The 72,089-nt window shown below is 41.7% G+C and overlaps 2 protein-coding genes, 1 long non-coding RNA gene and 1 pseudogene across 4 annotated transcripts; all 4 read left to right on the top strand.

The window, feature by feature from the left end:
* Nucleotides 1-21,728: 21,728 nt before the first annotated feature.
* LOC140361970 (uncharacterized) lies at nucleotides 21,729-35,218 on the top strand (annotated as a pseudogene).
* An 8,027-nt stretch (nucleotides 35,219-43,245) lies between these two features.
* Nucleotides 43,246-51,093, top strand: LOC140361966 (uncharacterized). Of its 2 annotated transcripts, none has more exons than XM_072447916.1 (2): nucleotides 43,246-43,893; nucleotides 49,209-51,093. In XM_072447916.1, exons 1-2 carry the CDS (start codon nucleotides 43,265-43,267, stop codon nucleotides 50,101-50,103), a joined length of 1,524 nt encoding a protein of 507 aa, XP_072304017.1. In that variant the 5' UTR covers nucleotides 43,246-43,264; the 3' UTR covers nucleotides 50,104-51,093. The 2 variants fall into 2 exon arrangements, with proteins under 2 accessions (XP_072304017.1, XP_072304028.1); XM_072447927.1 differs by having other exon boundaries at nucleotides 43,246-43,915; nucleotides 49,234-51,093.
* Nucleotides 51,094-53,612: 2,519 nt separating this feature from the next.
* On the top strand, nucleotides 53,613-54,660 carry LOC140361981 (uncharacterized). The gene is made up of 3 exons (XR_011927042.1): nucleotides 53,613-53,744; nucleotides 53,866-53,921; nucleotides 54,014-54,660. It is a non-coding gene; the product is annotated as an uncharacterized lncRNA (long non-coding RNA).
* Nucleotides 54,661-64,429: 9,769 nt separating this feature from the next.
* On the top strand, nucleotides 64,430-71,216 carry LOC140364165 (CMP-N-acetylneuraminate-beta-galactosamide-alpha-2,3-sialyltransferase 1-like). Its single transcript, XM_072450343.1, has 6 exons — nucleotides 64,430-64,510; nucleotides 68,941-69,137; nucleotides 69,211-69,378; nucleotides 69,448-69,493; nucleotides 69,557-69,676; nucleotides 71,000-71,216. Exons 1-6 carry the CDS (start codon nucleotides 64,430-64,432, stop codon nucleotides 71,162-71,164), a joined length of 777 nt encoding a protein of 258 aa, XP_072306444.1. The 3' UTR covers nucleotides 71,165-71,216.
* Nucleotides 71,217-72,089: the final 873 nt, after the last annotated feature.

The raw sequence follows: 72,089 nt of genomic DNA, 5'->3' as shown, positions 1-72,089 counted from the left end.
TATGTGACGGACCCACATGTGAAGATGCGCGCGCGCCCATCTCTGTCTGCTGTGCGCTGCGCCAAATCCTTTAATCGCAAATACACATTTTAAACCCGTTTAACCACATTTTCTCCAGCGCGCTTTGCCGTGATTAAGGGTTCACACTTAGAAGCGTCTCAATTCTACCAATGCAAAGCACGCTAAATCTACTGTTACACGTTCCTGCGCGCCGCGGACCGGGTCGGTCGGGTTACGGCAAATGGACATATTTTGCTCAGCCTTATCAGTGTCTATATCACTTAGTGGTGAACACGGTTCATTTCACCCTGGAGAGATTCAGACGACACAGAAAGGACTGTTTAGCAAGCTTCATTACGTGGGTTATTTGGCGCTCAGACCCCGGCGGAAGACATTGCGATCATGGGCACTCCATAATCTATTTGTTTTAGATGTCTCCCCCCTGGGCCTGGAGACTGGTGGTGGTAGATATGGTGAAAGGGTAGAGGATGATTAGGCTGAGCAAAATAATGTGTTTGTTTGCCGTAACCCGACCTACCCGGTATAAAACTAGCCAACTGGAAAAAAAAAAAAATCTGCATTTTGTAAAAAAAAAACACCAAATTTGTTTATTTTTCAAATATCAAATCAAATCAATTTATTTTTGTAAGGCCCAAAATCACAACAACAGTTGCCTCTGAGGGCCACAGGGAGAAATGAATCAACAATGTCTGTGGTGGCGATGAAGTCAGACAATGTCTGTGGTGGCGATGAAGTCAGACAATGTCTGTGGTGGCGAGGGACGATGTCCCAGGGTCGTCTGTCCTTAGACTCTCCTTCTCGGCCAGGAAAAACTACAAAAAAAAACCTCTTTGGGAAAAAAAGCGTAGAAACCTGGAGGAGTTCCAGTGAAGGAGAGATCCGACTCTCACAGACGGACAGACGGACACGAGGGAGACTGGAGCTGGACCCACTCTTCAGGCAGATGAGGGACCGACTGAGGCGAACTGGACTCACTCTTCAGGCAGATGAGGGACCGTCGGAGTCGAGCTGGACCCACTCTTCAGGCAGATGAGGGACCGTCGGAGGCGAGCTGGACCCACTCTTCAGGCAGATGAGGGACCGTCGGAGGCGAGCTGGACCCACTCCTCAGGCAGATGAGGGACCGTCGGAGGCGAGCTGGACCCACTCTTCAGGCAGATGAGGGACAGTCGGAGGCGAGCTGGACCCACTCCTCAGGCAGATGAGGGACCGTCGGAGGCGAACTGGAGCCACTCTTCAGGCAGATGAGGGACCGTCCACACAGGGCAGGGACCACTTCACCAGGAGAGGGGCATCTGGGTCCACAGGTCCTCAGGAGTGAGAGAAAGAAAAAGAAGGCGGTGAACAGTTTGCAAGTGGAATTAAAAAATAAATATTGTTTGATAGCATAAGTAGTCAGAAGAAGAGGATAGTGCTCAAGCTGTCATACTTCCCCCAGCACAGTTACTCCTAGGGCAGCGTAGCTAAAGCTGTGGGTTTATGTTTCTGCCGAAATATTTCGCAGACTCACCGACCAGTCTTTCTTAAAGCGCTGTGTAGAATAATTTTATAGCGCTGGTAAACCTATCTTTCACCCCAAGGCAGGGCCGGCCCAGCCTAAAAGCGAACTAAGCAGCCGCGTAGGGCCCCGAGGCGTTAATAGGGCCCCCAATCTGGCAACCCGTTTTATGCGAAGTGCAAGCACAGCGTGCGCTACTAGTGTAGTAGCGCTGCTGGCGCGGCAGCGCACACAGCGGTAACATATAACACACAAACCGCATTTATTTGTAATGACAATCTGGCAACCGAGACATCAAACCTGCGCTGATTGGGCAACTTCATTGTGCGCGAGCAGAAGAGCAAAACATAAACACAACAGAACGTGGTCCCTGCATGGTCCTCATGTCCAGAGGAATATATCCCCCCCGATGCCGAAAAACTAAAGTAGAAACTTCTTGATGTAAAGAAACTGCAAACTCAACAACACTCTCCAGGTATTGAACTTATCTTACAAAGAGACGGTTAATGCTGCTGTTTGAAACAACACGATTCTGTCACGTTAGTTTGCTCAGGCTGGAGGCGACGAGAGCTCTGCCCCGCGCACAATAATATGTGTGAATGAAAGATAATAAGCTTCACATTTACACCAGCCCGGTAGTGTCAGCTGCAGGTGAGGCCGGTGAGGGGCGTCTATGCCCCGGGTCACAAAGAGGCGGAGATCCGGTTCGGACGAGCGCCGTCTCGTCCAGAACCTCTGATGTGAGACTTTGGAGTGAAGAGTGTGCGGGCCCCTGTCCCGGGCCCCTGTCCCGGGCCCCTGTGCAGCCTCAGTTAGAGATGAGCGGGTTTGAGTTTGCGTCCCTCTCTCTCACATCACCATGTGTGAGATCAATCGTGACTCGTGATGTCTGTTTTACTTTGACTTCTTAAAGTGGAATGAGAGGAACGTAAAGGTTTATGCATCAGCCAATCACATCGCAGCATTGTTTCACGCAGGAGTCCAGTGTGTGATGTTCTGATCAGAACAAACATTTATATTGTAATTCACTTTTAATAGAGCAATAAAACATTTAAATTTATTTAAAAAGCATCATTAGACTATTTGTTATAAATTATAATAAATTGATAGTGAAAAATAACCAGACATATTATGATTACGTTTGTTATAGAATAATACTATATATTTTTATATATAAGTGGCAAAGCTGCAGAAACGCAGTCTCTTCACTATAGCTAGGTTTGGACCTTCACTTCTAGTTCTGTTCATTCTCTGGGAATAACATGTTTGCACTGTTTTATCAGTGTTAATTGTTAATCAAGCAATGCTTATGCCATTTGTTTAATTCAATATAACTTGTTTTGTCACTTTAGCAAGAAGGAACAGTTGGGAGCAGTAAAAGATAAATGAGTAAGGATAACTATTACTTTTACATTTTCAGTTAAAATGAATCAATTTGACCATAATTATTTTTCATAGCCAATATTGTATTGAGTAATTAAGTACTATGTATTAATAACTGGCTTTAATCATTTTCTCCTGGCACAGTTTCATCACATCATCATTTTATTGCATTACAACCTCAACATTTTACTCTTACTTTAGCCGGCTGGACCACATTAAAATGCAGCAGAAGACCCAAAAAAGAAGACCCCCCTGTTCATTAATTTAAACTAATGTGCTAATGTGGCTGTCGACCCTTAACGCCCACAAATACGCCCAAAAACATATCTGGGACGTGTGTTATTTGTACAGGGAGTAGAGGGGATGTCAGCGGAATACCAAGTTGCATTGTGGGATTTAAGTTATCAATATTTGAGCTTGTGAGGCGCTGAGAATAAACTAACTGGCAAACAGATGCCCTGGAGTTTTGGTGCGCTTTGTTTGCGTTGAAGAAAGTTCCCATATGTGAATTGTTTACTGACAATGGCAATAAAACTGATTCTGATGACGTGGTGAGGGGCCCCCAAAAATGTTTTCGCTTAGGGCCCCCTGAAGGCTTGGGTCGGCCCTGCCCCAAGGGACAAATAACGCATTGCGTAACGCATATGCGTCTTCATTTTCGGCCCTCCATATGCTTCTGTATTAAACAGAACATGCAGGAGGGAATCTATATTGCTTTTAAATGTTGAGTTGATGTGCCTCCGTCAGCGCCACTGGCCTGGCCACCGCTCATATTGTCCTGCATCATGGTGTGGCTTCATTAAAATTTGACTTACACATTGCTTTCTGGGATTGAAACACGCCCAGCAGCGTCATCACAACAAACATGGCGGCGCCCATGTCCCCCGCATGTTTCCCCCCGCTCGCCTTCGCTACCAAACGGCGTACAAAAGGTCGATTGAAATATCTTAAAATCGTGAGATTTAGTCTCCTGATTGGGTTGATCGAGACGTTTTCCGTCATTGACTGTTGAAGCCTGACCCCTGGCGGTCACTCAGAGTCAAAAAATGGCCAAATTTGGATCTTTTTTTTGCCTTCAAAGTAAAAAAAAATAAGAATTTACCTACCGACCGACGCACTTGAAAAATGTTGGGTCGGGTTACAGCAAACGGATAATTTATTTGGGGCAGCCTTAGGATGAGAGGGATGCAGAGGAGGAGGAGGAGGAGGAGGGGAGGTGGTGGGTCGCAGTACGGTCTGAAGCGGCCGAGCCGACTGAGTGAGGGTTAATATTGGACCGGCTGATTGGGAGCAGAGGTGCGACGTGCCACGGGGAGGAGTGACTTGGGTGCGTTGATTGTGGATGGGGAGCAGGTGCGAGGACCGATGTCTCGGGAATCCCCTGTCCTTAGACCCTCTTTCTGTCCTTAGACCCTCCTTCTGTCCTTAGATCCTCCTTCTCGGCCAGGAAAAACTACAAAAACCTCCTTGGGAAAAGTAGAAACCTGGAGTAGTTCCGCGGAGAAGGAGAGATCTGACTCCCACAGACGGATAGGCGGACGCCCGACTGGGTGCGTTGGTTGAGCTGGGGAGTAGGTGGCCTTGACGTAGCAGGTGACGTAGATGGGTGGAGTTAGGTCTTCCAGGCTGAATTTACGCAGGCTTCATTTTTGGCACCCACAAAATGAGTACCTTGATCACATTTTATTTGTCTCTCTCAAAGCATTGAAGCATCTTAGTCCATTAATGAAAGCGTCCTTAGAAAGGTCTTCTAACATTTCTACATGTACAGCTCGTGGATAGAAACATGTAAAAAAGGAGGCCATACCTTTTATGTTCTTTTCTTGCTTGTTTAGTCAGGAATGGGCCAAAAACGTCCATACCACAGTATGTGAAAGGTGAACAATGTTCGACTCTTTCTGTGGGAAGATCCCCAATTTTTTGTTTTAGTTGTTCAGGTAAAGGCTCGTCCCTGTACATTCCTTGACAACACATTTCTTGGAGGATTCTTTTACCATTGAGCACGTAAGGAGCAACTTCTCCCAAGGGGTCGTACATTGCTGCGACTCTGGACCAGATTCCACGCCTGGTTGGGGGTTGGTCTTTTTCCGCCATGTTTAAGGTGAAGCGATCCTTTTCTATGTTCCAATAAATGCCGAGTTCTCTTTCTGTTTGTGTCTCGGTGAACGTCAAGTCCTTTTTTTTTGTCTACCTCATATTTTTATTGTTTATCGCAGTTCACTTTACTTTGCGTCTTTTTCTTACTGTCAAGTAGACTTACGTTCGCGGCCACTTCCCGTCACACAGGAAGTTACCAAAATAAAAGCAAAACTTTGCAGTACAACGTAAATGTGTCAAATTGACCTTCAAAAACTATTGCTCTTTATTTATATAATTTGATAATGAGGCATTGTTAATTACATCCCCAATTGTTCTTTTTACATCTTGCCAAAAAAGTCACGTTTTAGAAGGTTTGAGTCAAATTTCCATTTTTTTCTTTGATATGGATCAACAGGAGAAAAAGTGGGTGGAGCTTGTGCACAATATTGACAGTTTATGAACACAATGAATAGCTTATGCTCGCCGCATTTAAAGATACTAAATGTTTTTGCTGAATGTTCCTGTTTCTGTTTTGTTTGTTCAAACATTAGTCACTTGCCTGTCACAAGACGGTTATGAAATTATCTCAGGTGTGAACTGTTGCCCTTTTAGTGAACCACTGTACTTTTTAATCTGAGAGTGCACACGCTTTTTCGCTCGCTCCGCTTGCTATCGCTGCTTTCCTTATTTATTTTGCTTTTTAATCAGTTTTTGTCTTCCAAACATTTTTGCTTTAGACTTTTTTCAAGTAAACCAAGGATTTTAAGAACATTTTACCAGTTTTAACGACATATCTGACGCCAGCGACATGTCCGGGAGAAGAAGGGAAAAAGACTGTGAACGTCAGAAATATCAACAAGAAATTAATGAGCTGAAAACACGGATATTTGTTTTGGAATCTGAAAAAGTTCTTCACGATACCATTCCTGTGTCAACCGATGGTAAGAAGAGCACACTTTTTACAAGAAAAACTGCTACTTTCAACCTAAACCGCAGTGACTGTCATTTCCAAAACTGTCTAAAAACCAGAAAGACCAGGCTGTTTCTTGGAACAAACTTGGAGCAAAGCCTAAACGATACAAAGATAACGTGAAGTCGCCTAAAATACAGCTCACAAACAGATTTTTGCCACTTTCAGAGATGGAATTAAATGAAAAAAGGAAAGATGACGTGGCCAAAATACAGCAAGGAGGAACTGTGCCAACAGCCAAGGTCACGCAGATTGTTTTGGTTGGAGACGGGGCAATAAGTCACGTGACGCATGAAAAGATAAACACACATTCTTTTCCAAGCGCTGCTGTTTCTGAGATAACGTCACTCCTTCCAAATATTATGGCAAAGCATGGAGGAGCTAAACAGCTGATGTGTGGACATGTGGCGGGAACAGACTGAAGTTTTGAAAAAAGACTTGGAATGGAAATCAAAACATTCATAAATGGACCTCTTCCAAACATCGACAGGAGGATAAACAAGTTTAGCCGGCTTCTTCAGCTGAACACATGGCTGTCCAAAGAGTGTGCCCGAGAAGACTACAATACATTGAAAACTTCTATCTATTCTGGAAATGAGAAGACCTGTTTAAGAGAAATGCCCCCCACCTATGCAGAGGTGGAGTGAGGGTGCTGACAGAGAACCTGCTCCACGCTCTGAGGCATTGGACTGGGCCTGGACAGGGTCCTGAGCAGATAGTTAGAGAAGAGAGGAATGAGAGAAGAATTCCTGCTCCATCAGCCAGAGACCGAGCCAATGTTTCAACATCAAAAGCACCACAACCTCAGCCTCCACTAAAGGATTCATCAACAGCCGCTCCACCACCACCAGAAAAGGATTCAGCTCCAGCTGCTCCACATTCACCTCCACCGCCTCCAGCAAAGAAACAATCTTCAAAGGCCTTGGACCCATCTGTTACAACATCCCTGTCATCGCCCCTGCCTTCAGACCATCCCTGGGTTCCCCCTGCAACATCTACTCCCACTAAAGATTAATCATTCTCCTTCTCATCTCCACTCTCACCCATGGGCCTTCCCAGCCATTTTGAAAGTCTGATCAAATCAGGCATTAAGATGGCTCCACTCACGCCCAATATAGCAAGATCAAGGGCTATGTCAACTCTTCCGACTACACCAACAAAAACCCCACCACCCATCCCCCCTCGCCTCTCACCTGGTCCCAAATTCTCCTCGGCTACAAAAGCCCCACCACCCATCCAACCTCGCCTTTCACATGGTATCTCCCATAGATAGGATGCACTGGGTCTCCGCGTTGCCGGGACTTATTGTCATATTAAAAATCAAACCAACCCGGGGCCCCATGTAAAAAGAGCCCCCCCTAGTGCTATTTCTGTAGTCACATCATCACACAGACGGAAAAACAAAATGCGAGTCAGGCCCAATCTGAGAAATGTGATTCATATTCCCTGTGAAAAGATAAAGCCCAGTCCCACTGAAACTAGTCTGAAACTTGCTGTGCTAAATGTCAGATCCTTATGTAACAAATCACTCTTAATTCATAATTTGATTTCTTTTTAAAATCTTGATTTCATGTTTTTAACTGAAACATGGCTTGACAAAAACGCAGGAAATTTAGTTCTGATAGAATCTGCTCCATCTAACTTTAAGTTTGAATCTGAAACACGAGAAAACAAAAAAGGGGGTGGAGTCTGTGCTGTCTTTAGAGATGAAATAATTACCCGCAGGTTGTCTTTTGGGGTGTTTTCATCATTTGAGTATGTATCCTTTAAAATGGAGCTAAAACGGTCTCCATCCATTCTCTTCATTGTTTTATACAAGCCTCTCCAGCACTGCCAAAGTTTTATTGATGATTTTACTGAGATGCTTTCAGTCATATGCACAGACTTTGATGGTTTGGTCATTACAGGTGATTTCGATGTGCATGTTGATAACATTTGTGACAGAAACGCTAAAGAGCTTGATGCTGTCCTTGAAACCTTCAGTCTTACTCAGCATGTGAGAGGGCACAGCAGAGGGCACACTCTAGATCTCATAATTACAAAGGAGGTAAATATTTCAAATGTTAATGTGATCGATGTTGCTCTGTCTGATCATTTCTGTGTCTTCTTTGACCTGTCTGTTTCTCCCAAACCACCGGTTGGTCCTGCAGTTGTTCAGAGGAGACACATAAGTGATGGCACAGGTGCATTGTTTATGGAAATGATCAACTTTGAAAATGTCTCATGTTCTAATGTAAATGATTTGTTGAACTCTGTTACATCTAGTGTTTGAATGTTCTGGACACCATCGCCCCTATGAAGGCTAAAATGGTTAAAAATAAGCAGAAGGCACCATGGAGAAATGATGATTCGGTCAGGGCACAGAAAAGGGAGTGCCGCAGGGCCGAACGGAAATGGAGCAAGTCAAAGCTCCAGGTTCAAAAAGAGATTTACAAAGAGAAGCTGAACATGTACAACCTAATCTTATGTAGAACTTTGGAAAGATATTTTTCTGAAATTATTGGAAGCTGCAGTAACAACTCTCGTGTCCTGTTTGCCACAGTAAACAGATTAACAAACCCTCCAGCTCAGCTGCCGATAGAACTCATTTCCACATCCAAGTGTAATGAGTTTGTATTATTCTTTAATGACAAAGTTCAGGGCATTAAAAATGCTATAAATCCCACAATGCAAAAAATTACCCTAAAACCACCTAGACACTTAGAGCTAACTCACTTTGCACCTGTAACTGATAAAACTGTCCATGAGATCATCACCAGTCTGAGTTCATCTACATGCTGCCTCGATGTGTTACCCACCAGATTTCTAAAGTCTGTGCTGAACAGTTTGTTAGCACCATTCACTCACATAGTTAACATGTCGCTTCAATCTGGAACATTCCCAATGTCTTTCAAAACTGTGGTCATAAAGCCTCTCCTAAAGAAGAGCAGTCTTGATGCCGCAGTACTGAGTCATGACCGGCCCATCTCTAATCTGCCATTTTGGGGCAAAGTCCTTGAAAAGGTTGTTTACCAACAGCTCACAGATTTCCTCTTAATAAACAACTCATTTGATGTTTTTCAGTCAGGTTTTAGACCTCATCACAGCACTGAGACTGCTCTTGTCAAGGTGACAAATGAGATCCGCCTGAACACTGACACGGGCAAAGCCTCAGTCTTAATTCTGTTAGATCTGAGTGCTGCTTTTGACACTGTCGATCATGGGATCCTCTTACAGAGACTAGAGGACTGGGTGGGCATCACTGGCACTGCCCTAAACTGGCTAAGGTCCTATCTGGAAGACAGGAAGTACTTTGTTGAAATTGGTAGCTGTGTCTCAGACCACGTGACCCTGACCTGTGGAGCGCCCCAAGGGACAGTCCTGGGTCCCCTTCTGTTCAACCTCTACATGCTGCCGTTAGGACACATTTTCACTGCGTATCAACTGACCTATCACAATTATGCAGACGACACTCAGATCTATGTTTCACTGTTGCAGGTGACTATGGACCAGTGGATTCACTCTGTCACTGCATCCAACAGATCAGTGTGTGGAGGCAAAACAACTTTCTCCAGCTGAACTCAGACAAGACTGAAATAATCGTTTTTGGCCCACAGAAACAAAGAGAAAGTGTTAGCGGTCACCTCCAGAGTCTCGCTCTAAAACCTACAAACCAAGTTAGAAATCTGGGGGTAATAATGGACTCAGACTTGAACTTTAACAGCCACGTCAAATCAATAACATCAGCAGCTTTTTACCATCTAAAAAACATTGCCAAAATCAAAAATATAGTGTCAAAACCAGATTTAGAGAGACTTATCCATGCGTTTGTCTCCAGTTGACTAGACTACTGTAACGGCCAGCTCACTGGCCTCTCCAAACGAGCTGTAAAACATCTGCAGTACATCCAGAACGCTGCTGCTCGGGTCCTGACTAGAACCAGGAAGTACCATCACATTAGTCCTGTTCTCAGGTCTCTGCACTGCCCCCTGTGGCTCAGAGAATAGACTTTAAAGCAGCTCTGCTTGTGTACAAGTCTCTCCATGGCCTAGCACCAAAGTACATCTTGGATATGTTAGTGCCATATGAACCATCTCGGACTCTGAGGACCTCAGGGACCGGCCTCCTGCTGGTGCCCAGAGTCGGGACTAAACATGGGGAATCTGCATTTCAGTTTTATGCAGCTAAAATCTGGAACAGTCTTCCTGAAGATGTGAGACAGGTTCTACTCTGACAATGTTCAAATCTAAGCTAAAAACAGTTTTGTTTAGCTGGGCATATGACTGAAAGGATTTTTTCTTTGCACTCTTCTCTTTTGTTTGTGATTTAGTTTAGACAATCAGTTGGAATTTTATTGTATTTCTGTTTCTGTAATTTCTTTGTGATTTTAATGCATTTTTCCTGCTGTGTGAAGCACTTTGAATTGCCTTGTGTATGAAATGTGCTCTACAAATAGCCTTGCCTTGCCTCACTGGGGGTTTTTAGCATGGCGGCCGCCATGCTTCGGCTGGTCACCACCAAAAGATACCACCACCAGGTATTAAAATCATGGCACGTAGGTGCTCGCTCGCACTTTGATCTTAGCGCCGTAATAATTTTTTTGCGTTCGCACAGTTTGTCCCACTGCCATAATTCAACCTCAGCCCAGCGAGAACACTAGTGAACTGACCCAAACTACCATTTTTAGAGCCATTTACTTTCCCAGGAATGTTGTGTAGGAGCATTACGACCCCTGCTGACCAATTTGTGCCATGACTAAAATATATTTTGTCTCCCCAACATTTTTCATCAGTGTTTTTGGTGTGAGTCTCTTGAAGAAGAAATGATGTGCTTTTGTTTTAGTCGAGTCTCTCAAACCCCGAGCATTGAGAGACGCCTGCCGTGTGGGGCGGGTTGCGGCCTCATGAGTTTATGTTCGGCTTTCACCTGTTTGCTGCATGTCATTCCCAGTCTCATTCCCATTTCATGCTGCACTGTCCTCTCAAAGAGGCAAAAAATACTTTGGAACGAAAAAGTACTCAGATGGTTAAATACAAAGGATCAAACATGACTCTGCCACTTTACCCTCATTCACACATATTAAATTCTTTGACTGTATGTTAATTGATGTTGCAACATCTTTTTGCCAAAATGTTGAATGTAAACATGTTTGAGTGACAGAGCTCTGGGTCAGACTGGTTTGATGCTGTCGGTCCTCACCCAAAGCCAGAGCCTGTTACACTGTCCACATTCTTATAGAAACAGTAAAGTCCAGTTAATTTCATAACTCACTGAAGCTTGTGAAAATTACGCTTATTTTTTCTCTAACACCACTCTCAACAGTGATAAGGAATTGACAAAAGTATAGTTCTTTATTTAACATTACGTCTTCTTTTTCTGTGTTCATGGCAGATCTAAAAGTCCATAAGAAGAATGGGATTCACCTGTGACCAGTGTGGAAAGACATTGAGCGTCGCTTCTGCACTTAAGAGACACATCAGAATCCACACTGGAGTGAAGCCATATGAGTGTGACCAGTGTGGAAACAGTTTTTCTAGAGCAAGTCATTTAAAAAGACACACCAGAATCCACACTGGAGAAAAACCTTACAACTGTGATGTTTGTGAGAAGGTATTTTCCCAGTCAAGCAACTTAATATCACACATGAGAGTCCACACTTTTGAAAAGCCTTAGCCTTATCAGATGCATGTGTTTTCATATCAAACATCTGCTAATGTTCATGTTTTACAATAAGTGAGCTCGTCATCTGGAGACTTGTTTTTAGAAAAACAAGACGTTTTGACTCTCATTTAAGAGTTATTCTCAATCTGCAGATCTAGTCTGAGAACGGAGATATTTATTCTACTCTGAGTAGGCCCGCCCACCAGGCGGAACTTACCTGAAGGGTGTTTACAGTTTCACTTGAGATTACTCTTCTTTGCATCCTAACTGTAATGGGCTATCAACCCCCCCTTGGGTCAACACCTCTGATAAAGAACACAAAGGACACCAAAAGGGTCCAAGGACCTGGCCCCTGACCCCTGTGGAGAAGTGGAATCGTCTGACAAATCCTCTTGTTCTGCTGGATGGAAACTTTCTCAGGATTAAAGTCCTTAATGACTGTATTTCACATTTAAACTGACTTAACGTTTACTGTGTGATCTAAACTTGTAAATAAATCATGCTTTAGTTTAGTTTTCCGTAAGAACTGTGTTTGAAATATGTTTGTCATATTGAATGTACTTCATCATGACCTGCTAATGATGTGTGTTCATTGACATTGTTGCAGTATGTTGTTATGATTACAAGTTATATTTGTCCAAATTAGGAATATGTTTGACTTAGAGTACGCCCACTCTAGGCCACACCCCATTCACCCCAAACTAATCCAAAATAGTTCTAATTAAGGATTAGGATCGGGTTGGCCGAATTAATTTTTCTGAATATACATTTACAATTTTTTATTAAAAACATTTGGCAAAAATGTTTTTTTTTTCCTTCAATAACTTTGAGGCTTTGTCAACCATTCACTCACCAATGCAAGTTCCTAGTCTGTGATTTTTGTTCACTGACAATGGCAAGAAATGGTTTTATGATTGTTTTCACACATGTAAATGGAGTTTAAGTTTGACTGTGCGTCCAGGTCATCAGCAGTTAAGTTAGTCACATCTGCTTTAATATTAAAATGAAGTTCATGTACAATATGTGACAACTGCAATAATGCACACATTTCTTGAATACTTTATAAACTAAGAGCTTTAATTTCTGTATGACTTTAGTGGTAGGCATATATATACTTGGGCCCCTGACAAAACATCACCCCTGTGGACAGTTGTGGATTTATTCAGTCTACTTTATTTATTCAATGTTGTCCACATGTGATAAAAGGAGCTCTCAAGCTGCTAGATATGTTGTACTTCAAAAGAAAGCTGTCATAAGCCATACCCACTTATTTCCAGTTAAATCATTCTGGAAAGAAGTCCGGTTGTTCTGGAAACCCAAAAATAAACAAATATCCTAAAACTAAACATATTTTAGTACATCTATATATTTCAGTGACTTTAAAAAAAAAATGAAAATTCAAAATTACAGAGGGTCAGCTTCAGTCCAGACACTGGTTTGTAGTGATGGGTCGAATGAAGCCCTGCGACGAGGCTTCTGTCAGCTTGCTAAAAAAAACAAGTGATCGGTAAAAGCGAGGCTTCACTTTTGTTTCTGGTCATGTGACTGGTCTAAGATACGTGTCACTTTCAAATAAAAACGCGTAATGCCTCGCGGTGTGTCGTGGGTGTCGTAGGTTGGTAGTTTTGCAAGTAAGTCAGTGTCAGATAGAGGTAAAGAGTTAGATTGGCAGTTCAGTTTAGTATTTCAGGTGTGTTTGAATAAGACAGGCCTTTGTAGTTAAAGGTTGAATGGACGATTTTTTTGGCCCAAATCTGAGTTTAATTTCCTCGTGGCGTGGACTGTCGATTAGTCCTGCCACGTATCAATCATAAAACGCACCTACCGCTCAGCTGCAGCGGCGTGCGGCTCGTTCCCACGAAAGCAGCACGATTCCCCGTGTCTAAGCGCATTGATCTATCATAATATAGTTTCCTCAGTGTACGGGACAAAATGAAGACGGAGAAAGACAGTTCGAGCTGACTCAGAAGTAGACGGAAATCTACGGGAGACGAGAGATGAGATGTGATCCGTTGCGTTAATAAACAAACGCACGTGTGTGTTGTATCTGTCCACACGGGGGAGTGCACATGAGCACGGGGGAGTGCACATGTGCACTGGGGAGCGGCATGTGCACTTCCGCCTGAGTTCTTAAATCGTCCATTACGCCTTTAAGATGGCTCCCAAAAGTGTCAAAAGAAAAACATCTTCTGTCTGGGAACATTTTGAGATGGCTGCAAACATGGTCTTTTTTAAATGTTAATATTCATGTTATGATGTGAGATCTGTGACAAAGAGCTTGTCTATAATCTTAACACCTCTGCAATGCTTAGGCTTTATAGAGCTTTACATTTTGTTGAAGTACCTGAAAATGCACCAAGCAACTCTCAGTTTTCATACCCCATGTCATGTTTTTGTGAAAATAAATGTGCTTGTATTTGACCACCAGCAGGCACAAAATCACAATTAGATCAAGCTGTTGTGAACCTTGTCATCAAAGATTTTCTGCTATTTACAATTGTGGAAGATTACTAGATGATTCAAATAGGAAATAAATAGCCTTTATGATTTTATATCTGAAATGCTGAATATTACATTATAGAAGAAATGTTTATTAAGGTGATTATTACAGATCCTACCAAAGAACGAGCTGACTCGAGTTACGTGACCAAGAAGTAGTGTTTTGTGGAGATGACGTCATTGCTTCATTTAGAGTGTTGCTTCACTCACACGCTCCAGTTATGTCAATGTGTGATGATCCCCTCATATTATGTTTTTTTTTTGCATAATAGACACTCACTTTGCAACAGTGATCAATGAGTCAAGTTCTGATACAGACTTTAAAATAAAGAGCCATCGGGATTATCTGAAGCAGCGTCTGGATGAGGAGAACAAGCGCAAATGAATTGCCTCATAATCCGTGGCAGTGCCTGGGTCTGGGAAAGCTCAACATTAATCATTTGAGAAGCCAAGCGGATGGGGACAAATGCATCAAGATTCCCCTTTAAATTATAACTCAATTGAAATGACTAATAAGCGCCACCCTTTGAAGTAGTGAAATTGGACAGAAGACACACAGGTTTGTTTTACATTGAAGAGGCAAGAGATGTTTCCATTAAATTAATTTATGAAATGGGTTATTTCAATTTAGCTTCTTTGTTACATCAAAAGGCAAGTGCAGTTAAAGACATTACATTTACAATAAAACAATTTCCCCAGTTCTTATTCACACATTGCAGAAGAACAGAAACAAGCAAGACCAGGCAAGTCCAGGTTCCTGCTCCAGAGGAAGGACTAGAAGAACAAGAGCTGTTAGCATCCAAATGAGCACCTCAGAGTAGCAAGAATATCCCTCAAACCCCTGCTGGACATCAGCTCAGGTCAGTAGGCCCAAAGTGCAGCGATGACATTCCCCACAGTCATCTTCTAAAGTGCCTAGCAGGGCTGCTAGCCACCACATGGCCATTGTGCACAGTAGAGCGCTAAGGGAGTCGAAGGACAAAGCTCTCAGCCACGGAGCAGACTTGGCATCTGGAGAGCAGGGGCCTCACAAGCAGAGAAGTATAACGTGACCTCTGGCTTTTATAAGTTTTAGCTTTGGCTCCTCCGTCAGTCAATTAAAGCCCATCCTGCCACATTTTGTTTGGGTTGGAGATGGTTTAACGTTAAAAAGTTTCCCACTTAAAATAAAGCTTAATTTTACTTATCACAACGTTGTGGTCAATGAAATCTTACAATAGTTAAATACTATTATACTAATACAGATGTCTGTGTGGCTAGTGTTGCATCCGGCTTGGGAGCAGGAGAATATGAGGTCGAGGCCTGATCAGGCCTTGTTGTTGCACCATGTGACATCATATGTTGTTATGGAAGAAATATGCATCATCGGGTAGATCATTTATATTTGGTGTATTGTTGTTATATTCTCAATTAAATTTAAAGACGTCCCCTGTTATAGCGGTTCAGGTGGAGAGTTGCCTTTAGATCTGAGACATAAACCATGATGCAGTACTGGACAAACTTGCAGGGACAGAGGGAGGAGCAGGGACAGGGGGAGGAGCAGGGACAGAGGGAGGAGCAGGAACAGGGGGAGGAGCGACATGCCGCAGTTAAAACTCTCTTGCTGTGTTGGGAAAGTGAAAAAGACATCGTGCTTTGCTTTGACAGCAAGTAAAATTGCAATTGAGACGGGAATCCAGGGGAGGAGTCACAGTCCTGCCGTGTCCGGCCCAGTCACACCTTTCTGGATATTGTCTTCTGTTGATGTTGATTTGTATGTTCACGAGATGGAAAGTAGAAGTAGGAGGAAGTTTTTGGAGGCTGTGAATGAGAGAATTCAGAATATTTACTCAAGTTGTTTTGTCATTTATACAGATGGGTCCAAAGAACCGGAATCCGGGAAAACCGGTTTTGCATTTTGGAGTTAAATATCCAAAAAAGCAGAGAACATCTGACCACCTTGCAGTTCACACAGTAGAGATGATTGCAATTATGAAGGTGTTACGGTGGGTAGAAGAGAATAAGAGCCCTTATATGTAGTTTCGACTCGCTTGCTTCATTAACTTCTATTCAAGCTTTTTCATCACAGAGCCGTCCAGACCTACTCTATAAAATGTATCAGATCTTGTTTCGACTTGCTTGCCACCAAATTCATGTGGGTCCCTGCTCATAAGCAGATACTTGAGATGGCTGACTGTCTTGCAGGCGCTAAAGGAAGAGATCATTTTTGAAGTAGCCCTAAAACAGAGGTGAAATCTATGATCAAAACTCAAGTTGCAACAGAGTGGCAGTGGCGCTGGGATGAAGGGCAGAAGGGGAGACAAATCTTCCAGGTACAGAAGAAGGCAGGGTGAAAACCCTGGGGATGAGTAGAAGAGAGCAAGTGGCTATTACAAGATTAAGGTTGGGACACACTGGGTTAAATAAAGCGTTATTGTTACTGGTCAAACACCATCAGGATTATGTGAATGTGGAGCACAAACTGAGACGGTGGAACATGTCATCTTGCGCTGCAGTAGGTATGATGCAAAGAGGGAGGTTTTTAAGCAGGATTTTACCAGGAGCAGAGAGGAAGTGTTCAGTTTAAAAAAATATATTGAAAACCACAGAAAGGGAATACAATGCCTTATTAAAGTTCCTAAAGGGAAACAAAATTGATAAATAGGATTCGAAGAAGATGGGAATTTACTGAAGTGTAGATACTCTGGCCCACACTCCAGCCCAGTAGGTGGCGGTAATGCACCTAAACGTTGGTTGCCACTCGCCAAAAAAACAAGAAGAAGAAGTCTGCCGCTGGACTCTCTCGACTTCATCTCTTTGCTCTGATTAAACCCGCGACCTACAACAGCTCAACTCAACACAGCCGAAGGTAAGAGGAGAATGACGTTATATTTGTACAGGAATGTGTTTCATTCACTTATATCCAGCGTTCAGGCCATAGTTTTAACTTGTTTGTGACGTTAGCTAGTCGGCTAACGCTAGTCGGCCAATGCTACAAACCTAAAACAACAACACAAATGAAATGAAAACTCTTTTTTATCATGGGTTAGGGTTAGGGTTACTATTATTTTCACATTTATTGCTTTTTATGAAAGATATACGCGTGTTTACCGTTGTCCCGGCAACAATAGGCTCGGGAAAACTACCGGAAGTTGAGGAGGAAGTTTTTTGTTTTTATTGATAATTTCAGTGAATACATCCATTCTTGTGAAAGTAGGCAGTAGATGGTTAACAGACGTACAAGAAGTACTAATAAGGATTAGTAATGAAAGTAAAAGTGAATAAATAAAATCTAGTCAAAGAGGAGAGAAGAGTTGTAGTTGAGTTGATTGTCATAGACGTATCATCCTTCTTTAACCCTTTCATGTCTATTTACATAAAAACAGACTCATTCAGTATCACAATAGAAAAATGGAAGATTTGTTTTTCATGAATTCACAAAGATAAAATTAAGATAAAAGTAAAATAGTCAGACCTCTGGCACGAAGACATCTGTTCCCATTATGGAAATGTTAGCTGTTTATTTAGAGTGCTGTTCCTTCTTAATGATTTGCTGTTGTGGCTGTAGAAGGAAGATTATTTACACACATGGAACTGAAAAACGAGTGAGACGAGAGGCCGCCTCCCGTTTCAGACTGCAGCGCAAATGCTAACGTGCACAGGGTCCATCTGATCCACGTTACAGTTTCCGGTTCAACCCTATGGGTCTGCACGAGGCTGAGGGACAAGTTTTCTATGCTCTCATTGGACAATTCAACCCTCGTCCATCATCCAGACGAGGCGCAACAAAATCCATGCGGAGCCATTGCTCAGAGCTGTGGTCACAAGGTCACATGTGCCTGTCGCGGCGGCAACACCGGAAGTGAGGGACCGACGACGTCCCTTACTTCCGCGGAAGGAGGAGTCCTATCAGGCCTCTGGCTTGTGGGACTCCTGAGGCAGTTGACAGGTATCGGCAGGCTATGCCAATGGCCCACTGGCTGCCATGGCCGTGGCGACAGGCACACCCGGGGTAGCAGCGGTGAAGATGTTTTGTGTAACGGTCGAAAAGTGCTCACATCACGTAGTGACTGTAAATCATTGCATGATTATATGTTCGCTATTTGTTCACTGCCAGATGCCGTACTTGTTAGACAGTGCGCATGCTCCACCTTACGGCACGTGCTTAGAAAGTGGTCCTGCTCTGATACACGGTCACGCTGTATGTGCTGGAACTAATGTGTGAGTTAAACTCTGACCAAGACTCCTCGCACATTTCGACAGTGACGATAAGAAAAATAGTGCGACGCCAACACTGGCGCCTGTCACGGGTTTGTTCGCCACTTTCAAAGTTCCAACTACTGCTGGAAATGTCTTTTAACAAGTGATCCATTTGGTCAACGAGACTCCAAAGTACGACTTACAAGCAATGGTGCTTTGGAAAACTTTTTGGGACGAGTAGATCTACAGTTCATTGAACACGTGCAGGGCAACAGCGGGTCTAGAGAACAATTTTATTCAATATTTGCACCAATAAGGCCACTTCAATGCGAAGCGCTTACTTCTGAGAAAAGAAGACCGTCTGCAAAAGCTGCGCGAGAGGATTTTAAAATATGTATATTTTTAAATAAAATAAAATCTGACCTACCTACCTGAATTACTGGAAACACACAATTTATTTTATTTGGCCTAAATAAACTCCTTTGATGTCTTTCAGTCAGGTTTTAGACCTCATCATAGCACTGAGACTGCTCTTGTCAAGGTGACAAATGACATCCGCCTGAACACTGACACGGGCAAAGCCTCAGTCTTAATTTTTTTTACTATTTATTGTTTTTGAAACACACAACACAACAAACATAACACAAAATATTTAAAGAATTAGTGAAGAAAAATAAATAATGAGAAGAAAAAATAAATATAATATATATATATATATATATATATATATATACACACGTTCAAATATATCCGCATAATTCATATACACATATTACCTCTGATCAATGCATACATACATATTTACACATATGCACACATATATACATACATATCTACATACACACACATTACATATATTTATATATATATATATATACATACACATACACACACTCATTCTCTCTTATGCTTATATTTGAATAATAATACAAATAAATAAGAAGAAGAATTATTTAAAAAAAAAAGGGGGGTAGGGCTGGACCATAGGGAACTCAAAATATGTAAAGGGTAAGGGTTAGCAGATAGTGAACTAGCATCTAATGGAAAAAGGGGTTAAAGCATCTTATGGCAGGAAGTATGAGTCCCATTTTGTCCATTGCTTGTTGAATTTGTCAATTTTCAGGTTGAGTCTGGCGGTTATTTTTGCCATGGTGAGCATGTCAGTTATGATGTCCGTCCAGTCCTAAACCGTCGGGGTAGCTTGAGTCATCCACTTTTTTGTTATTGCCTTCTTCCCGTCGGCCAAAAGTATGTTCCATAGATATCCATCCATTATGTAGGAGTTTTGAGACCTAAATACATTGTTCCAAATTTGTTTAAAAAATAGTCTGTATTGCTTTGTTAATTTGTATCCAGTATTTCTGCACAATTGGACAGTCCCAAAACACATGGTAATGATCTGCCTCCCGGCAACCACAGTCTCTCCAGCATCCGGCCCCTCCCTGTGAGTAATGTGCACTCTGACATGGTGTCACACGGGTCACATCCTTCCAACAAAACTCCCTCCAAACATGGGACTTTGTGCTCCTCCACTGTGATGTACATATTTCTTCCCACTCTTCATTCGTCAAAACAAAATGACCTTCCTTTTCCCATTTAATTTTAATATATTTAGTGGATTGGCTGTCCATGTCATTGATACATCCATATACTTTAGATATGATTCCCCTTGAAAGCTCCAATTATATGCTTTGATAAAGATTTCAGTAAGAGTATTGTAATTGTTGGTGCTTTGTTTTATTTCTTGATTATAATAACTCCTTATTTGTAAGTACCTTTTAGAAGTCCTGTTTTTCCAGGCCAAAGGATTTTTTCAACATATCGAAGCTTTCAATTTGATTATTTTTTACTGGTAAAAAAGTTTATGCCTTTTGTTATCCAAATCTTAAATGGGTGCGGTTTGTCTTAAAGCTTTGATCATAAGCCAACCAGCATACTTTTAGATAGAGGGCCGTCTTCCTGTATTTTGGACGGGGTATTTTGAAATGTGGACGGGCATTTTCGAGTGCAAAGACAAGGTCATTTTTATTAATAAATCTTAGAAAAAAAGGGAATATTATCATTAAATTGGGCCGGAAAGCATTTGACGATAGTCCTCCATGACAGTTTACTGATTACAAGTGAAAATTTGCATGCTGCGCGCTGATTGGTCGACGGAATTTGTGTGCTTGGCTCTGATTGGCTGCCGAGCCCTGATCCGAAGCTTCGCGTTTCCCGAAGCTCCAAGTTTTTTCACTTTGACAGAATTTCATTGAAACCTCATTAAATTGAGGAAGATCGCCGAAACAACGTAAGGCGCGCTGGATTTGCACAAGGTTATTTTAATCTGTCAATTGACAATAACGTAGACGACTTCCATTCTGGTCCCAAATGTTTATTTGGCACCTGGTCACCAGATCATCGTCCGTGCGCGCGCCGTAGTGTAACTTTTCTGCTCGCGCCGCCCACGGCTATAGACAATATGATCACACTCCGCCACAATAGGAGCGACGTATGGCGTAAATTAAGAGAACGAAGAGAGCCGTCTGGCGTAGATTACGGCGCACAGCATAACGTCAGAGTACTTTTTGCGGACAAAATAATTTGGACTGGGTGTTTTGAAATCCTATCTAAAAGCCTGCGAACCAGCTTAGTATTTTAATGTCTTTGTTCATTTTATGTTTTGATTAGCTTCCTCCATGCCATGCCATGTGAATGGGTAAGTCATTTGAAATGTCAATGGGGGTTGCCAGTAGGATGAAATTTCAGTTTTTTGTATGTTCAGTTTGTACCCAGACATTGGGCCAGTATCATCAAAAAGATGCATCACTTCAGGTATAGAGATCTCTGGTTTGGTCAAAAATAGTAAAATATCTGCATAGGAGGCAATTTTATGTTCCATCCCGTAAATTGTTACACCGTGAATTGTTTCTGACTTTCTAATATATTGTGCCAATTGTTCTAAATACAAAGCAAACAAGAGGGGCAGACCACGCACAACCTCGGCCGCTCGGTGCCCGCTCGGTGCCCGCTCGACCGCTCGGAGCGGGACATGGCAGCAGGCTGCCCACGGCACCTGAAAGCACAAGCGAACGTTCTTCCTGAAGATGTGAGACAGGTTCTACTCTGACAATGTTCAAATCTAAGATAAAAAGTTTTCTTTAGCTGTGCATATGAATGACATTATTTTCTTTGCACTCTTCTCTCTTAGGTCTTAAACTGTTTCGTGATTTCTGTCACGTCTGTGTAATGATTTTAATCAAATTTTCCTGTTGTGTGAAGAAAGAACTTTAAATTGCCCTTTGTATGAATTGTGCTCTACAAATAAACTTGCCTTATAGAAACTGTAAAGTCCTGTTAATTTCATAACTCACTGAAGCTTATGAAAATGACTTATATTATATACAACACCACTGTCAACAGTGATAAGTTCTTTATTTAACCATATTATTATGTCTTCTTTTTCTGTGTTCATGGCAGATCTAAAAGTCCATCAGAAGAATGGGGTTCGCCTGTGACCAGTGTGGAAAGACTTGGAGCTGTGCTTCTGCTCTCAAGAAACACTACAGAACCCACACTGGAGAAAGACCGTACGAGTGTGACCTGTGTGGAAACAGTTTTTCTCAAGTAGGTCATCTCAAGATCCACTCCAGAATCCACACTGGAGAAAGGCCATATGAGTGTGACCAGTGTGGAAATGGGTTTTCTACAGCAAGTCAACTCAAGAACCACATCAGAATCCACAGTGGAGAAAGACCATATGAGTGTGACCTGTGTGGAATCAGTTTTTCTCAGGCAGGTCATCTCAAGATCCACACCAGAATCCACACTGGCGAAAAACCATATAAGTGTGACTTTTGTGGAAACAGTTTTTCTCAAGCAGGTCATCTCAAGATCCACACCAGAATCCACACGGGAGAAAAACCTTACAGCTGTGATGTTTGTGGTCAGAGGTTTACAGAAGGGAACTGTCTTAAACAACACAAAAGGATCCACACTGGAGAGAAGCCTTTTGAATGTGACCAGTGTGCAGCAACGTTTAGGACCAAAAAGCAGTCCTCAGAACACCAGCATGTCCACGGAGATGAGAGGTTATACCAATGTGACCAGTGTGAGAAGGCTTTTGTAACATCACGGGACCTCTCCAAACATTACCGAATCCACACAGGAGAAAAACCATACGAGTGTGATCTATGTGGAAACCGTTTTTTAAAAGCAGCTAATCTCAAAAGACACACCAGAATCCACACTGGAGAAAGGCCTTTCAGCTGTAATGTATGTGAGAAGGCATTTTCCCGCTCAGGCACCTTAATATCACACATGAGAGTCCACACTGGAGATAAACCTTACAGCTGTGATGTTTGTGAGAAGGCATTTTCATGCTCAAGCAACTTGGTAACACACATGAGAGTCCACACCGGAGAGAAACCTTTTGATTGTGACCAGTGTGAAAAGACTTTTAGAACATCACAAAACTTCTTGAATCACTACCGAACTCACACAGGAGAAAAACCATACGAGTGTGACCAGTGTGGAAACTGTTTTTTAAAAGCAGATAATCTCAAAAGACACACCAGAATCCACACTGGAGAAAGGCCATTCAACTGTGATGTTTGTGAAAAGGCATTATCATGCTCAAGCGCCTTAGTATCACACATGAGAGTTCACACTGGAGAGAAACCTTACAGCTGTGATTTTTGTGAGAAGGCATTTTCAAGCTCAAGCGGTTTAGTAACACACATGAGAATCCACAATGATGAGAAACCTTACAGCTGTGATGTTTGTTGTCAAAGGTTTATACAAAGGAATCATCTAAAACAACACAAGAGGATCCACACTGGAGAGAAGCCATTTGTCTGTTAAGAGTGTGGAAAGGCGTTTAGATCTGAATTGAATCGTTAGAGACATATTCAAATCTCCCGCTCTAAAGGGCAAAGTTGCAGCTCTGACCAGTGTGGGAGAGCTTTCAGAAAACCACACACACACACACACCCAACATCTATAGTGATTTATGCTGAATAACTAAAGACTAAAGCGACACAAAGGACCAGTCTTTTGGCTTCAGACAGTTCAGAGACGATGGTAAATGTTTTTAAATTGACCCAAAGCTAATCATACGAGTGTATCGGATGCATGTGTTGTTGTTGTTGTTGTTGTCGTTGTATTGCGGTTGGTGTTACATGGTGTTACATTACTGCCAGACTTTATTCTTTACACATTTTTCTTTTCTTTAGACTTACTGGCTTTATTCCAGGGCTGACTCTTGTTCATCTTCCTCTCCTTCTTTAGTGTTTGGCTCTTCCACCGTACAGCTTTATTCTTTAGCCTACCTCCATTTCTTTACTTTGATAACTCAAATTCTCCAAAAGTAGACTTCCTTCACTCTGACTCCCATTTAGCGCCTTAAGCGTGCTTTCTATTTCTGCCCATTCAAGCTCTTTCGTTCCAAGGAATCTTCCTGCAGCTTTAGCATTGATCCCGATCCTTTCAGTTCTGCTTTGAGTTTGAGCAGCACAGTTTATAACATCCACCATAAAGAGTACAAAATCCTCTCTATCCATAACCAGGGTATTCTCAGTCATTCTGGAACCTCCAGACTTGGAACCTTCACACTTGGAACCTTCACACTTGGAACCTTCACACTTGGAACCTTCACACTTGGAACCTTCACACTTGGAACCTTCACACTTGGAACCTTCACACTTGGAACCTTCGCACTTGGAACCTCCGCACTTGGAACCTCCACACTTTGAACCTCCATACTCGGAACCTCCACCTTCACACTGAGAACCTTCACACTTGGAACCTTCACACTTGGAACCTTCACACTTGGAACCTCCACACTTGGAACCTTCACACTTGGAACCTCCACACTTGGAACCTTGGGACACACTTGGGAGCAGCGCTGGCTTCTCTCACTGTATCCACTTTCATCTCTTTACTTGACACTTTCTTGACTGCATCTGCATAGGATATGCCTTCAGAGTAATTTTCTGTACTTCAGCAGCTCTTTTGCTAAACCTGCATCCCCTGTAGACAGAGCTATGCTCTTCCCCACAGTTACAGCACTTCAGTTTAGCTCCTTCTCACCTCGGCCCAGAGGAGCTTCTGATCAGGTCCACGGCTCCTTCTCACCTCGGCCCAGAGGAGCTTCTGATCAGGTCCACGGTTCCTTCTCACCTCGGTCCAGAGGAGCTTCTGATCAGGTCCACGGTTCCTTCTCACCTCGGCCCAGAGGAGCTTCTGATCAGGTCCACGGTTCCTTCTCACCTCGGTCCAGAGGAGCTTCTGATCAGGTCCACGGTTCCTTCTCACCTCGGCCCAGAGGAGCTTCTGATCAGGTCCACGGTTCCTTCTCACCTCGGCCCAGAGGAGCTTCTGATCAGGTCCACGGTTCCTTCTCACCTCGGTCCAGAGGAGCTTCTGATCAGGTCCACGGTTCCTTCTCACCTCGGCCCAGAGGAGCTTCTGATCAGGTCCACAGCTCCTTCTCACCTCGGCCGAACAGCAGATCAACAGTACTATTCCACCTCAGTCAGTCATTAGCTTGTATTCCGGCAGATTGACCAGCTTCTGCTTTTCCTGCAGGACGGTAATGGCGTGCCCCTCCATAGGAGTTTGCTTCTAAATGGCTGCCTGGACTGGCTGTTTGCTGCGTGTCTTCCCCTCTTTCTCATCCCCTACTTCAACCTGGCCTCTCTCCAGTCTAGTAAACCCTAGGCCACAAATATCTTTTTACATTTCTTTTTGTAAATATCAATACTGAGTCTCTGAGGATAAATTGCCGTATCGATATTTTGAACACAACCCTACTATTGTATACGACTGGTATGTTTAAAACCTTAAACCTCGTTCTGTTCAAAGAGGGATTCTCTTTCTTATGGTCACAGTTCTGGACAGGATGGAAAATTAGTCCAAAAAATCTGATTGTTGAAGTAATTTTTGGGCCATTCCCCACGTCCTCCTCGTGCTTTCAGTCCCTTCGCCTCCCTGGGCATTATAAATTCTACTCTGTCTTTAGGCTTGATCTGATTAATGCCATTAACACCTCCAACACTGGCTTTGGTCTTGTGTGAGTTTGTGGGGTCAAGTTCATTCAAGTTTTGTCCTTTTTATTCAAACTTTTCTCATGTTAATGTACGAGCGTCTCAGTAGGAATTGAATATTTTAGAAGATGTTTTGTTGTGTTTGCTATGTCCCATGGAAGTGTTTTAACTGTTATTGAATTCCAATGTACTGTGCAACAACAGGGAAAACCTTTTTATAAATGTAATTTTATGAAAAGTTGTAATGGTGTCAATAGCATTTTTGTCTAAAAAGATCATTCAATGGCATGAGGAAACCGCAAAAAGTAACTACTCAATGAGTGGCGCAGATACTGTATCTTTTAGTGTACAATGTATTTTGCATATGCATCTTTGAGTTCCCATAAATGTAAAAATACATTTACAACAAAACATTGTGTTACACAGAAGTAAATCTTGATGGCAACAGTTTAAACTTTTATTTTCCTTACTCCTAAACATTGGATGCTACTTGAATAACCTGCAAGTACAAATGTGTCGTCCAGAACATGATGAATCTGCCAGAGGGTCAATCTGGGATCAAAGGGCATGACACTTCTTCCACCGTCACACCATAATGGGCAGTTATGTCCAACTGAGGATCTACCATTTGTTGTGTGTTCAATAACAAGGAGATTAAGAATTTGACAATTTAGTAGTTGAGACACAAGTCATTGTATCAAAATGTGTTTTAAGAAGTGTACAAATGGATAGAGTTTGAATGTTGTCTTAATGTTCCCTGTCACGAATGCAATTCTCTTGTCCTCTGTAATGCTCGTTGATTCCTGTGAAATAAAATTACATTAAGAGAACATTGTTTAAGTTTTAATTTTAGTAACCTGCCAGAGAAGTAGCGAACACCATGGCGATCTAACTTTCTGTGAATGAGAGGAAAGTGAGTGTATTTGTGTGACTCTTTTTGGTGAGTCATTACCTGCAAGAATGTACCTGGAGCATGTAAACTTTCCAGTCCTGGCCTTTTGAAAGAGCTCCTGTCAGGTGTTACTCCTGTCAGGAGCAGCGCCACTCCGGTGTTACTCCTGTCAGGAATATGGACATGTGGCTGCAGTGTGTAGAAGGAAGAGAAGATGTCCGAGATGTGGAGAGAATGATTGTGAATTTGAGAAGTGTGCGGAAGAGGAAAGTGTTATAAAATGTTTGCACTGCAACAGGAATCATCATGTGGCAACTATGAGCTCCCGAGGAGGAAACTGGAGGGAAAAGTGTGTAAAGTGAGGACTAAGAACAAGCTGACATGAGCTGAAGTTGTAAAGAAAGTTTTAAGGAAGGTGTGGAAAATGTTGAAGAAACAAAAGTGTGCAAAGATTCCATCCATTCCAAGACATGAGCGGTAGATAGCAGAACTAAAATAGTGGAACCAACAACGCCACCCAGGGAATGGGGCCATGGGACCACAAATGAAACTACAGATTTAACTGAAATAAGGCCGCGCTATGTCTGGACAAGAAGAGAGGTGGATTTATTACAAAGTACAATTGTTTTATTTTAAATATTACAAAAGTTAGAAATAGACATAGTAAAACAGGTTAAAAATGCAAGTTAGACAAATGGGACAAGCACACATGTAAATCAAACAAAATTAATTAAACAAAATTCAAACAAAGGAAACAAACAAGGCAAGCCATGCAAAATAGGCAAACAAAATCAAACAACAACAAAATAGATGTGTTTTTCAAACTTCCTACAAGTTATCTGTTTTCCTCTGTATCTACCTCTGTATCTACCTGCGTTGCAACAATGAAATGTCCCCATGTGTGGACAATAAAGGATTATCTTATAAAACACATGCAACACACACAGGCGGGACTTACCCAGATGTAAGTGGAGACACACCGCAGTGTTATTTGTGAAATCCCTTTCGTTTAAAGTGCTTTGTGCCTTTGCCCGTGCATTTATAAACAGTATAATTTGAATTAATAAAAAGGTGGTTAACAACAAGAAGTAGATGTATTTTAATAGTGGACAAAACAACGGCCTCTCCACAGGAGGTGGCAGCCTGAAGGGGCCGCGCGCCGAGCCTCTCGTGCCTTGAAACGACACACGGGCGTTAATGAAAGCAGTGCATAGGCTCCTGTGTAGACTGGGCTCACCTGTCGGGCAGAGGAGCGTGCAACCCCTGGCAGCAACAAGGGGAAGAGCCATTAACTGCGGCGTGATCCCAACAGCCCAGGGTCAGTATCAGAATAATTAATGAGCCGCGGCCCATAGACCAACGCGCCAGCGGAACAACGTGTATACTCACCCGAAGAGAGCCCCAAGACCACACAAGCGTGCCCAAGGCACACACCCTCCCGACCGGAGGGGACCGGGCGCAGTAGCGCCAGGCGGGTACAGCCCTGAACAGGAGCTGGGGTTAAACTAGGGCGAAAAATTAAACAATGTGCGTGAAACCGTGGAGACCAACCTGATTAAAAACTGTCAACGCGCACATGAGATGGAAAACATCTGCTCAAATCTGCTCCAGCTGCGGCTCCACGCTGCCACTGGAAAGCCCACTCGAGACACAGGTGGGTGGTGCATTTGAGGGTAGAGTGCACGCCGCCCCTAAAGAACCTTAAAGGTGCCATAACATGCTTTTTTTCACGTTTCGTAGTCTATCCTAAGTGTATAATTGATAATAATAAGGGTTGTGCAACACCCTTAACAGAGTTTAGAAATATCACCCAGACCTTGGACCCCCTCACCAACCCGGAAATGCAGACGGCTTGGTTTGATATTCGCCCCCACCCTTGCGAAGAGCGATCTGGCTCCCCCGCCCAACCCGTAACGTAGTCTCAGAGCGCGTGTGTGCCCCGCCCACCCGTGACGTAGTGAGTGCCCCACAGCTGATGATGACGCGTGCCTGTGGTTATGACGCGGTCCTGTGAACACCGCCCTTCAGTTTGGAGATTCGCGGAAAGGAGATAAGTCTGTAATATAGCTAAAAACTGCGGGAATCAATCAAAAAAAACACTCTGGGTACATATATGAAGCACAAATAGCAATGTAAGAAGGTTAAAAGCTCTGAAAAGTCGATTTTGCATGTTATGGGACCTTTAAAGGTGCCACCACCTTGACATGTCACAATTATTATGGTCATAAATTGTGCTTGTGGACTTCAGGGAAAGTCGGAACGAAGAAATGTAATTCTTGAAGCAGTGAGGACTTTTTTGGACGTTAAAGATGTCACTGGGGAAGAGCTGCACCAGATGCTAAGGGAAGGGGCTGCACATACTGCGGAATAAGGACTCTTTATGATGGACTGGGTGAGCACTTATACATAGCATCAAGTAAGACGCGAACAGTAGGTGGCGGAAATTGCATCTAAATGATGAGTGCCACGCGCCATAAAACGAGAAGAAGAAGAAGAAGAAGAAGAAGAAGAAGAAGAAGAAGATCTAGCGAAAAACTCTGGGGTTGAGCAGTAGAGAGCAGGTGGCAATTACAAGATGGGACACACTGGGTTAAATAAAACGTGAATGTTACTGGGGAAACATCCTTCAGGATTATGTGAATGTGGAGTTGAAATTGAGTCAGTGGCTCTTACGATGCAGTAGGTTTGAGGCAAAGAGGGAGGATTTTATCAGGAACAGAGAAGAAGTATTTAGTTTTAAAAATATATTGAAAACCACGGAATGCAATGACTTAGTAAAATTCTTCAGGGAAACAAAGCTGATAAATAGAATTTGAGGTGTAGATACATAGAGCAGATACTCTGACCCACACTCCAGCCCAGTAGGTGGCGTAAATGTACCTAACGTTGGTTGCCACCCGCCAAAAAAACCCAAGAAGAAGAAGTCTGCTGCTGGACTCTCTCGACTTCATGTCTTTGCTCTGATTAAACCCGCGACCTACAACAGCTCAACTCAACCCAGCCGAAGGTAAGAGGAGAATGACGTTATATTTGTACAGGAATGTGTTTCATTCACTTATATCCAGCGTTTAGGCCATAGTTTTAACTTGTTTGGGACGTGAACTAGTCGGCTAACGCTACAAACCTAAAACAACACAAATGAAATGAAAACGCTTTATCGGCTCTGCTGGATGTGAAGTGAAATACTGAGAGTGTGTCTCTACTATTATTTTACACATTTATTGCTTTTTATGAAAGATATACGCGTGTTTACCGTTGTCCCAGCAACAATACATAGCTTCACGCTGACGTCGTCGTCATCTTGTCACTTGACCTAGTAACGGGGGCCGTCAGTTTGCGAGGGGGAAACGATTACGCAGAGCATTTGGAGCATCAGAAAAGCATGAGCACGTTATGAGCTAAAATGTCCGTACAAAATAACCGAAGGTTTGTGGGAAAACGATCCCACAAACTGGCCAAATCTCCAATGCTCAGTCATTTATGAGCACCAGCTCCAGACCCCAGCCTACACAAAGAGAAAATGACAAAAGTCTTGATTCCTACATATTTTTCAAGGTGGGCATATAATCATATACATGTTTTCTTCTCAATCTTGAGTGTTGACATTTGAAATGAGGCAGCATCATGAGCTAGTGTCAGCAGAGAAAAGAAATATAGATTGATAATAAACAATAAACTAGATCATGTGCAATGGCTGAAACCATTGCGAGTGTCTGCATTCTTGCGTAAAAGTACTACATGTGTGTAGTAAAGACTTTATTCTTGTTAGGCTGGAGCTATGGAATGGAATGTTCATTCCAAGGAATGCTGGAGTCCATTGTTCTTCCCCTGGGGGCACGGCCCTGAGGGCGCGGCGCCGGGCCGTGTGGATCCACGCGGCAAGCTCCATTTTATTTGAGTTTTGGCCGTGTTTTGGCCGTATTTTTGACCCCCATGTTCAGGGGGTCAAAAATGCCCAATTATGAACATGAAGAATAGGAATAATAGGAATAAGAAACCAGAATAAAGTCTAAAGAATATTCTTTAGACTTTAATCTTTTTTTATCTTTAAGTCTCTTTAGCTCCAGTACTAGTTTGTTTAAGCTGAAGTTATGTAATGTAGTTTAGTTAGTTATAGAGTTGGGGTGTGTTGAAGAATGTGCCGAGGATGAGGAGGAAGAGGCTGTTCTAACGAGCTTTGAACTGTGGCTTTGAAATAATGCGTTATGACATAAGCAGACACTCGATCAAGTCTGAAGAATACAGTCTGGCGGCAATGTAACACTTGGATACCAGCCGCCATAAACATCCTTGGAACAAAGTACCGCCATAAAACAACAACTGTGAGGAGACCTTGCTCAACACCCGGTCTGGAGAGACGGGAGATGGCGGAGGAGAGTGGATCGGGGATGGAAGACATTCTGGACGGCGTGGAGGAGCAGCCTTTTCTGCCTGCACGTGCCCGGAAACGTAAAAAGTCCCTTAGCTCGTCCGAGGGTTCTGGGAATGAGCAGCAGGATGAGGCTGAAGCTATTGACATCCGGGGTGAGAGCAGATACTGTAAGGTGATCATAAAGCTTGCACAGGATAGTGCATCCTTTAAGGAGTGGAATTCAGTGGCATTGTCAAAGAGCCTAACTGTAGCTGTGGGAGTGATCAAGAGTGCGAGTGTCCTTAGAGATGGCTCGCTGCTGGTCGTGTGCAAGGACGCGGCTCAGCAACGGAAGGCGATTGGAACTAAACGTCTGGGTGGAAAGGACATTCTTGTGTCTGATGCTGAAAGAAACACGGTCAGAGGAGTTATCGTAGGTGTCCCTACGGCGACGTCTGTGGATGAAGTTAAGGAGAATTTGACTGGAGTTACGGTGGTGGACGCTAGGCGTTTGAAGGTGACCCGGTTTGGGGTAAGATGTGACAGCTTGTCGGTAATGGTAACACTTGAAGGGAGGTGCCTGCCTAGTAAGGTGTTCATTGGGTACATGTGCTATAGCGTCAGGCCATATGTTCCGCCGCCCCTGCGTTGCTTTAAGTGCCAGCGCTTTGGGCATATTGCAGCGGTCTGTAGAGGGAAGCAAAGATGTGGTAAATGTGCAGGAGATCATGAGTATGGGAAGTGTGACGTGGGTGCAAAACTGAAGTGCTGTAACTGTGGGGAAGAACATAGCTCTGCCTACGGGGGATGCAGGTTTAGCAAAAGAGCTGCTGAGGTGCAGAAAATAAAGGTCTCTCAAGATATATCCTATGCAGATGCAGTCAAGAAAGTTTCAAGTAACGAGTTTAGAGTAAATACAGAGAGAGGAGCCAGCGCTGCTCCCAGCCAGGGCGAAATGAGAAAGGCCAGCGTGGCTCCCAAGAAGTGTGAAGGTTTCAAGAGTGGAGGTCCCAAGTGTGCAGGTTCCAGAATTAATGAGAATACCCTGGTTGTGGATAGAGAGGATTTTGTACTCTTTATGGTGGATGTTGTAAACTGTGCTGCTCAGACTCAAAGCAGAACTGAAAGGATCAGGATCATTGCTAAAGCTGCAGGGAGATTCCTTGGAACAAAGGAGCTTGATTGGGCAGATATAGAAAACAGGCTAAAGGCGCTAAATGGGAGTCGGAGTGATGGGGGTCTGCTTTTGGGGAGTCAGAGTGATCAGAGTGACGAGATGGGGGTGGGGGTGGTCTCCTGTCCTCGTCCAGTCTCGTAGACGCACGGCTACCAAGCAGCGACATCAGTGGAAATATTAAAGCCTGTAGAATGAAGCCTAAAGAATAAAGCTGTACGGTGGAAGCACCGAACGTCAAAGAAGGAGAGGAAGATGAAGAAGAGTCTCCCTGGAATAAAGCCGGTTGTTGTCTGAAACAACAACAACTATTCTAGTCACAAAGACATATCATGACCTCATGGGCTTTGTAACACCAAAGCAATGGAAGGAGTACTTTTACGGACTACGACAGAGTCTGAGGACTACGACAAAGTCTGAGGAATAAAGTCTGGCGGTAATGCAACACTTGGATGCCAACCGCCATAAAACAACAACAACAACAACAACAACAACAACATGTAGTTTAGTTGTGCTTAGCATTAGTGTTAGCGTTAGCATTAGCAATTTACTTTTGCAAATACTGGAAAAAAGTACGGTATGTAAAAATGTCAAAAGTAATAGCCCCTAAGACGGTGAGAGTGATTGTAAAGAAGTAAAACTTGTTGAAATCGGTGAAAGTGTGAAGGACTTGAAACGCGTCAAAAAATTCTACAATCCTAAAAAGCAAGAACATAGTGTCTGCTTTATGACATCATAAGCAGACACTCAAATTATGCTAACTAGGCCTTCATGAACTAACTGTTTATAAAATAACGACTGCAAACGTAGCTCCACTTTTGGGCTCCATGTCTTTCCATCTTGATCGCTTGTAGCCACTGAGTTTGTATTTGACCTTTTACTGACTTCTTGTCTGAGATCCATCAGAATGACAGCTAGCTTACTCTGTAGTCAAGGTGTTGTGAGGGGGAAGTGACCCGGATGTTGTGACGTAGCGTGAAGCTATGTATCTTTTATGAAAGATATATGCGGTTTTACCGTTGTCCCAGCAACAATAGACTCTGGGAAAACTACCAGAAATTGAGGAGGAAGTTTAGTTTTTGTGTTTTTAATGATAATTTCAATGAATACATCCATTCTTGTGAAAGTAGGCAGTAGATGGTTAACAAACGTACAAGAAGTACTAATACATGCGTTTGCGGTGACGTCATACATCCGGGACTTCCCAATAGCAACCCGAGCGGCCATTTTGAAAGGGGCACGCGATATACTAGCAACTGCTGACTGCACATTATTGTACTACCACGACTGCATCCTTTTCTACGGCATAATGAGCTACGAATACTTTGATTCGTCAGACGATAACGATAACTAAGGTACACGACAATGCTATCATTCCTTGGTCTGACAACAGAGCAATATCCTTACAGAATGCCACATGGCTTATGGAAGGATCGCCCGACTGACTGGCCTGATTTAGAATGTAAAAAGAACAAATCGAAGGCTTTATGTATCTTAAGTTGTGTTTTGACATTTTGAAGATGAAAGCTATTGTTTGAATGACATTATTGTAAATACATGTATATAGTGGTATTAAAAATGTGTATGCGGAAGCAGAGAAAAGCCTTGTTGCTACTCGTGCGTTTGTTTATTAGCGCAACGGATCGCTTTGCATCTCTTGTCTTTGTAGATTTCCGTCTCTTCTGAGATTGAACTGTCTTTTTCTGTCTTAACATTAGTCACTTGCCTGTCACAAGACGGTTATGAAATGATCTCAGGTGTGAACTGTTGTCCTTTTAGTCAACTGACCCAAAATACCATTTTTAGAGCCATTTACTTTCCCAAGAATGTTGTGTAGGAGCATTGCGACCCCTGCTGTCCAATTTGTGTCATGACTAAAACATATTTTGTCTCCCCAACATTTTTAATCAGTGTTTTTGGTGTGAGTCTCTTGAAGAAGAAAACGATGTGCTTTTGTTTTAGTCGAGTCTCTCAAACCCCGAGCATTGAGAGACGCCTGCCGTGTGGGGCGGGTTGCGGCCTCAAAAGGATCAAACATGACTGTCCCACTTTAGCCTCATTCACACAAACACATTTAATTATTTCACTGCATCTTTTTGCCAAAATGTTGAATGTAAACATGTTTGAGTGACAGAGCTCTGGGTCAGACTGGTTTGATGCTGTCGGTCCTCACCCAAAGCCAGAGCCTGTTACACTGTCCACATTCTTATAGAAACAGTTAGTCCAGTTAATTTCATAACTCACTGAAGCTTGTGAAAATAAATCTAATTTTTTCCATAACAACACCACTCAACAGTGACGAGGAATTGACAAAAGTATAAGTTCTTTATTTAACAGTATTATTACTTTACTTCTTATTTTTCTGTGTTCGTGGCAGATCTAAAAGTCCATCAGAAGAATGGGGTTCACCTGTGACCAGTGTGGAAAGACATTGAGCTTTGCTTCTGCGCTCAAGAAACACTACAGAACTCACAAAGGAGAAAAGCCATACAAGTGTGACCAGTGTGGAACCAGTTTTTCTCAAGCAAGTCATCTCAAGATCCACACCAGAACTCACACAGGAGAAAAGCCATACAAGTGTGACCAGTGTGGAAACAGTTTTTCTATCGCAAGTACTCTCAAGAAACACTACAGAACTCACACAGGAGAAAAGCCATACAAGTGTGACCAGTGTGGAAACCGTTTTTCTACAGCAGGTGCTCTCAAGATCCACACCAGAATCCACACTGGAGAGAAACCTTACAGCTGTGATGTTTGTGAAGATGCATTTTCAGACTTGGGCAGCTTAATAAAACACATGAGAGTCCACACTGGAGAAAAACCTTTTAAGTGTGACCAGTGTGAAAAGGCTTTTGGAACAACACAGAACCTTTTGCATCACTACCGAACTCACACAGGAGAAAAACCTTATGAGTGTGACCAGTGTGCAAACAGTTTTTCTACAAAAAGTGCTCTCAAGAAACATTGCAGAAGTCACACAGGAGAAAAACCTAATAAGTGTGACCAGTGTGGAAGCAGTTTTTCTACAGTAAGTGCTCTCAAGAAACACTACAGAACTCACACAGGAGAAAAACCCTATGAGTGTGACCAGTGTGGAAACCTTTTTTCTACAACAAATGCTCTCAAAAGTCATACCAGAATCCACACTGGAGAGAAACCTTACAGCTGTGATTTTTGTGCGAAGGCATTTTCCCAGTCAAACAACTTAATAAGACACATCAGAATCCACACTGGAGAGAAGCCTTAGCCTTATCAGATGCATCTGCTAATCACACACCTGCTAATTTTCATGTTTTACAATAAATTAGTTTGTCATCTGGACACCGGTTTTTAGAAAAACAAGACATTTTTACTCTCATCCAAGATGCGGATCTAGTCTGAGAATGCAGATATTTATTCTACTCTGAGTAGGCCCTGCCCACCGGGCAGAACCTACTTATGAAGGGTGTTTACAGTTTCACTTGAGACTAATCATCATTGAGTACCTGGTTAGCATCAGAATGCCCCCCCCCCCCCCCCCCCCCCCCCCCCATGGCTTCAAGACACTATTGTATACGACAGGTATGTTGAACCTTAAACTTCCATTTCTGTTCAAAGAGGGATTCTCTCTCTGAACAAAATGGCGTCTGTAGGACATAATGTGTTCAGAGACCTTTTTAAAAGACATGACCTTTTCATAATTAAGACACTGTTGCAGAAAGCAAAGCAAAATGTAGAATAGGTGGAAGAATGTTCCCCATCCCCCATGGACCAACAACACTGTCAACACCTCTGATAAAGAACACAGAGGACACCAAAAGGGTCCATGGACATGACCCCTGTGGAGAAGTGGAATCGTCTGTGACAAATCCTCTTGTTCTGCTGGATGGAAACTTTTCTCTTAAGTCCTTAATGACTGTATTTCACATTTAAACTGTATTTCACATTTAAACTGACTTAACGTTTACTGTGTGATCTAATCATGCTTTAGTTTAGTTTGCCTTAAAGGTCCCATATCGTGCAAAATTTTTAGCTAGAGCACAGACTATATCCTTTCCTCGGATCTGCAAATTAATGGGGGTAGCCAAAACAGCACGTCATAATCACAAACGCGCAACACCATTCCCCCTTCCTCCTCTCCCTTCCTCCTCTCCCTTCCTCCCTCCTCTCTCTCCCTCCCTCCTCTCTCTCCCTCCCTCCTCTCTCTCCCTTCCTCCTCTCCCCACACTGGGAAAGGGGGAGGGAGGGGGAGTGGTGCCGCAGAGTTTGTTGCTCCGCGTGTGACTGAGGAAGAGACGCAGCTTGTTTCACGTTGCTGCGCTGTGACTCTTTGGACTTGTGTTCTGGCACTTACAACAAAGTTACATTTGAGTGTTGGCACAGACGATGGAGCGCGGGAGCTGTACATACACCGTCTCCACGCTGAGACTATGCCACGGGGTGGGCGGGGGAGCCAGATCGCTCTTCGTGAGGGTGGGGGCGAATCTCAAACTAAACCGTCTGCATTTGTTTGTGTGCAGGGTCCATGGTATGGGTGATATTTCATAACTATTATGTTATGCGTGTTGCACAACCCTTATTATTAAATATACCCTTAGGATAGACTACAAAACGGGGAAAAAAACATAATATGGCACTTTTTAAGAACTGTGTTTGAAATATGTTTGTCATATTAAATATACTTCCTCGTTGTGTGTTCATTGACATTGTTGCACTATTTTGTTAAGATAAGATAATCCTTTATTGTCCACACATGGGGAAATTTAATTGTTGCAACGCAGGTAGATACAGAGGTAGATACAGAGGAAAAGGACAGATAACATAGGAAGTTTAAAAAACACTCTCAATAGAAGAACTCTTATAAACAAAATCTCCTATAGACAAAACCTTTCATTTCCTAATAAGGAATGGAGGGGGGGAATAGAATAAAAACAGCTGACGTAAGACAAGATAATACTAATAATAAGAATGGTAAAATAACACTATTTTCATCAGTTATATGCACATGAATGTGACATTATTGCATGTGAGTACGACAGTAATTGCACATGAATATGACGGTATTGCACATGGTTAAGTCAGTATTGCGTGTGTTCAGGGCCAACAGTGTTTGTTTTAGAGTCTGACAGCAGCAGAAGGAAAGACCTGTGAAACGTCTCCTTCACACAGCGAGGGTGGATGAGTCTCACAGAAGCTGCTCTCCAGAGCGGACAGAGTGTCCTGCAGGGGGCGACACTCATGGTCCAGCATAGATGTGAATTTAGCCAGGACCCTTCTGTCCCCCACCTCCTGCACCGAGTCCAGAGCACAGCCCAGGAAAGAGCTTTGTCCAGCCTCCTCCTCTCCCTCTCTGTGATGCTGCTGCTCCAGCAGGCCACACCTACAGGAGCTGATGCCACCACAGAGTCGTAGAAGGTCTTGTGTGGCCCTGTCACTCCAAAAAGACCTGAGTCTCCTCAGGAGGTAGAGCCGACTCTGGCTCTTCCTGTACAGTGCGTCTGTGTTATGAGTCCAGTCCAGTTTGTGGTTCAGATTAACACCAGGTACTTGTATGAGTCACTCTCTCAATGTCCCGTCCCTGGATGTTCACTGGTGAGGGGGCAGTGGAGTGGCGTCTGTGGAAGTCCACCACCATCTCCTTGGTCTTTCCCGCGTTGATGAGGAGGTGGTTCCGCTGACACCAGTCCACAAAGTCCTGCTCCAGTCCTCTGTACTCCGCATCACCGTCGTCCGATGATGGCAGTCGTCAGAGAACTTCTGCAGGATGGTTATGGTTACATGTCATTTTGCTGGTCTAAGTTATCGTAGGAGCCAAAATTCCCTGATAATGGTGTTGGGAGAGGCCACAGGGTGTCGCTGTGGGTTAGAAGCAAAATGTGTATTTAAGTAGGAACTTCGATGTTGGGTAGAGGTTGCTAGACGAACAAGCGCAGATTGTTGACCGCTTCCGGCGAACTGTGATGTATGTGATAAACGTTGTTGTGAATATGGATTTTATTTGTCTTTTGATATGAAGTCATTCACTGTTTGGATTGATTTTAAGGACATCGTAATAAATAAAGGATGACATAAACTAAGGAACTGCCTCAGCGAACTTTTTGCAATCACATAACGGTGAGCTAGCGCGTCAGCAAAATTTCCTTCTGCAACATAAGCAAATCAGTTGGAGTTTGCTTATACAAAGTTCCTACTTAAATACCCATTTTTCTTCTAGCCCATAGCGACACCCTGTGGCCTCACCCAACGCTGCACCATTATCAGGGATTTTAAATAGGTAAGGATTGCCGCTATTCCGGCATTTCTGAAAGCTCTAGGTGCTCTTTCAACCGAACACGAGCAGTTCTGAACTCTGACTTCCGTGAGTTAGGCGTGTATGATCTAGTGCCGACTCTCCACACGGCGTCTGCTGCTGGACTCTCTCGACTTCATCTCTTTGCTCTGATTAAACCCGCGACTACAACAGCTCAACTCAACACAGCCGAAGGTAAGAGGAGAATGACGTTATAATTGTACAGGAATTTGTTTCATTCACTTATATCCAGCGTTCAGGCCATAGTTTTAACTTGTTTGTGACGTTAGCTAGTCGGCTAACGCTAGTCGCCACAAACCTAAAGCAACAACACAAATTATATGAAAATGCTTTATCGGCTCTGCTGGATGTGAAGTGAAATACTGAGAGTGTGTTTCTACTATTATTTTACACATTTATTGCTTTTAATTTTTGTTTTTGTTTTTACCGTTGTCCCAGCAACAATACATAGCTTCACAATGACGTCGTCATCCGGGTCACTTGACCTAGTAACGGGGGCCGTCAGTTTGCGAGGGGGAAACAACACCTTAACTACCGCGTGTCACGTGGCATTTGGAGCATCAGAAAAGCATCGTCATGAGCTGAAGATATCACACGCGGGGCAAATAATCATATAAATGTTTTCTTCTCAATCTTGAGTGTTGACATTTGAAATGAGGCAGCGTCATGAGCTAGTGTCAGCAGAGAAAAGAAATCTGGATTGATAATAAACAATAATTATGCTAATTAGGCCTACATGAACTAACTGTTTATAAAATGACAACTGCTTTTAGTTTAGAAAAAAAACTAGAGGTTTCGACTCTCATCCAAGAGTCATTGTCAATAAGCGAATTTAGGCCGGAAACTCAGATATTTATTCTATTCTGTGGTAAGTCCAGCCCATTGGGCGGGGCCTCCTGAAGTGGAAAAAAGTTGTTTGTTTCAACAGAAACTTACCCTCTTTGTATCTAACGAGCCTATTGTTTACAATCAGTCCTTTAATGGACTATTAGTCTGTCTGTTTGTTTTTGAGTGACCCTGGCTCACTCACCATGAGGACCTGATTAGCATACCTCACCAGGGTTGCATTATTCCATTGTAGACTATAGGCAGGTTGAATCTTAATCCTCCATTTCCTTTTAAAGAAATTATTTTATTTCTATTTTACTTTCTATATTAAAGAAATTACACTTTGCTTAGTTGATCAATATTTAAAGGAATAATGGAGGATTTTTTTGCCGATTTGAGAACTCAAGCGGAAATGCGCATGTGCGGAAGCAGAGAAAAGCCTCGTTGCTACTCGTGCGTTTGTTCATTATCGCGACGGATCGCTTTGCATCTCTCGTCTTCGTAGATTTCCGTCTCTTCTGAGCTCGAACTGTCTTTCTCTGTCTTAATTTAGTCATTTACACTGAGGGAACTATATTATGATAGATCCATGCGCTTAGACACAGGGAAACGTGCTGCTCTCCTGGGGATGAGCCGACGAGGCTGCAGCTGTGCAGTAGGTGCGTTCTATGATTGGCATGTGAATGAACTACTCGGCTGTCCACGCCACGAGGAAAGAGACTCAGATTTAGCGCCAAAATATCCTCCATAATTCCTTTAAATGTTACATGACTGCACTTTTTTCTTTGAAAAATTAAATATAAAAAAACATGAGATTTTCGTTGTATATCTTTTATTTATTGAAACATTGCATTAATTGAAAATCATTTAGATGTAGATTGTGTTACATCAAAAAAAGTGTACATTTTATTTTGAAAAATCAATAATACTTGAAAATTGCAGGATTAAAAAAAATGAGAAAGTGTAAAAAACATCATCTAAAAAAGTCAATTAAATACTTGAAAATGGCAGGATTATTTGGAACACAGTTATTCACATTCACAATATCACATGGATTAAATGCAACATCATTAATCACAATATAAAGACTGACCACAAACAACATTTGTTTTCTCTCAAATATAATGTAGCAACATCACAAAACTGTTTTTCACACTTAACAATGCCTGTACTCAAGTATCTTAGAGCTGCACATGCTCTTACAATAATGTCAATGCTGGTTAAACGCTTTTTCACACGTTCAATCTCTATCCTGATGGCAGAAGATGGCAAAGACTCATACAATACATTCAAAACATTCCAGAATGTCTTATGGTAAGAACTTTTTGAAATCATCACCTGGTCTGTCAAATACTCAACTTTAATATTTTGCCTTAACCTGACTAGAAAAATGAACAGCTGTTCCATTTTTGAAATGTTGGCAACCAATTTCAGTTTTGGCTCACAAAAATTGAATATGACTAGAAACACAGCCCATGTAACACCAGTATAGAAAACACTTTTCTTATGATGATTTCTGTATACAGGCCAGCATTTCTTTGGGTTTTGGCTGCCCTCAGTTCAGACCTCAGACAGTCTCTCTCCATTAACAGTGAATCACAGTCCGTAACCTCTGTCTGGCAGTGTGTCGGCGTGGTAGGCCTGGTGACAGGTTGGTCTGCACCTGCCAAACATGATGCAAGTTGGCCTCATCTCCAACAAGTTCCTGGATGTGGTTATCTGCTGCAGGTCCATAAATGAGACCAGACTGAGGAAGGAAGCCTGCTGGATCTGCCAAGGAATCATCAGTGATGACATTTGGTGTTGGCAGGGTGAAGGACTTCCGTCTTTTCGGTGTTGGTGTCTCACCAAGTCCTGCATTCTTTTTGCATTTTGCTGTACCTTTCTATTAAATCGGCCCAGCTTTTTGCCACTGCTTCGGGGGGTCATGGCTTTTGAGTATGGAAAGATGGATGGAACATTATCAGGGTGATCATCTTCAGAATGTGGTTTATCTGAAACATAAAAATGTTATATCAGTACAGGGGTCAGAATTCACAAGGGGCAGGGCTTACCAAACTCAGCAGTACTAACAGACGACAGCTGATTGATGTGACTACGATTAGACATAGGCGTACCTCTACGATAACTTTAAATTGAATAACCTGAAAGATCTCTTGCTTGACACAGAACAAGAGAAAAAAAATGGAACTGAGACTGCAGTGCAGAGAGGGAACAGGAGAGGGAGAACTGGATCTGTCTGCATGACTGACTGACTTGACTGACATGACAGTGTCAGTGTGACACTCTGTCCCACTGACTGACATGACAACTGAAGTCTTCTAGCTAGGCCCAGCAAAAAGTCTAGCTAACGTGTTGTGTTGTGGTTATTTCGTCATTATAAATGCCAACATAAATAGAGCATAAATATGTAGCTTAAAATGACATGATACTTACCGCTTAGGAAATGTTGGCTACAAACGTAAACTTGGGGACCCAGGGTGATCCACGTTCCTGACTATCTGATGCACGAGTATTGCATCCAAAAACAACGCAGATTTTTGGCATTTTAGCCTCATATATCCTGGATACTGTATGTAGTAGCGTGCCCGTTTCAAAATGGCGGACTCTGTTGCTATGGTACGAGTTCCCGGATGTACTGGTAATTGCCCGGATGTGCGAACGCATGTATAAGGATTAGTAATGAATATAAAAGTAAATAAACAAAATGTAGTCAAAGAGGAGAGAAGAGTTGTAGTTGAGTTGATTGTCTCCAGAGGTTCAGGTCCAGGTTGTTTTTCACTCCTTTCTTTCATGTGCTTCAGAGATGAAAAGAAAAAGCTTAGTTGTAGCACCCTCAAGGATATAGCATGGGCACGAGGAAAAGAAAACAGGGTTTATTCTTGGCTTTACATCATTTGACAACTCTTGACAACACGTGAGAACTGGGCATGAAAGAAAATACAATAATTACAATTAAACACATTTTAAACACATTTAACACAAACCTCGTTGACATCCGCCTCAGTTTGTCTCCCTCTATGTTTTTAGTTGTTGTTGTTTGCTCGTTATTTATCTATTTCTCTTGGTATTTTCTTCAATCACGCTCGAGATTGTGTATAATTTCACCACTAGATGGCAGAAGAACAAAGGCTAAACAAATAGGAGGGACAGTTACAATAGTTCCTTGTGAAATACACTGAAAAGTACCAAAAAAAGTAACACCCCCAGCATTTAGAGATAAAGAAGTAACTGTTGAATTAAATAAATCATGAGATAGAATAAAATAAACTTGGATAAACCAAAGTTTTAGATTTGATTCAACTCTCATATTAAAGGTCTGTTTTTTTTAAGTAGTGCAAATATCAAATAAATAAAACTAATGCCATTTATTTATATCATTTGATAATGAGGCATCGTTAATAACATCCCCAATTGTTCTTTTTCCACGTTTTAGAAGGTTTGAGTCAAATTTCCATTTTTTTCTTTGATATGGATCAACAGGAGAAAAAGTGGGTGGAGCTTGTGAACAATATTGGCAGCTTCTGAACACAATGAACAGCTTATGCTCGTGACATTTAAAGATACTAAATGTTTTTGCTGAATGTTCCTGTTTCTGTTTGCTTGTTCAGACATTAGTCACTTGCCTGTCACAAGACGGTTATGAAGTGATCTCAGGTGTGAACTGTTGTCCTTTTAGTCAACTGACCCAAACTACCATTTTTAGAGCCATTTACTTTCCCAAGAATGGAACATTGCGACCCCTGCTGACCAATTTGTGCCATGACTAAAATATATTTTGTCTCCCCAACATTTTTCATCAGTGTTTTTGGTGTAAGTCTCTTGAAGAAGAAAATGATGTGCTTTTGTTTTAGTCGAGTCTCTCAAACCCCGAGCATTGAGAGACGCCTGCCGTGTGGGGCGGGCTGTGGCCTCATGAGTCCGGCTTCCACCTGTTTGCTGCATGTCGTTCCCCAATCTCATTCCCATTTCACGCGGCACTGTCCTGTCAAAGCCTACCGGCCAAACAATTTTTTGGAACAAAAAGTACTCAAATTGTTAAATACAAAGAACCAAACATGACTGTCCCACTTTACCCTCATTCACACAAACACATTTAATTCTTTCACTGTATGTTCATTGATGTTGCAACATATTTTTGTCAAAATGTTGAATGTAAACATGTTTGAGTGACAGAGCTCTGGGTCAGACTGGTTTGATACTGTCGGTCCTCACCCAAAGCCAGAGGCTGTTACACTGTCCACATTCTTATAAAGTCCTGTTCATTTCATAACTCACTGATGCTTGTGAAAATAAATCTTATTTTTTCCTTAACAACACCACTCAACAGTGGAATTTGGAATTAACAAAAGTATAAGTTATTCATTTAACACCATTATTACTTTACATCTTCTTTTTTTCTGTGTTCATGGCAGATCTAAAAGTCCATCAGAAGAATGGGGTTCACCTGTGACCAGTGTGGAAAGACATTGAGCTTTGCTTCTGCACTCAAGAAACACTACAGAACCCACACAGGAGAAAAGCCATACAAGTGTGACCAGTGTGCGAACAGTTTTTCTCAAGCAAGTCATCTCAAGATCCACACCAGAACTCACACAGGAGAAAAGCCACACAAGTGTGACCAGTGTGGAAACAGTTTTTCAACAGCAAGTACTCTAAAGAAACACTACAGAACTCACACAGGAGAAAAGCCATACAAGTGTGACCAGTGTGGAAACTGTTTTTCTACAGCAGGTGCTCTCAAGATCCACACCAGAATCCACACTGGAGAGAAACCTTACAGCTGTGATGTTTGTGAAGATGCATTTTCAGCCTTAAGCAGCTTAATAAAACACATGAGAGTCCACACTGGAGAAAAGCCTTTTAAGTGTGACAAGTGTGAAAAGGCTTTTGGAACATCACAGAACCTCTCGCTTCACTACCGAACTCACACAGGAGAAAAACCATATAAGTGTGACCAGTGTGGAAACAGTTTTTCTACAACAAATGCTCTCAAAAGTCACACCAGAATCCACACTGGAGAGAAACCTTACAGCTGTGATTTTTGTGCGAGGGCATTTTCCCAGTCAAGCACCTTAATAAGACACATCAGACTCCACACTGGAGAGAAGCCTTAGCCTTATCAGATGCATGTGTTTTCATATCAAACACCTGCTAATGTTCATGTTTTACGATTAATGAGTTTGTCATCCGGACACTGTTTTTTTTTTTGATAAACAAGACTTTTTGACTCTCATTCAAAAGTTATTCTCAATCTACAGATGTAGTCTGAGAATGTAGATATTCATTCTACTCTGAGAAGGCCCTGCCTACCGGGCATATTCTACTTATGAAGGGTGTTTACAGTTTCACTTGAGACTAATCATCATCAAGTACCTGATTAGCATCAGAATGGCCAGGGCTCTCTCCCCCCCCCCCCCCCCCATGGCTTCAAGACACTTGTATACAACAGGTATGTTGAACCTTAAACTTCCATTTCTGTTCAAAGAGAGATTCTCTTTCTGAACAAAATGGCCTCTGTAGGACATAATGTGTTCAAAGAGACCTTTTAAAAGACATGACCTTTTCATAATTAAGACACTGTTGCAGGAAGCAAAGCAAAATGTTGGATAGGTAGAAGAATTCAGCCGTGCACAAGCCAAAATGCTTTCCCTGATAGTCGTCTCTCCCTCCCCGGTCTAACTCAATGAATCTTATGGGGAATCTGCGTTTCAGTTTTATGCAGCTAAAATCTGGAAGATGTGAGACAGGCTTCTACTCTGACAATGTTCAAATCTAAGCTAAAAACAGTTTTGTTTAGCTGCGCATATGACTGAAAGGATTTTTTCTTTGCACTCTTCTCTTGTTTGTGATTTTATTAGTTTAGAAAATCAGTTGGATTGATGATTTTTAATTTAGTTAATTTTATTGTATTTCTGTAATTTCTTTGTGATTTTAATGCATTTTTCCTGCTGTGTGAAGCACTTTGAATTGCCTTGTGTATGAAATGTGCTCTACAAATAAACTTGCCTTGCCTTGTCTTACAAACTCCAGCTTAAAAAGGCACAACAGTCAGAACATGATATCACAATGTAATGATTAGTAGAGGCCATTGTTTCATCCCTTGGTGTGGGTTATCAGGCCCCTCACAAATTCACCTTCCTAATCCTCAACACACATTAACAGTCAACTGACCAAAGCACAGGACAAAGGTTAAGAAGCTGACCATTGTTAAAACAATCAAAGCTTTTGAAATAATCAAACAGCTTGTGTAACTTATTCGCTAAACATCAACAAGTAAATTAACTTAAAATGAACTGATATTTTTTCATTTCAACCTCTACCGGGACACACCAGGTCGTAGAGCCCAGGGGCCCCTCCCCCATCAGGGAGAGGCTTCCATTGTCTCCCACGTCTCAGCACCATGCTGCATCGTTGGACATGTTGGAAATCTTCTAACGCTAAACTCTGAGCAAAGACCAGCGCCACAGACAGCTCTAAAGACCCAAAGATCTCTGAGGAGGCCTTGAGCCACATCTGAGCCTTCTCTTGGACACGTGAGACCTAAAGTGAGTCATTTTAGAATGAATCAAAACTTACTTTTCACTACCAGCATTTTTTTTAACTAAGTCCAGACATAGCTTGTGTAATTAATGTGTAATGAATTGTTCTGATATTTTTGTTTATTAAACACAAAATCATTCTGGTTTATAGACTTTTTATTGATCTTTTTTTAGAGTTATAATTGTCAGTGAATGAATCGAGTGCTATATATATATATATATATATATATATATATATATATATATATATATATATATATATATATATATATATATATGAGAGAGAGAGAGATACATATATATATATATATATATATATATATATATATATATATATATATATATATATATATATATATATATATAGATACATATATCTATATATATATAGAGATACATATATCTATAGATATAGATATCTATATATATATATAGAGATACATATATCTATATATATAGATATCTATATATATATAGAGACATATATATTTATATATATAGATATAGATATCTATATATATATAGATATCTGTGTGTGGAAAAGAAGAAACTGTCCCCCATGTTTTAATGTTTTAATGGTGTGTAACAGGTTTGCAGTTCAGAGAAGATCACTTTTGTCCCACTTCTTTGTTCTAGGGTTTAAATGGGAGTGTCTACAGAGCAGCGGTGCGCGGCCGAAACTGCTGGGCTATTTGACCGCGCCGGGTTAAGGTTAGGGTTTGCCATGAGGCTATATGGCCGTGCCGCGGCTCCTGACACTGCTGGGCTATGGCTCTGTAGCCGAGAGAGTCCAGCAGCAGACGCCGTGTGGAGGACGAAGTTTGCTTCTTCTTCTTGTGTATTTCCGGCAGACTGCGCGCCACACAGCGCACTGCTGCCTCTCACTGGTGCTAGTCCGTTATTACCCCCTGTACACGTCCTGCTGATGCAAAGAGGGGCCAAGCAAAGTCTTCACTGTCGACTTCATCTCTTTGCTCTGATTAAACCCGCGACCTACAACAGCTCAACTCAACACAGCCGAAGGTAAGAGGAGAATGCCGTTATATTTGTACAGGAATGTGTTTCATTCACTTATATCCAGCGTTTAGGCCATAGTTTTAACTTGTTTGTGACGTGAACTAGTCGGCTAACGCTAGTCGGCTAACGCCACAAACCTAAAACAACAACACAAATTATATGAAAACTCTTTATCGGCTCTGCTGGATGTGAAGTGAAATACTGAGAGTGTGTTTCCACTATTATTTTATACTTTTATTGCTTTTTATGAAAGATATACGCGTTTTTACCGTTGTCCCAGCAACAATACATAGCTTGAACTAGTAACGGGGGCCGTCAGTTTGCGAGGGGGAAACAACGCCTTAACTACCACGTGTCACGCGGTTACGCAGAGCATTTGGAGCTTCAGAAAAGCATCGTTATGAGCTGAAGATGTCACACGCGGGACTAAAATGTTTTTCGAGGTGGGCAAATAATCATATACATGTTTTCTTCTCCATCTTGAGTGTTGACATTTGAAAGGACTGGTAGTAAACAATAGGCTCGTTAGATACAAAGAGGGTAAGTTTCTGTTGAAACAAACAACTTTTTTCCACTTCAGGAGGGCCCCGCCCAATGGGCTGGACTTACCACAGAATAGAATAAATATCTGAGTTTCCGGCCTAAATTCGCTTATTGACAATGACTCTTGGATGGAGTCGAAACCTTTAGTTTTTTTCTTAACTGATTCCAGATGAAGCAACTGAACCTTTTCCTACAATGGAACACTGACATTTGAAATGAGGCAGCATCATGAGCTAGTGTCAGCAGAGAAAAGATTGATACTAGATTGATACTAAACAATAATTATGCATGAACTAACCGTTTATAAAATGATGACTGACTCGTTTGATCACTTGTTGCCACTGAGTTTGTATTTGACCTTTTACTGCTGGGACAATGTAGAAAGAACATCCAAAAACTGAGTAACCTTTAGGCATCAACACTGTTTTAGTGTCCCAGATCGATCAGAATGACAGCTAGCTCACTCTGTAGTCAAGGTGTTGTGAGGGGAAGTGACCCGGATGTTGTGACGTAGCGTGAAGCTAAGTATTACTTTACATATGTATTGCTTTTTATGAAAGATGTACATGTTTTTACTGTTGTCCCAGCAACAATAGACTCAGAAAACTGCCAGAAGTTGAGGAGGAAGTTTTTGTTTGTGTTTTTAATGATAATTTCAATGAATAAATCCATTCTTGTGAAAGTTGGCAATAGATCAGACCTGGCCAAACATGCCAAGTAATATTAGAAGAAAAAAAAGTTGTTTTTTTGCCCTTAGGCCAGACCTGGGCAAGATGTGGCCCCAGGGGCAAGATGTCAAGATGTGGCCCCAGGGGCAAGATGTCAAGATGTGGCCCCAGGGGCAAGATGTGGCCCTCGGCATGTTTTAATCCTCTAGAAATAATTTAGCTTCTATTTTTTAACTGTCTGTAACATCTGTCTGCACTTGTATCCTTAATAAAGATGACATGAAATTAATTAAATAATAGATTCAATTGCCTATATTTGACAAAAAAAGTGATATTTTATTTGATATTAAAAATATATATATATATATTTTTAAAATTTATTTTATTAAAAAAAAATTACAGCAATGATCGCGGGCCGGCCCTCCACTACTTGCTTGGATTCTAATATGGCCCTCGGAGGAAAATAATTGCCCACCCCGGCAATAGATGGTTAACAGACGTACAAGAACGACTAATAAGGAATAGTAATGAATGTAAAAGTAGATAAATAAAATGATTCAACTCGTATATTGAATCAACAACAGTCGGCCCTCAGAGGCAACTGTTGTTGTCATTTTGGGCCTTACAAAATAAATAGAATTTAATTGAATATTAAAGGTCTGTTTTTTTAAGTAGTGCAAATATCAAATAAATAAAACTATTGTCATTTATTTATATCATTTCATAATGAGGCATCGTTAATTACATCCCCAATTGTTATTTTTACATCTTGACAAAAAAAGTCACGTTTTTAGAAGGTTTGAGTCAAATTTCCATTTTTTCTTTGATATGGATCAACCGGAGAAAAAGTGGTTGGAGCCACATTTAAAGATCCTAAATGTTTTTGCTGAATGTTCCTGTTTCTATTAGTCACTTGCCTGTCACAAGACGGTTATGAAGTGATCTCAGGTGTGAACTGTTGTCCTTTTAGTCAACTGACCCAAACTACCATTTTTTTGGAGCCAATTACTTTCCCAGGAATGTTGTGTAGGAGCATTACGACCCCTGCTGACCAATTTGTGTCATGACTAAAACATTTTTCATCCGTGTTTTTGTTGTGTGTTGGCTGTGGCCTCATGAGTTTGAGTCTGGCTTTCACCTGTTTGCTGCATGTCGTTCCCCAGTCTCTTTCCCATTTCACGCTGCACTGTCCTGTCAAAGCCTACAGGCCAAAAAATCCTTTGGAAAAGTACTCCGTTTATAAAATACAAAGGATCAAACAGGACTGTCCCACTTAAGATTCATTCACACAAATATATTCAATTCTTTCACTGTATGTTCATTGATATTGCAACATATTTTTGTCAAAATGTTGAATGTAAACAAGTTTGAGTGACAGAGCTCTGGGTCAGACTGGTTTGATGCTGTCGGTCCTCACCCAAAGCCAGAGCCTGTTACACTGTCCACATTCTTATAGAAACAGTAAAGTCCAGTTAATTTCATAACTCACTGAAGCTTGTGAAAATTATTTTTCTTTTTTCCGTAACACCACCACTCTCACGTCTTCTTTTTCTGTGTTCATGGCAGATCTTAAAAACCATCAGAATGGACCAGTGTGGAAAGAAATTGAGCTCTGCTTCTGCACTCAAGAGACACTACAGAACTCACAACGGAGAAAAGCCATACAAGTGTGACCAGTGTGGAAACAGTTTTTCTACAGCAAGTCATCTCAAAACACACACCAGAATCCACACTGGGGAGAAACCATATGAGTGTGACCAGTGTGGAAACTGTTTTTCTACAGCAAGTCATCTCAAGACCCACACCAGAATCCACACTGGAGAAAAACCTTACAGCTGTGATGTTTGTGAGAAGGCATTTTCAGACTCAAGCAGCTTAATATCACACATGAGAGTCCACACTGGAGAAAAACCCTTCAGCTGTGATCTTTGTGAGAGGGCATTTATAAACTCGAGCAACTTAGTAACACACATGAGAGTCCACACTGGAGAGAAGCCTTTTGGTTGTGACCAGTGTGAGAAGGCTTTTAAAACATCAAATGAGCTCTTGATTCACTACCGAACCCACACAGGAGAAAAGCCATACAAGTGTGACCAGTGTGGAAACAGTTTTTCTCAAGCAGGTGCTCTCAAGATTCACACCAGAATCCACACTGGAGAAAAACCTTACAGCTGTGATGTTTGTGAAAAGGCATTTTCGGTCTCAAGCAGCTTAGTAACACACATGAGAATCCACACTGGAGAGAAACTCTACAGCTGTGATGTTTGTGAGAAGACATTTATAAACTCGAGCGACTTAATAAAACACATGAGAATCCACACTGGAGAGAAGCCTTTTGAGTGTGACCAGTGTGGAAACAGTTTTTCACAAGCAGGTGCTCTCAAGATTCACACCAGAATCCACACTGGAGAAAAACCTTACAGCTGTGATGTTTGTGAGAAGGCATTTTCCCAGTCAGGCCACTTAATATCACACATGAGAGTCCACACTGGAGAAAAGCCTTAGCTTTATCAGATGCATGTGTTTTCATATCAAACACCTGCTAATGTTCACGTTTTACCATAAATGAGCTCTTCATCTGGAGACTGTTTTTTCGAAAAACAAGACGTTTCGACACATCCAAGAGTCATTCTCAATCTGCAGATCTAGTCTGAGAATGCAGATATTTATTCTACTCCGAGTAGGCCCTGCCCACCAGGCAGAACTTACCTGAAGGGTGTTTACAGTTTCACTTGAGATTACTCTTCCTTGTATCCTAACTGTAAAGGGCTTTCAAAACCCTTTTGTTAGCTGACTTTAGCTCCCTCATCACCGAGTACCTGGTATGTTGCACCTTAAACTTCCATTTCTGTTCAAAGAGAGATTCTCTTTCTGAACAAAATGGCCTCTGTAGGACATAATGTGTCCAAAGAGACCTTTAAAAGACATGACCTTTTCATAATTAAGACACTGTTGCAGAAAGCAAAGCGAAATGTTGGATGGGTGGAAGAATGTTCCCCATCCCCACATGGACCAACAACCCTTTGGGCAACACCTCTGATAAAGAACACAGAGGACACCAAATGGGTCCATGGACATGGCCCCTGACCCCTGTGGAGAAGTGGAATCGTCTGTGACAAATCCTCTTGTTCTGCTGGATGGAAACTTTCTCAGGATTAAGTCCTTAATGACTGTATTTCACATTTAAACTGACTTAATGTTTACTGTGTGATCTAAACTTGTAAATAAATCATGCTTTAGTTTAGTTTGCCTTAAGAACTGTGTTTGAAATATGTTTGTCATTTAATGTACTTCATCATGACCTGCTAATGATGTGTGTTCATTGACATTGTTGCAGTATGTTGTTATGGTTACATGTCATTTTGATGCTTTAAGTTATATTTGTCCAAATTAGGAATATGTTTGAGAGTTAAAGGCACGCCCACTCTAGGCCACACCCCATTCACTCCAGACTAATCTAAAACATTTTTTATATTAAAATGAAGTTCATGTACAAGCTCCAAACAAGATGTGACAACTGCAATAAGAGATGCACATTTCTTGAATACTTTATAAACTAAGAGCTTTAATGTATTCACTTTCACGTGTTCATTTCTGTATGACTTTAGTGGTAGGCATATATATACTTGGGCCCCTGACAAAACATCACCCCTGTGGACAGCTGCTGATTTATTCAGTCTACTTTATTTATTCATTGTCCACGTGTGATAAAAGGAGCTCTCAAGCTGCTAGATATGTTGTACTTCAAAAGAAAGCTGTCACCCACTTATTTCCAGTTAAAAAAGAAAAGAAAGAAAGAAGTCAGTTTGTTTTGGAAACCCACAAATAAACAAATACCCCAAAACTAATCAACATATTAATAGTACATCTATATATTTCAGTGACTTTTGTCAAAAGCCAACAAATGCTCAAACTAGTGTCAATCAGACCATCCTCCAACACCAGCTTTACTCTGATTTGTATTTAACAGAGAAAATCTAGGTATAATTTAAAATGTGTTTTTCCTCTGTGCAAAGATTGTTTCTACTTCTGATCACAAAAAATCAGACATGAAAATACAAAATTACAGAGGGTCAGCTTCAGTCCAGACTGTGGTTTGTAGTGATGGGTCAAATGAAGCCCTGCGGAACTTTTGTTTCTGGTCACGTGACTGGTCCAGGTTTTTTTGCATAATAGACACTCACTTTGCAACAGTGATCAATGAGTCAAGTTCTGATACAGACTTTAAAATAAAGAGCCATCAGGATTATCTGAAGCAGCGTCTGATGAGGCCAAGCGCCGTGTCAGTGCCTGGGTCTGGGAAAGATCAAAATGAATCATTTGTTTGGGTTGGAGATGGTTTAACGTTAAAAAGTTTCCCACTTAAAATAAAGCTTCATTTTACTTATCACAACGTTGTGGTCAATGAAATCTTACAATAGTTAAATACTATTATACTAATACAGATGTCTGTGTGGCTAGTGTTGCATCCGGCTTGGGAGCAGGAGAATATGAGGTCGAGGCCTGATCAGGCCTTGTTGTTGCACCATGTGACATCATATGTTGTTATGGAAGAAATATGCATCATCGGGTAGATCATTTATATTTGGTGTATTGTTGTTATTTCCTCAATAAAATGGGTTATTATTTGGTTTGTGGCGCTGTACTATCTTACATGTATTACATTTCTGACCACAAGATGGCGTAGTGGAGCAAATGAAACATCTTGTGAGGCATCAACTCGTGTATCGATACAATTGGCTAAAGCCTCAAATGGTTCATGGGGCTTCATTTGGCCATCACCAGCTCCACTAAAGGCATTATTCCTTTCGTGGCCTTATGTTTTTTCCGCTTACGTTGCAGCTACCGCAGCCGGACATGACGTCATCGTGATCGCTCAATTTGTTTTATTTCTCACCGGATGTGACGGAGTGGAGCTGTGGGGAAGCAGCATGGATGTATTATAATATCTGGATAGGGTACGCCCCCTCTGCCTCTGGCTCCAAATTGAGTAGTGGCCACTTCGCAGAATGCAGCCTTTTGGTCGGACCATTTCAGGAGTTCGGCCTCTAAAATTACCAAACATGCTAAATTGTTTTTAGTCTAAAAATAAAATAGAAGGAATTTCACTCTTCAACTGTTTCTAAAATACTTAAAAAATACAATTTAACCTCCCGGTGAACGGTGTACGCGCACCGAGCGCGCACGTGACCCTCATGAACGAGCCTCGGGAGAACACGTGACGGAAACTAAACACAAGCAGAAGAAAGAGACGAGACCACGATACACGTAAGTTGTGTTTGTATGTCATTCCTCACGTTTCACACATCGTTCCATATGAAGTGTAAAACAACGATTACACAGTTAACACAAGTTAACACGAGCTAACACAAGCTAACACGAGCTAACGTAAGCTAAAGTTTAGCTACACAAAGATGCAATAACACGTCACGATGGCTCGTGCTTCTGCAAATAAATAACAAATTATTTCTCTTACTAAATGTTCTATTAGACAAGAGGTTATGCACAGATCAAGGAAAACTAGAGAAAGAAGGGAAATAAAGTGATGTTTGTATTATGTGCTATAAAAAACTACCAATAATTCAAATATAACCTGCTATAATGGGTCATATCTTACATATATAAATGTAAAGGTAAATGTAAAGGTGTTTAAAAGTGACAGTCCTGTACTTACAGGGGCTGAGACTACATTTGAGGTTTTATTACATATTTAATAATGAAGTGTGCTGTGTTTAAATAAAGCACACGCTTGTTTTCTATAGGAATGTCATGGATTTACTTCCATGGAATATGTAGAGATTTAGCAAACATGCGAGTTATGTTCTAACTTCTAAGGTTTAAACTTATGCATAAATAAATGACTTTTGGTTCTAGCTTTAAAAAATAATGTGAAAAGAGGAACTTTTGTGTTACAGAGCGAAATGTAAATCTGTCAATAACATATTCCAGCTTTTCTCTGTTAAATGTGCATAATATATCAATGTTCTAATGAGTATCTTTCTCATCTTCAGAGTGCTGACCAGTGAGTTTAGTCTGTCTGTGCTGACCAGAGCTCTACAGGTCACTGCAGGTCATTACAGGTCACTACAGGTCACTGCAGACACAGAGTCATCTCAAGTAAACTCCTGACGACTCCAAAGCAAAAGGTATTTTAATAATAACTTCTGCCTCGACTAAAAGTAAACAGTGTAGAATCAGTATTTTGAATGTATAAAATGTCTGTTTTGTTATGACCAAAAAAACTAAATGATAATTGTTCTTCAAAAGAGCCACTGATGTGTCACATGTGTCTGTGAAGCAGCTTCAGGACAAACATGTGAAGTGTATGTTATATGACTTTTATAATCTAAACATATGAAGTGTATGTTATATGACTTGTATAATCTAAAGCTGTGACATGTTCTGTTTGTCTCAGTCATACGATGGAGCTGAACGGTGCAGTTACTGAGGTACAGAAGACTGCGTAGCCATGGAAACAAAGTCTTGTTAAATACTGAGATATTCAGTATTTAACGCAATAATGTCACATTCATGTGCATATAACTGATGTAAAAAGAGTGTTTATTTTACCATTATTATTAGTATTATTTTGTCTTACGCTGTTTTTATTTTATCTTTATTTCCCCCTCCATTCTTTATTAAGGTATGAGAGGTTCTGTCTATAGGAGTTTTTGTTTATAAGAGTTCTTCTATTAAGATCGATCTATTAAGAGTGTTTTTTAAACTTCCTATAAGTTATCTGTCCTTTTCCTCTGGATCTACTGTGTTGCAACAACAAAATTTCCTCATGTGTGGACAATAAAGGAATATCTTATTTTATTCAGTTTGTTCTATTTGACTTATACAGGTTGTTTTATCATTGTTAATATTTTTATGTTGCACTGAATCACCAAAGCAAGTTCCACTGTTTGTGAATTCTGTTCTTTGACAATGGAATAAACCTTTTCTGATTATATTAATGATGATAATAATAATGAACATTACACAGACTCCAAAACCCCTTAATAAGGGACTCCCACATTGTAGCTTTAAAACTCATTGGAGCTTTAAAACTCAACTAAAACTGGCTAAAATCAATTCATCATTTGTAGTTATAATCAGATTTGCATTTATTGAACAAGTTCATTCATGTTCATTATTTGTATTAAATACATTAATAAACAAATGTGTTTTGTATTTATTAAAGATTGACATGATAAAAAAACGACACAAAAGGAAACTGAATATAATTAAATACTGCTTAACTCAATTATGTAACAGAATCGATGATTATATTTTATATTTCTTCTCATCTGATTAAAAAAAATGCATATTGGCCAAATTATATTATGTAAATAAATAACTGAAAAGTTAATAACAAAATAAATACCCAAACCAAAAACTACAGAAAATGATGAGGACATTATTACACCTCTAAATGTAATTCATTGTCATTAAACCAGACTTTTTTTATCTTAACACTTCTTTATAATTCTCTTAAATATCAGAGCTTTACAACATGATACATGTATATTTATAGATGGATATAACAATTCATCATTATACGTTACGTAAACAGAATATTTCAAGCCGAATTATTCCAAAAGTCCGTGTTGACTTCTGAGTCTTTCACGCTGCTGTGACGTGCGCGCTCCCGACGCCAAAGCCTCACGGCGATGACGTCACAAAAGTGGGAGGAGATATACCACTGTTCAGGAAGTAATGCGGAACTAAAAAACTTTTTTGGAACCATGCGCCAATGAGCAGCTCCATAGGTTTCAATGGCGGCCATCTTGGCTTCCGGGGGCTTGGGAAGCAGGGACAAGGACTCCAATGGTGAAGTGATATAAGATTTAATGGCGCACTATGGACTAGTTTGTTTAAACGACAATAGACATACCAGGTTTTATATTAGAACAGGAAAAGTGTCGTGTATAGATTTGTCATCAGCCTCAGCTCAGCTGGCCAGAAGGGCAAGGTGGGACACCTTGGAGGAGTACACCATAGGTAGTGACCATTTTCCCATATTGATGAAGTTTGGTCCGGCTTTGGCAGTAGAGGAGGAAGCCAGCCCTAAGCGTTTAGATTTTAGTAGAGCAAAGTGGAATGAATTTGCAGAGGCATGTTGCAAAGACCTAGATAAGTTTAATGGAGGTACAGTATGTGACAGTATGGGGTTGCCACAAGTCGAAATCCAGTAGGTGGCGCGAAAGGGTATAAAAACCTCTCTTGGCTTCTTTTTTCTCTCTGCAACTCCTGCATTTCCGGTCCTGCGTACGCCCTGTCCTCGCTGCGCCAGGTGATATTCACTTTGTTGTTTCCCAAAACTAACCACTTTAGTCATTGATTAACTCCTGTATTGTCGTAGTGCCATGGTGTGGCTTAGCCCCGTCACACACCGCTTCATGGCGCCTGTTGTCTGCCCCTTTGGTGGCTGGCGCATTCACGAGCCTTTCCGTGAAGTAGGTTCTGCCTCAGTGCGTAGGAATGACTATTTGTGATTGAGCTAATCCAAACCTTTTATATTCAGGCTTCGGGTGTGAGCCACCGGCCGTCGCTGCCTTGCCCTTGGCTCTTTATGCCACTGCTTGTCCCTTCTGTGTGCTGCCTGCCCTGTGCCACGGGCCCGTTTCATGTATGGACATGTAGTTTCTTCTAAACCAAAGGATGTGCGTCGAGACTGAGCAATATTACATCTAATGGACTCAAAGGACTCGTTATATTACATCTGCAACCAAGAGCAAAGAATTTAATATATAATAATGCATTGTAACTAACTGAATGGCCTCCTTTTTAATCAATGTGGTGGACGAACCTGTGCGCCTTATTGCGCGGTGTATGTTGGGTATGTTACATGCCCTGGCATTGTTGGTGTTATCTAAAGAAATGTGTATCTGATAAGCGTCTTTAGAGGGCGGCTAACCGCTCGGTATGCCACAAGTAGATGAGTGGAATAACAGTTTGTGTGAAATTATTGTGTGTAATGTTCAGTTATATATTCCAGAAAGGAAAGGCCCAAAAGAAAAGGTATGTGTATGTCGAAGTTTAGTCTATAACAGACTGCAAGAGGCAAGGATCGTTCTCAAGGTCTTAAATCTATTTGATTCAAACAGGGAAAAACAGGCAGAACTGTAGCATGTTGTTTGTCTTGCAGCTGAGATTCGATTTACCACAAGATTTAACTGTGTTTTATAAAGCTGTTGCTTGGGTCTGATAAAATGGTCTGAAGTTTAAAATTGTTTGTACCAGTTCACAGATAATCAGAAAGTACACAGAAAGTACACCGTGAGTGACCCATATGATAAATAGGACACAGAAATATAATATAAATGCATGACAATAATTTGGTCAATATTTACATGTGCCATGGTGGAACAAGGACTGTAGCGAGCCAATTATAAATAGGAATATAGCATAAAAGAGACTAAGAAGGCAGCCAACTGAGCATAATGCATTAGAATAGAAGAGGCTAAGAGCTGTTGCAATGAGAGTCATTAAGAGTGCAGAGAAAGCACGTTGGAGGAAATACTGTGGTAAGTTGGGTGCAGAAACCTCTGTTCATAAAATATGGTCAGCTGTAAGACAAATGTCAGGGATTAAACGCTTGAGATCTGTTCCACTGTTAGAAAGTGATGGAGTTGTAGCAGTCAACGATAGGCAGAAGGCAGATCTTTTAGCCAGAGCTTTTCAGCTTGTCCACAGAGGAGAAAACTTGGGGGATGTAGGGATCAGTAGGAGGAACACAAATTGTTCGATAATCAGCTATACAAACTTGAAATAAACATGGATAATTCTGATCCTATTCATTTGTTTTTCTCCTTGAAAGAGCTGGTGAAGGCCATAAATGGGGGCGGTCCAACTGCTCCAGGAAAAGATGGGCTGATGTATGACATTTCTAAAAAACACAAAGAAGATGTATCGCAGGAAGTTCTTGCATCGATAAACAATGTGTAGGCAGAAGGGCGTGTTCCGGATGCTTGGAGGCGGGCTGTGGTTATCCCCATTTTGAAACCAGGAAAGGAGGTAAAGAAAGCAGGTTCATATGGGCCCATAGCTCTTACATCAGTCATTTGTAAGATCATGGAGAGGATGGTGAAATAAGACTATAAGTTGTAGAAGGAGAACTGGTTTGTCCCCGATCAGAATGGCTTTAGGAAGGGGAGGAGCCCCATGGAGTCAGTATTATCTCTAGACTGTGACATTCTAAAAGCATATGCATGTAAAGAGGTTCTTGTTGCTGTGTCCTTGGATATTGAGAAGGTCTATGACCTGCTGTGGAGGGCGGGGCTGATCATTAAACTGTATGATGCAGGCATTCCAGGTTGCACTTTCCATTGGATCAGGGTGTAGCGGGGCTCTCTCTCAAAAATATGGCGAAGTCAGATTTCAAGTGCTCAGGTGGATTTATTGTGCCAAAACCGAAGTGCAAAAATAGTGTAACAGTACAAAATATATACAGTGAGCAAAAAGGTCCAAAAATCCAAAAACATATATTTACAGAGTTCCAATTATGAGTTCAACTTTAACTCGTTCTCTCTTTTAACTCTCTCTCTTTTACTCTCTCTCTCTCACTGTTACCTTCTCTGTTGTTGGAGACAGACTCCCCCCCAGCCAAGAGCGACTCGCCTTTATTCCTCACTTGCCCCTCCCACTGAGCAAAATAACTAGATAATTCAAATCCCAAATAAACTGACAATAAACTGTTGTGGCCTCTTCCTACAACATAATACATCATTGTAGAAAAAGCTTCAGTTGTAGTCATCTGGACTCAGTTTGAAAAAATAGACGTTTCGACTCTCATCCAAGAGTCATTGTCAATAACAGAATTTAGGTCGAGAAGGTCTGTTATTGACAATGACTCTTGGATGAGAGTCGAAACGTCTATTTTTTCAAACTGAGTCCAGATGACTACAACTGAAGCTTTTTCTACTATGGAACACGCCTGGACGAATGAGGGATTACACCGACATAATACATAATTAATTATATACACATGTTCAAAATAAAGCAATATAAAACACATAGAATACCCGGTGTCACATGGTCAGCACCACGGCGCGAACAACGCGCATTTAAACTTCCAGGAAGTCCTGGCTCGGTTTCGACCCAACGCGACGCATCGGCGGAGCGCGGCTTCGTGACAAAACTGGTAACAATTGACGTGTGTGTGCTTAGAATGAACCTAACACGCGCAAGTGTGCAGCCTTGGCGGATTAGTGACGGAGGAGTGCGGGGAAAGATGCGTGTGTAGCGTCTGATGCGAATGAATGAAACAGAGGGAAACGGGGGGAGCGGGGAATGTATGAGTGTGTGTTGGAAAGTGCGCGCGGGCATGAAGGGCCGCGCGGCTGCTCAGCAAATAAGCGCCGACACCAGTTAAAGACGGACTGGCTCCGTCACATTATCCCTCCCTTCGGAAGGTTGACACTGGGGCAACCTGGACAAATAATCCGCAACAATGTTCATCTTGCCGGCACGGTGTCGGATGGCGAATCTGAAGGGCTGTAGTGCGAGATACCATCTGGTCAGGCGACTATTATGATCCTTCATAGTGTTGATCCAAGTCAGGGCACTATGATCAGTCTCTAGATCAAATTCTCGTCCGAGCAGGTAGTAGCGCAAGCTCTCCAACGCCCATTTGATTGCAAGGCCCTCTTTCTCTACAGCAGAGTAGCGGGTCTCGCGTGGCAGGAGTTTGCGACTCAAATACAATATTGGACGCTCCTCTCCAGGTTCCCCCTGAGTCAGGACTGCTCCGAGGCCAACCATGGAGGCATCCACTTGTACCAAGAAGCGCTTGGTGAGGTCTGGACTCTTCAGCACCGGTGATGAACACAGGTGAGCTTTGAGGGTGTTGAAGGCATTCTCACAGTCCTCGGTCCAGACGACTGGGTTTCGCTGGCCTTTGGCGGTGAGTGCTGTAAGCGGAGTGGCAATCGTTGCGAACTGTGGCACAAACCGTCGGTACCATCCGGCCAACCCCAGAAAGGAACGCACCTCTTTCTTTGTTCGTGGCCTCGGAGATCTCAGGATAGCCTCGACCTTGTCGACCTGAGGCCTCACCTCCCCTCGACCCATCTGGTAGCCGAGGTAGCGTGTCTCCTGCCGAGCCCACTCACACTTTGCCGGATTCAGCGTAAGACCGGCTCGCTGGATCTGCTTCAGGACTTGGGAGAGATGTTGGACATGGTCCTCCCAGGTCTCGCTGAAGATGACGACATCGTCGAGATAAGCCGCGCTGAATAGCTCACACCCCTGGAGAACTCGATCCATCAGACGTTGAAACGTAGCGGGTGCTCCATGCAGCCCGAATGGCATCACAGTAAACTGAAACAGTCCAGTTGGTGTTTGAAATGCTGTGTAGGGCCGTGAGGACTTCTCGAGGGGCACTTGCCAGTATCCTTTGCAAAGGTCCAATGTGGTTATGTACTTGGCGGAACCAATCTTCTCCAGCAAGTCATCAATCCTTGGCATTGGGTATGCATCAAATTCAGACACAGAGTTCAGCTTTCGAAAGTCAATACATATCCTGAGTGATCCGTCTTTCTTGAAAACAATCACTACAGGACTGCTCCATTCGGATTTGGAAGGTTCGATGACTCCCAGTCTCAGCATTTCTTGGATCTCATCTTGGAGCTTCCCAACAAGCTGCTGTGGTACACGATATGGTCGCTGTCGGATCGGCCGACCCTCCTTCAGGCGGATGACATGTTCCACCACTGTAGTTCTTCCAGGACTGGCACGGAACAGCGAAGACACTTCTTTGAAGGTCTGGAGTAGCTGTGTGGCTTGCTCAGGAGGAAGATGAACCAGCACAGGGGTAGCAGTGTTGGTCAGTCCCTCCAGTCCCATGTCCGGCTCTTCCCCGTCCTCGTCATCGTCTACTTTCCTGACCAACAGGACTTTAGTTGGAGCTTGGACTGGACGCTCTCTCCACTCCTTCTCCCACTGTGCTTCCCGTTTTTCCCACACATGTTGCGCTTCTCCCCGATGTAGGTAATCCATCTCAGCCTCCCTCGCTCTCCAACTGAAGCTGCTCTTCAATAACTTGTTTCATCCAGGCGGCGTCAGCGATCATATCGTGTACCATTTTTTACAAGAGCGTAGTGTTCAAGTCAGAGTAGGCAGCACTTTATCTCAAGTAGTGAGTATTGATAATGGCACGCCCCAAGGGAGTGTAATGAGTCCAGTTCTGTTTCATGTGATGGTCAATGATATTGTTCTAAATGTAGGGGCGGGGCCTGGGATGTCTTTGTTTGTGGATGATGGGGCTGTGTGGAAGAGAGGGAGGAATGTCACATCAGTTTTGAGGCTCCAACTCAACACAGCCAAAGGTAAGTGGAGAATGACATTATATTTGTACAGGAATGTGTTTCATTCACTTATATCCAGCGTTTAGGCCATAGTTTTAACTTGTTTGTGACATGAACTAGTCGGTTAACATCACAAACCTAAAACAGCAACACAAATGAAATGAAAACTCTTTTTATCGGCTCGGCTGGATGTGAAGTGAATCACTGAGAGTGTGTTTCTACTATTATTTTACACATGTATTGCATTTTATGAAAGATATACGTGTTTGTTTCAACCGTTGTCCCGGCAACAATAGACTCGGGAAAACTACCGGAAGTTGAGGAGGAAGTTTTGTTTTTGTGTTTTTTTTGGTGATAATTTCAAAGAATACATCCATTCTTGTGAAAGTAGGCAATAGATGGTTAACAGACGTACAAGAAGTACTAATAAGGATTAGTAATGAAAGTAAAAGTAAATAAAATGTAGTCAAAGAGGAGAGAAGAGTTGTAGTTGAGTTGATTGTCTCCAGAGGTTCAGTTCCAGGTTGTTTTTCACTCCTTTCTTTCATTTGCTTCAGAGATGAAAAGAAAAAGCAGAGTTCCTTATGAAATAGTACACTGGAAAGTAACAAAAAAGTAACTCCCCCAGCATTGAGAAATTCGGCGTTTAGCACCTCGTTCCCTCCGAATTCCCTAATTGTTCTTTATACATCTTGACAAAAAAGTCACGTTTTAGAAGGTTTGAGTCAAATTTCCATTCTTTCTTTGATATCAACAGGAGTGAGTGGGTGGAGCTTGTGAACAATATTGACAGTTTATGAACACAATGATTATCTCGCCACATTTAAAGGTCCCATGTATTGCAAAATGGACTTTTCAGAGCTTTTAACCTTCTAACAGTGCTATACATGCATTTGCACATCTGAGCAATTACCAGTACATCGAGGGGGGGAGGAGGCGGAGGCGGAGAGAGGAGGCGGAGAGAGGAGGCGGGGAGAGAGGAGGCGGAGAGAGGAGGCGGGGAGAGAGGAGGCGGGGAGAGAGGAGGCGGAGAGAGGAGGCGGGGGGAGAGGAGGCGGGGAGAGGAGGCGGGGGGAGAGGAGGCGGGGAGAGGAGGCGGAGAGAGGAGGCGGGGAGAGGAGGCGGAGAGAGGAGGCGGGGGGAGAGGAGGCGGGGAGAGGAGGCGGGGAGAGCCCGGTCCACTGCGCTGGAGGAGAGATCCAGAGCCTTGTGAACATTCGAACTTGTGGGATGGAACCTACAACTAAGTTAAATTTGCGTGCTGGTGCTAGGGATGCAAACTTAAACCCACGTTCAGGTTCAGGTCGAATCCAGAGGTTTAATCTATGCCATATTTACATAATGTTATAACAGCATAACACAAACTACTTCGCTAAATTAAGTTGAAAGACACTTGAACAAGGACGACGATCAAACACAAGGTTTAACTGTAGATTGAAATGAACTCAACTTGTCTGCTTTATTCACTGTTTTTAACAGAATTTACAAATTTCAAATCACAAGCTACGAGCTACGAGCTACGAGCTAGCTGCTAAACTATAGCTTAACAGTTGACACACATTCATGTGTTTTACTTGAAGAACAAGAGCATGTTGAGTGTTGTTGACAGAGTCAGTCGGGGTCAAGGGTCAAAGCAGCTGTTTCATCTGATACAATGTTTTGCCTTTAGATACATTTCCATCTTTAATGTTCAGATCCATAAGCATCAAAAGTCAGGTAAAAACCTTCAAACAGACAATACACCAGTGTAAATAATTAAGTCACATTGTAAAATAACAGAGTTACAAAAACTAGCATAAAAGTCAACTAGAATCACTATAAATCAACTTAGCAGTATCAAAAGTAGAATATGAAAATATTTTACACAACAAATCAAAATAATACATAATATTAGCAGCATTAAACACCAGACCATATTTAACAACTGTAGAATACAAATACAAAATACGATTACAAAATATAAACTCCAATTAATGAATGCAGTAATTAAGCAATATTAATTTGACTTAGTATTTACTTAGATGTATAAATATGTATATTGCACATTAACCCACTGAAATAAATGCCAAATACATCACACCACAACATAACACTTAAGTTATTTCATTCATATTTACACCCAGACCAAAGACCCAGACAAGAAACCACGCCCCGCCCCTTTAACATGTGGCCACGCCCGCAGCACATTAACAATCACAACATCGCACAGCTTAAAACGGTTCAAATAAAGCCAGCGATCTTACCGGCTGCTGCTTCAATGTTTGCATGTGGATAACGGTACGAGGCGCTCCTGTCTCTCACATTCTTAAACTAATTTCGCCGGCTTCAACTTATGCCCCGGGGAAGACGAGTGAATTAGGGTCCGAGTGTTTACGTCCTTTCCAGTGCAAATGTACTATTATCAATAGTAAGTATAGTAAGTATAGTAAGTATTACGATTATCAATAGTAAGTATAGTAAGTATTACTATTATCAATAGTAAGTATAGTAAGTATTACTATTATCAATAGTAAGTATAGTAAGTATAGTAAGTATAGTAAGTATTACGATTATCAATAGTAAGTATAGTAAGTATTACTATTATCAATAGTAAGTATAGTAAGTATAGTAAGTATCGTAAGTATTACGATTATCAATAGTAAGTCTATCTTAGGGTAGACTACGAAACAGGGAAAAATGTCATGATATGGGATCTTTAAAGATCCAATAAAATTTCCCCATGTGTGGACAATAAAGGAATATATTTTCTTTGCACTCTTCTCTTTTATGTCTTAAATTGTTTTTAATTAGTTAATTTTATTGTATTTCTGTTTCTGTAATTTCTTTTTGATTTTAATGCATTTTTCCTGCTGTGTGAAGCACTTTGAATTGCCTTGTGTATGAAATGTTGCCTGACCAGCCATTCCCAACACGTTTTAGCAAACTACTTATCAAACAGAATATGGGCGGGGCTGGCGGGTCAGGCAATATATAATGTGCTCTACAAATAAACTTGCCTTGCCTTATCTTATCTTATCATCGCTGCTACCGCAGCTTTAATTCTTCTTTTAATCTTGATTTTATGTTTAAACTGAAAAAAGTGGAGGTGTCGATGCATATTTCAGTGAATTAAGCTTTCTAAAAGGGGGAGGAAAGGAGACACGTGTTCCTATCTGACTCTGAAACCAGTTACACCTGTTTTACAACAGTTTGTATTCTCAGTTACAGGAAACAAAAGTTGCTTCTCGTTGAGGCATCTGTTTGGACGGTTTGCACATATTGGACATCATGGTATTTCATGGATCAAGTAGGAAATTTAGTTTTTATTCTTTTAGATTTTAGATGTACTGTGTAATCTAACTATAGGCATCTAACATTTCTCTACAGGTTGCATTTTAAAAAGCTCTCAATGGGTATTTTTGTTTCTCTTGTGCTTGTCTGGCATCAGCATCATTTGGAAAATATTTGACATCTCTCAGGTATTTGACTTTAACCAAGACCAAAGAAAAGACTGCGGGTGTGAGAAATGCATAACAGAAGATGAACCAGGACAATGGTTTATGCAGCATTTCCAGAACACTATTCGACCGCTTTTGACTGGCCATTATAACCTGTCACAAGAGGCATTCGACTGGTGGAGGGTAAGGCTATTTGAATGTTACTAACATCAAATCAAATCAATTTATTTTTGTAAGGCCCAAAATCACAACAACAGTTGCCTCTGAGGGCCACAGGGAGAAATGAATCAACAATGTCTGTGGTGGCGATGAAGTCAGACAATGTCTGTGGTGGCGAGGGACGATGTCCCAGGGTCCTCTGTCCTTAGACTCTCCTTCTCGGCCAGGAAAAACTACAAAAAAAACCTCTTTGGGAAAAAAGCGTAGAAACCTGGAGGAGTTCCAGTGAAGGAGAGATCCGACTCTCACAGACGGACAGACGGACACGAGGGAGACTGGAGCTGGACCCACTCTTCAGGCAGAAGAGGGACCGTCGGAGGCGAGCTGGACCCACTCTTCAGGCAGATGAGGGACCGACTGAGGCGAACTGGACCCACTCTTCAGGCAGATGAGGGACCGTCGGGGGCGAGCTGGACCCACTCCTCAGGCAGATGAGGGACCGTCCACACAGGGCAGGGACCACTTCACCAGGGGAGGGGCATCTGGGTCCACAGGTCCTCAGGAGTGAGAGAAAGAAAAGAAGGCGGTGAACAGTTTGCAAGTGGAATCAAAAAATAAATATTGTTTGATAGTATAAGTAGTCAGAAGAAGAAGAGGATAGTGCTCAAGCTGTCATACTTCCCCCAGCATAGTTACTCCTAGGGCAGCGTAGCTAAAGCTGTGGGTTTATGTTTCTGTTCCTAACTAGTCTGACCATAAGCGATTTCGAAGAGGAACGTTTTAAGCCTGGACTTAAATGAAGAGACTGTGTCAGCATATTTAACATGGGTCGGGGGCTGATTCCATAACACAGGAGCTTGGTAGCTAAACGCTCTACCTCCTACAGTACTTTTAGAGACTCTTGGCACCACCAGAAGGCCAGCATTCTGAGAGCGAAGAGCTCTGTTTGGATGATATGGTTCTATAGCATCTTTGAGGTAGGATGGGGCCATGTCATTTATGGCTGTGTAGGTCAAGAGTAGAATTTTAAATTTGATTCCAAACTCGACGGGGAGCCAGTGAAGAGACTTCAGCACTGGCGTAATGTGCTCTCTTCTTTTTGTTCCTGTTAGTAATCTTGCTGCTGCATTTTGAACCAGTTGAAAGCTTTTTATGGAGCTTTTAGGACACGCTGCAAGCAGGGAGTTACAGTAGTCTAATCTAGTCGTTACACTTGAAGGCAGAATTCTTCTGATTTTGGCTCTTGTTGCGCAAATGGAAATAGGCTGTTTTACAAGCTTGATTTATATGAGCTTTAAATGAGAGCTCCTGGTCAAATAAGACTCCAAGGTTTCTTACAGTAGAACTGACATTGTCCAGTGTGACTATCTGCTCAGATAGATTGTCTCGTAGATGCTTAGGGCCAAGCACAATGACCTCGGTTTTTTCAGGGTTAAGAAGCAGGTAGTTTAGTGTCATCCAGGTTTTTATCTCCTTCACACAAGCACTAAGTCTGTCTACTTGATCGCTCTGATCAGGTTTCATTGATAAATACAGCTGAGTGTCGTCTGCATAGCAGTGGAAGTTAATGCCATGTGACCTGATCATGTGACCTAACGGCAGCATATAAAGAGAATTGGACTGAGTACTGAACCCTGTGGCACACCGTAAATTACTTTAGAGCAAGGTGAGGAGCTCTGGTTTACATTAACAAATTGGAACCTATCAGATAAATAGGATTTAAACCAGCTGAGGGCTGTTCCTCCAACACCTACATCACATTCTAACCTCTGCAGTAGAATGTTGTGGTCGATGGTGTCAAACGCTGCGCTGAGGTCCAACAGAACCAGGATTGAGACCAGTCCATCGTCAGCGGCTAATAATAAATCATTTGTGACTTTAACTATTGCAGTTTCAGTGCTGTGGTGGGCTCTGAACCCTGACTGGAAAACTTCAAATAAGTTATTATCCTGCAGGTGGCGACAAAGCTGTTTTACTACAACTTTTTCAAGGATTTTAGAAACGAAGGGAAGATTTGAAATAGGTCTGTAGTTTACCAATAGGTCGGGATCTAGATTAGGCTTTTTCAGAAGAGGTTTAATGACTGCATGTTTGAAGGACTGTGGAACATAGCCACTTTCTAGTGAAGTATTTATTATATTAAGAATAGGGTCTATAATTAGGGGGAGAATGTCTTTGAGGAGCTTGGAATGGGGTCTAGGACACAAGTTGAGCTTTTAGAGGACATAATCGCTGAAGTTATCTCTGCTTGATCAACAGCTGTGAACCTTTCTAAGTTTACAGGTGGATTTATATGGGACGTTAGATTTACAGCTTGGGCTAGTTCAGGGCTAATAGCGGGGGTAATTTCATCTAATTTATCTCTGATTGTTTTTATTTTATTGTTAAAAAATAGGAGGAAATCATCAGAGCTAAGTGTAGCTGGGATTGAGGGCTCTACTGCACTGTGACAGTTTGTTAGCCTAGCTACAGTGCTGAAAAGGAATTTAGTGTTACTTTTGTTGACTTCTATTAGATTTGAATAATATCTGGTTTGGGCCTTACGCAGAGCCTGCTTATAGGACAGCAGGCAACTTTTCCATGCTTTTAGGGATTCTTCTGTGTGAGAGCGACGAAATAATCCCTCTAACTTTCTAACTCTTTGTTTATGTGAACGCAGTTCTTGGTTGTACCATGGGGAGGCGCGTTTTGGCCTAATGACCTTCTGTTTTAACGGCGCTACAACATCAAGAGCAGACTTCAGAGAATTCATGGTCAAGTCGACAAATTGATCACATTTACTGGGACTAGAACTGTTCTCAGCAGGATCACATGACATGATCACATGACATGATCACATGACATGATCACATAATCACATGACATGTCACTGAATATTGGCTCTATTATTTCTTTGAATTTTGAGATAGATTTTTCAGATATTGTCCTTTTCATTATAACTTTATTTTGTGGGGCTGGATGATCTTTAAGAATAAACTGAAAGGTAATTAGGAAATGATCTGACAATATAGGGTTTTGAGGGAGGACACTGAGGTCACTAATCTCTGTTCCATACGTTAGGACAAGATCCAGAGTGTTCTTGTGAGTGTGAGTCGGTTTATTTACATTCTGAGTGAAACCAATGCTGTCTAACAAGGCGCTGAAGGCATTACTGAGAGCGTCATCACTCATGTTCACGTGGATATTAAAGTCTCCAACTATAACTATTTTATCCCAGGCTAACACTAAGTTTGATATAAAGTCAGAAAACTCTGTTAAAAACTCTGAATAGGGACCAGGAGGTCGGTAGAGAACTATGAACAAAACTCCTTTTTGGTTTTTCATATTTGGACATGTGATTGACAGCATAAGGCTTTCAAATGAGTGAAATGCATTGTTAGTTTTAGGGCTCATGAGTCGCTTGAGTGTGAGATCACTGCCACACCACCACCTCGGCCTGTGCTCCTGGCAGTCTGAAAGTTAACATGGGTGGGTGGGGTTAACATGGGTGGGTGGGGTGGACTCATTTAGTCTGACGTAGTCGTCTTGTTGAAGCCACGTTTCAGTTAGAGCTAGAAGATCTATGTTATAGTCACTAATTAATTCATTAACTAAGAGCGATTTGGAGGAAATTGCTCTGATGTTTAGCAGTCCACATTTTACGTGTTTATTCATTTGTATATTTGTGTCATTTGTGATTGTTATTTTCCTTAAGTTATTTGGTCTGACGCCTGAAATATTTTTTCTGAGATGTGACTTTTTGGCATTATTTGTACGAGGGACACGAGGGACACGAGGGACACACACAGTCTCTATCTGTCTTGAATCTGAACACTTCACATGTAACAGAACGGGCGAGAGTTCAGCGACAGAGGAGCGTCTTAAACTGCTGCTCTGCGCCCGGGGCTCATCCCTAGATGGTCACTTAACACGACTAAGACTATATACCATATTATATACCATTATATATAACATAACCCATATTGTTCTTTTGTATTATTTATCTAAATTCTGTTAAGAAATTCTTTATGATTATATTAAAATGGCTGCGTCTGTGCCCCAAACGGCTTTGATAAAGATTTTTACAACTCTTTAATTTAACATAACTTGATCTCTCTGATTACCAACTTCTTTTTGGGGAAGACCTAATGCTGGATGAAAAGAGATCTGGGTCTGGGTTTAATCCAGGAACCCGGGTGGTGAAAGCGAGCTCCGCATTGCACAAAACAAATGAGGGGGAATTAAATAAAGAAACAACGCATCGAGGCTGACAATGGCTAACAATTCTTTTTAATGGAAAATCTAAATATATTATTCCTCACTTTTTTATTTCTACACTGTGGAACATTGCAAACAAGCAGGGTGGATGACTCGCCACCAGAAAAGTTACATAGTGCACCTTTAAGTTCAATGTGGCATGTGTGCAGGGTCAAATCAAATATATTTTTCTCATGTTTCTTTTTTTTATCCAACAGAAATTACAGAGTGGTTATCCTGACCTAAACTTTTTCAGAAATACAGCACAGAAGATCTTTGAGATTATCCCTGTACTTCCTCCTGTGGTTGAACCCAGCCCACATCGCTGTCGGACGTGTGCCGTTGTGGGCAACTCTGGAAACTTGAGAAGATCCCATTATGGAAAGTTAATAGATCAATGTGACAGTGTGTTTAGGTAACTTCAACACATTTTATTTGGAAGAAATACCTTAAAACCATTGATATTAAACTAAAATTGAACCACATAGAATTAACCGTGGTCAGACTAAAGGCTTTGAAGAGGATGTGGGGAGCAGGACCACTCACCGTGTCATGTACCCGGAGAGTGCGTCCCACCTGGATAACAGCACACACATGGTGCTGTTTCCATTCAAGGGCAGGGATCTGGAGTGGCTTGTGAATACGTTTAGAACAAGGTAAGCCATTGCTTTTTGAGTTAAAAAATAATAATGTTGGGATATTAATGTAGAATTTTCTGTCATCAGTTCCAATGCTCCAGGAAAACATAAACCCATAGCAAACAAGAACATGGTAGGTCCATTTGTTCATTCCATGCAGTGTGGTGTGGCTTTGACTAGTTGTTGTGTACAACAGGTGATGGTGGTTCATCCAGCCTTTATGCAATATGTCCATAAATCATGGCTTCAAAGTAAAGGGAAATATCCATCCACTGGCTTCATGTCTGTGATTCTCGCCTTGCATCTTTGTGATGAGGTAAGACCCGGGTTCACTGCCAACCGCTGTAGGCCACTTGATACGATATGAAAAAGGGCCATATCTGCTCAGCAATGCCCGATCTCATCAGTTCTCAAAAGCCATTCTGATGCTAATCAAGGACTCAATGATTAGGGAGCAACAGTCTGTTTACAAAAGGATGTTTGACCCATTACCGGGCTGTTCGGTTACAAGAAAGAGTAGTCTCAGGAGGTTCCGCCTGGTGGGCCGGGCCCACTCCGAATAGAATAAATATCTGAGCTCCCAGACTTGATCCGCAGATTGAGAATAACTCTTGGATGAGAGTTGGAACGCTCAGATGCCTACAACTGAATCTTTACCTACTGGGATTTGTCAAATATTTACTACTGTGTAAAAAACATGAGCTTTGACCATTGTTTACAGTATTGTTGCAAGTGTCTTTGTACCCACAGTATTTGCTTCATATATGCAACAACGCCACCCTATTTTCAAAACAAGGGACTTCCTACAGGTCACACAGCTTCATTAGGACTTCAAATCATTGGAAAGAGACCAATATACACAAGGTTTACATTTATTAAGCTGCACAATTTATATTCACACATTATTTCAGATAGTTTACAGTTTTAACATTGCACTCGCATCCAGCGTTGTCACAACTTCACTGTGACAATTAGAAGTCCCGGATCAGTTTTTAATCAAGTAACATTCGTAGATGGAAGAAGGGAGAAGGGGGAGGATGTTGCGCCAATGCCTGAAGAGCGAGTGGAGACGCACAGAGGCCGGCGTTCCGGAAGGACCCCAAACTGCACAAACAACTCTATAAGCTATAGTTTAAAATGCAGGACTGACTGCTGTATTAAGATTGCTTACCGCTGCTGAAAGTCATGTTTTGACGCCACAACGCTTTACGCTGAAAGTAGCACAACTAGTTTGCCACTATCCTTCAGCTGCCCAGTCTGCGGCTCTGCGAGCGGCCATCTTCAGTCAGAGGTGAGAGGTCGGGCAACGTAACAGACCCTCCTTTTATCGGGCGCCCTCACCTCAGTCACTACATGCAGGTGGACAGTGGACCGTCCTGCTACACAAGAGAGTGTTTGTAGTACTTCTAAGAAGGTCGTATCTGCAGCCCATCATGTCCAACCAGGAAGTACAATTGTAACATTCACTAAAATGGTCAAACTTGGGAAAACCTGGTCAATACATCTAAAAATATATATAATTATGTTTACTGTGATTTTGTGAAACTCTAACCTTTCATGTGCACTATAAAAACTCCTTCCAGCCTGCATATAGTATATGTATACATGCAACAAGCAAACTCACGAGTTGTCTTTACAGGTGCATGTGTTTGGATTTGGAGCTGACAGAGATGGAAACTGGACCCATTACTGGACCAAACTGTATAAAATATGGAGAACAGGTCCTCATCCGGGTTCTGCTGAGTATGAAATGATTGAGGAACTGGCCAGAAAGGGGAAAATTGTGTTGTACAAAGGCTTTTAAAGCACTGAGCCCTCTACATCTGAACATTTGACAGACCTACTTACAAGTGCAATTCTTAACAGACGCCATTCACTTCTGAGTTGTTTGAAACATAATAAATAGAAGGATATAAGAAAGTTTGTCTGCATTTCTGTTAATTGAATACAACCCTCCCTTTGCATGGGCATCAAATATGTTTATATTTCAATTGTATGATTTAGTCTTGTGTTGCCGTCTTTTTTCACATAATTTCAATGACTAATCAAATTAAACAAGAATACCGGTAGTTTCAGGGGAAACAAGGAAAACAGTAGTAACTCTCCAGACCTCGAAACGGGACAGGCCATTATCAGGAGGCTCCACCGGGTGGGCGGGGCTCACTCAGACTAGATATAGAATATCTCTTAAATGAGAGTCGAAACACATTTTAGGGTGCATTTATTAACATCTAACTAGAGGCTAATTAACATACTAGTAAGTGGTAAATTAGTTGGTTATTAGTATTTAATCTGCCCTTATTAATGTCTTATTCTGCATAACCTTATTCTGCCGCTAATTAGACATGAATGTGACTTTTCTATTTATAAACTCCTTGTAAGTTCTAATTAATATGTTAATAGTTTGTTAAGAGATAAATATAATAATGTGTTTTTTACCTATCAACGGTTAATAAATATAGCTTATTTTTATGTAATATTACCATTACCATTAATTAAGTCTTTAAACTCTGAATATGTTCCCCATTCTAAAATGATGTTTTGATCATAACTAATAAAGAGCTAGTTTGACACAAACTAATATAAAAGTGGTCCCTGTTCCAAAGAGGCTGACAGTTCCATATTCTGAGCCCACAAACAGAAACACTCAAACGTTTCCTCTTTGTTCGGACTCGAGTCATTTTGAAAAAGTGAAATCCCCTTAAAATAAAAATATTCTTATATATTAT

The sequence above is a fragment of the Eucyclogobius newberryi genome, unplaced genomic scaffold (assembly GCF_026437365.1).
Source record: "Eucyclogobius newberryi isolate DKJ021-1_F unplaced genomic scaffold, fEucNew1.0.hap1 SCAF_1, whole genome shotgun sequence".
Taxonomy (NCBI): domain Eukaryota; kingdom Metazoa; phylum Chordata; class Actinopteri; order Gobiiformes; family Gobiidae; genus Eucyclogobius; species Eucyclogobius newberryi.
Note: the sequence above shows the minus strand (reverse complement) of the source record. Positions and strands in the feature narration are given on the sequence as shown.

Excerpts from the sequence above, each read along its gene's own strand:
- LOC140361966 (XM_072447916.1), top strand. The coding sequence starts at position 43,265 with ATGGGGTTCACCTGTGACCAGTGTGGAAAGACATTGAGCTTTGCTTCT. Across the intron at positions 43,894-49,208 it reads TGTGCGAGGGCATTTTCCCA|CTCTGCTTCTGCACTCAAGA; the intron begins GTCAAGCACCTT and ends AAAGAAATTGAG.
- LOC140364165 (XM_072450343.1), top strand. The coding sequence starts at position 64,430 with ATGCAGCATTTCCAGAACACTATTCGACCGCTTTTGACTGGCCATTAT. Across the intron at positions 64,511-68,940 it reads AGGCATTCGACTGGTGGAGG|AAATTACAGAGTGGTTATCC; the intron begins GTAAGGCTATTT and ends TTTATCCAACAG. Across the intron at positions 69,494-69,556 it reads CCATAGCAAACAAGAACATG|GTGATGGTGGTTCATCCAGC; the intron begins GTAGGTCCATTT and ends TGTGTACAACAG.